The sequence below is a fragment of the Mesocricetus auratus genome, unplaced genomic scaffold (assembly GCF_017639785.1).
Source record: "Mesocricetus auratus isolate SY011 unplaced genomic scaffold, BCM_Maur_2.0 Super-Scaffold_100676, whole genome shotgun sequence".
In the NCBI taxonomy this organism is placed as follows: Eukaryota; Metazoa; Chordata; class Mammalia; order Rodentia; family Cricetidae; genus Mesocricetus; species Mesocricetus auratus.
Window position 1 is genome coordinate 1535676 of NW_024429266.1, and position 58504 is coordinate 1594179.

Here is a 58504-nt window from a genome sequence, read left to right on the forward strand (position 1 = left end):
ATGTGAAACACATGGTCCAAAAAGCATACCATGAGGTATTAATTATGCATATTTACACCTTAAGAAACTTAGTGGGGAAGATGCCCATGGCCCACTTCCCTGGTGGGCACTCACCTGTCTGACAGCCATTGTTGCCATCTGCTTCAGGCAATTGCCATCTGAAGACTGCTCCCAGTGACTGACGTGCGGTTAGCAAGCTCAGATACAGAGGTTTCGTTCGCAACGCTGGGAAACCCGGCTGTATTCAGTTAAACCTATGACTGTGTTTCTAAATTCTACTCCCCATTCCAGGTTTTCCTTGATCGTGTGTGAAATGTGCAGCTGCCGCCGTGAACGCGTATTAGTCACTTCTCTGTTGCTGTGATAAAACACCATGACCAAGACTACTTATAAAAGACAGTTTATTGGGGTTTATGGTTCCGGGAAGATAAGTGCCCATGACGGTGATGAGCAGCAGTGGCAAGCTTTACAGTGGCAACAGAGCTCACGTCAGCTGCAAGCAGGACTCCCAGAAGGAGAGCTGGATATAGGAGGCGGCTATATAACCTCAAAGCCCTCCCCAGCTTTCCTCCAGCGGAGCTAGACCTCCCCCATCAGAGCCATCAACCGGGGACCAAGTGTTTAAACGCCAGAGCCTATGGAGGACAATTCTCTTCACATCTTCCAGAGAGCGTCGCCTCTGTTAGCTGCAGAGCTCCACGTTGCGATAAATGTCTCTTAAGCACAATTCACAAAGACAAAGTGAAATGACATGCTGCACGCTCAAGATCACTCTGTCTGGGTAAAACAGTTGCTCTCATGGTAAATGCTACAGATATGAGTAAAAAGTTAAACTGTGAAAATTGCTACTTGTTCACTTACAGTAATGACAGGATACAAATCTTAGGCAGATTGTGGGATGGTGAATTTTGGTTGCCAACTTGATGGGACTTGGAATCACCATGGAAACAAATCTCCAGTCATGTCTGTGAGGCGGGTGGTCCATACACACTGGGTTACTTGAGGTGGGCCTTCCCACCTCCATGTGGGTGGCACCATCCCACAAGTGAGATCCTGGGTGATACAGGAAAGAAAATGTCAGTGAGACATCATAATTCATCACTCTATTTATCACCCTCTACTTCCTGACTATAGATGTGATGTGGCCAGCTGCCTCGCACTCCTGCCTCACACAGCTTCCTCACGGTGACAGACCATACCCTGGAACTTTGAGTCGAAATAAGTCTGTCCTTCTTTAAATTACTTTTGTCTGGTGTCTGGTCACTGAAACAAGAAAACTAATACAAAGTGAAGTTTAAAAAAAAAGGCAAAAACAAAAATATACCAATTAATTTAAGACACCTGGGCTGAGTTTATATAACTCAGTGGGTAGAGTTTCTGCACCAAGCCACGGATTTCCAGCACCGTGTAAACCAGCTCGGTGGTACACAGCTGTAATCACAGCTCCCAGGAGACAGAGGCAGGTGGATCAGAAGACCAAGGCTGAGGCTGGTCTAGGATACATGAGATCCTCTCTGAAAATAAAATCAACTAAGACCATGATGTAAAGTAAGAAAGTGGAGGGAGCCGCGTGTTGGTGGCACACACCTTTAATCCCAGCACTTGAGAGGCAGAGGTGGGCAAATCCCTGCAAGTTCAAGGCCAGCCTGCTCTACAGAGGGAATTCCAGGGCAGCCAGGCTGCACAGAGAAACCCTGTCTCAAAAAATGGGGGGGGGGGGAGAAGGCAGGGAGGAAAAGAAAGAAAGACAGACAGACCGACCAGTGGGGTAAGTGTAGTCTTCACTCCTCATCAAGGAAACTTCTCTTTGTAACAGATGCAGACCATTACAGAAAACTACAACCGATCAAGATGCAGAGTTGTGGAGCCCAGTCCCACCTGATTCATCTATAGCACAACTCCTGCACCCAAGGCACAGGAAATATTATAAGAGCCAGAGGAACAGGGTGTTTCTGTGTGTCTCTTGGGAACCTCAGAGGCTACACCCCAAGGACCACAACAACAGACATGCTAATGCGGATGGATGGGGAAAGCCTACAGGGCCTCAATTCTACACAGAGAACCATGGGCAACCAGGGACCAATTAATTATCCAATATCAAATGATCATCCTTGAAACACATACATATAAGCAACACAAGAGACTGAGCAGGTTGTATTTATGCATTTAGAAACATAAACACACAACTACAATTAATGAAAAAAGTCCATGAATTTTAAAGAAAGTTAGGAGGAGTATATGGGAGGATTCAGAGGGAAGAAAGGGGGGAAAACATTGAAATTATATAATAATCTCAAAAAAAATTAAAAAGAAATCCTTGGAGGAAAACTCTGGATGAAATGTGTTAGAGTGCACATTATTCACAAACTATGTCCCAGAATTCTTTGCTACTCCATCTATAGAGCAGTCAAGTTACAATCGTTTGCAGCAACATTTGTACCAGATTCGATGATGAACTGTACCAGCCAGCAGTGCATGATCTCTCTGCTGTGGACAGGATGTTCATGTCCCACTGAAATCTGAGTTTGTAAATGCCAGCCTTCAGGTTGATGGCCTTGGATTCTGAGAGTCTCTGGGGTGAGAGATGATCAGCTCCCAATAGATCACAGAGAGATCCTGGTGCCATCTCCACTGAATGAGGACATGGCAGAAAGAAAGTTACCCGCCTATGAACCTAAGATCTTAACCTGCTGGTCTTTTTCTAGAGTTGTGAGAAATAAGCACTGGTCTTGCAACTCACTCATACTGTGGGCTAAACTACAGCAGATTCAGGATCACAAAAAGGCTGCAATTGCCCTGTAGAAAAACTACCCTGTAGATGAACGCAAGTGTCACCCAATATAGTGAGGGGTGCTGGAGTTCTACAAAGTGAGGTTCATTTTGTTTGAAAGAAGTTGCAAATCTTCAACCCAACCAGTCAACTAATGTGACACTGTCTCTAGCTTTTGAAACATACAGCAAATTGTAATTACTAAGTGAAAGCCTTGAAAACAGAAACGTGATGAAATATAACCCCATGAAAGCAAAGGAAGAACAACAATTCTGAGAGATAAAATCTGATTTTGAAATTCTGCAAGCATGCCCTGGACCTCTAGGAGCATCTTGATGTGAAGGTGTTGGGGGTGCCTATTGTTCTTTCAATAAACATGCTGTGTTGGGCTAGAACCACACCCAGATAGACTTCACGTTTTGAAGATAGCTTCTTTCAATCTGTAAATCTTTGTTTATCTGAGTCCTTTTTTAAAAAAATTGAAGCAAAATATAAGACACATGAGCCTTACTAATCATAAACAAATCTTTGGTTTTTTTTATATACAAATCTTTGTAAAAGACTGCAATTTTATGTGAAAAAAATTAGTAATAAGCCATAGTGGAAAAATTCCTTCTTTAGAGAATTGATGGTGTCATAGTGTGTAGGGAATGTGTTCACAGGTATGTAAAATCACTCCCTACAATAGTGCCTTAGATACTTTTCCATTGCTGTAATAAAATACCCTGACAAAGAGGACTTGAAGACGGAAGGATCTACTTTGACTCACAGTTTGAGGATACAGTCCACTGAGTCGGGGAAGGCATGGATGGCTGCAGGAGACAGCTGGTCACATGGCATCCACACTCAAGAAGCAAAGGCAGATGAGCTCTCAAGTTGGGTGAGCTTTATCCTTGTTTGCACAATCTTGGATCCTACAGCAGGGGATGGTGCCACCCACAGTTGGAGAAAACTCGTCTTCTGGATAATTCTAGATCCTGCCAAGGTGACAATCAATATAAACTATCACCTATAGAGCACCCGAGGTTGGTACACAAGAAATGAAAAATAATTATTCGCCTGTGTCATTCTTCAGTGCTTACAAGGTCAACATAAGGACATCTTGTTCTGCTTTAATGTATTTGGTATATGGTTTTTATCTTCCAGTTTTTAAATAGTAATTCTTAACACTCTCCCACGGATAAACTCCTTTTAAGGGATTAAATAAATCTTCACACAAAGTTAAATCTTGCTTCTTCAGATCTTCCTTTCAACACACTGGGCAGGTCTTGAGTCCCACAGCCAAGTGATGAACATTTCACCCCAATGCAACAGGGACTGCATGCATGTGTATGTCAGACCCCTGCTCCTGGTGCTGTCTTCTCGATTTGGGGACTGCCCTGGAATGAGAAACAGAGTCCAGTAGCAGCCTCCCCTTAACCTGAGATGGCAAGCCATAGAAACACACACAGTTGGAATTAGAAAGAAAGGAGTTAATGCCTTGCCATTCTGCTGCTGCTGCTGCTGCTGCTACTGCTGCTGCTGCTGCTGCTGCTGCTGCTGCTCCTGAATGCCAGGAAAGGTGTGCTCATCTTTTTCCCTTCCCCGTGTATCTTGGGAACTAGGAGAGGCACCGTTCTAGACTGTATTTCTTAGAGACTCCAGGCTTTCACTACAGCAGCAGGAACTCGCCTGAAACAGCATACATTCTAGTTAGGCATGGAGATTCAGGAGACTGAGGAAGGGGAGTTGCAAGTTTAGGGTCAGCCTAGGCTACATGAAACCCTGCCTCAGAACACACACATATGTACATTCTGTAGCCATGCTGATTTCTGTAAAGTGAATATATTTTAAATGCAGCCAATTATAGACCAAAAAATGTTTGTAAACAACTCTACATGTGGTTTTTTTAAGCAAACATACTAATTATAGAAGCTAGTTTCTACCACCATATGCACTTTGTATGAAAATCCACTTTCTCTATAGTTGGGAGAGTTTATAGGATGACTGGAATGGGGTTGGCTCTAGGGAGAAGCTTTTGATTTAGAGGTTGAAAACACTGTCAAAAAATTCCTTGAAATCTCTACTTAAAAACAATGACATTTTGAACTTGTTTGTAAACTTTAAGAGTGGGTATAAAAATAAAGAATTTCTAGTTTCTTAGCTTAGTCTCTTAAACAGCCAAGTTGTGTTATTCAACAGAGATGTGCTTTGAAACACGCCATTTTGGAATTGCTCTCACTGAAACATATCTCATCCATCAGTTTTTAAGAGTGATGCCCTTCTGACTGCATGTGGGTTTCATATTTGGGCTTGACTGCAATAAATGGACACATACAGTCATATTTTTAGGAGCTATTAGAAAGCAGTTCTCCAATTTTCTGATTAAGGCTGAGTTAGTTGACTGTCTTCTAGGGATAGCAGAGTTCTAAATTCCTTGAAAAACAATCATTTTCCATGGTTATCAATACAATCTATTAAGAAACTACTTGTGAGGAGAAAAATACTGCCTGCAAGGCACCAAATGATTTGCATTTTTCATATTAGTGGCTCCTACTGAAGACAACCATTTTAAAAATGGGGATATCTCAGCTTACATTGACTGTATAGGTAGCGCAGGCTCTCAATCTAGACAGAAATGAAGCCACGGGGCGAAACCCACATACATGGGACGCTGGGCACACCCTCCTTTACTTTCATCTTCCAGCACATATCTTTGCATGTATGCCCACTATTCACGTTTCAACTGGAATGACATGGGGTTCAGCAGAAATGTATGCTCATCCTTGGTAGCCGTCACAAGGCACAATTGCCTGTCCTTATCAGGTTGAAAGCTTGTCACAAGGCTCTTCCTAATTATTCCCCACAGCAAACTAAGCCCCTCACAACTATGCCTGTGTCAATCAGAGGCCAGACTTTTAGAATTATTTGTGCAATGTTTCTGTTAAATGTTGAATTCATGAAATATTAGCCGATGAGGGTACTGGAGAGAAAGATAATAGCTGTATATTTTGACCTAATCTACCACTAGGCTAACATTTTCACTGTTTTCCTGGCTCCCGCATCATGCCTAAATGGTTTATTTAATACATATTCCTTTTGCTGAGTTCTGGGCACTCTGAACCTAAGAGTGGACATGTCTCCATCTTCATGGGGCCAACATTCTGAGAATGGTGTCTCTCCATCAGTCTTGTGATGGGGGGATTATTGATGAATAAAGCACTGTTTGGCCAATAGCCAGGCAGGAAGCACAGGCGGGGCAACCGAACCAGGAAAAGGCTGGGGAGAGGAATGCAGAAGGAGGCCATGGAAAAGGATGCCAGGAAGATAGGACACACCAGAAGTTCTCTGGTAAGATAAGGCCATGTAGAAATACATTGACTAGTAGTCGTGGGCTAATAATTAAGAGAGAGTTAGCCAGTACAAAGCCCTGGCCATCGGCCAACAGTAGATAAATTAATATATGTCTCTGTGTGCTTATTTGGGCCTGAAGGGCAGCAGGACCTGGCAGAACAGAAACCTCTGTCTTCAGAGTCTTGAGTCCCTAACTTGCCGTCTCTATCATATGACGCCAGGGTGTCTGCTCCATCCGATTCCGCCTCACTCGGCCATGCATCTCAAAGACAAGAAACGGTGTTCTCCTCCCAACAACATTTGCTTTCATTCTGTCTCCCCTCCTGTCCCCTACATACCGTGGTAATTTTCCTAGAAGCCCGTGCCCACCAGCACCCTAGCCTAATGCCCATCCATAGCGGAACTTCTGAAGAAACGGTCATTACAGGGACTGAGTACCTGGGCTTGACATATTAGCCCTAGTCTTTCCAACAACCCCGAGGTGCTTGTGGGTGGGTATCCTGCACTTACAGACGACGCTAAGACTGTCTCTCAAGGGATACGCTTAGAGGAGGCGGCACAGCCAGTCAGTCACGAGTTAGGTGACTTCTTTCTACCTCGGGGCTCAGGCAGGGTTTCCTTCTGAGGCCTCTCATTGCTGCCTTGAATCCATCCACAATAGGTTCGGTCACAGGGTGACCTTGGCAAACTGTGAAAGTGTGGAACATGGGCCTCTGGCCTGGTCCCCAGCCCCTTTCCCAGATACCCTCGGGTTCTCCCCTCTCTCTGAGCACCTCTTCCCGTAACACGGCAGGGCCTTTCATGACTATGTGTGAGATCCCTCCGTCTCTACCCTATGCCCACTTCTCCCTCTAGCAAAACCCTGTTCTTTTTTTTTTTTTTTTTTTTTTTTTTTTTTGGTTTTTCGAGACAGGGTTTCTCTGTGGCTTTGGAGGCTGTCCCGGAACTCACTTGGTAGTCCAGGCTGGTCTCGAACTCACAGAGATCCTCCTGCCTCTGCCTCCCGAGTGCTGGGATTAAAGGCGTGCGCCACCAACACCTGGCTGCAAAACCCTGTTCTTTTCACACCCACTGCAAAGCGTTCTTCCTCTGGGTAGCCATCTCCGGCTTCTCCAGGGACTAGCTCCCTCCTCCAGGCATCTGTGGTGCGCTGTATAATCGCACAGCCACTGGGCTTGTCCGCCTGTCATCTCATCTTTTGTCTATTCCTCTTCCTGCTCCTGAGGGCAGAGCCGAGTTCTTGCTCACCTGCCTTCTGGGAGAACAGCACCGAGCTTGCGTGTAATATGGTTGGGAAAGCTCTCACTGAATAGCAAATGACTGCTCTCTCTTCCCCGCTCCCTCCCCACTAACTCCCACCCAGTGAGGCAGGAAGACCCAGCCACCCAGCTGCAGGATGGCAGCAAGATTCCTCCGCAATGAAAAGGCCAGGCACCAAGGCTGCCGTGACCATGGCCAAGGTGCTACCAGCGGAAATGCAATTTTCAGACTGTCTCCTTTGTAACTCGTTAATGCCGTAATTAGCTAACTGCCTGTGTAAGGGTTGAACAGGCCCCTCTCGGGGGATGAAACAAATGGAAGAGTGCTTGAACAATCGACACACGAACGCAACCAGGGTATTAAACACCCCCCCACCTATTCTTAAAAATCAGGAATAAGAGCTTCCCCCCCAAAGCAATCATCTCTCTTCTCCTTTCTCCTAGAACCCCAGCCTCTTTAAGCACTTTAGAGAAAAGTGTGATGTTACTCTCACAGACAAATAATAACCAACCATGATGGTGCTGATGCGATTATATCTTGACGGCAAAAGGGGAATAAAAGGTGGATTCTTTTATTAGTTTACCGATCCCGGGCATGCGACTCTCATAACTGCTCACTGTATCAAGCCGGTTAGTCGTCCCCGTCATTATCTCTAATGTCTTATTAGCAGGCTTCATTCATCTGGTTTTTATCTGTTTCATTGGAAGCAGTTTTAATCTCGTTTCAGTGGCACTGATAAGCCCGTTAGTTTGCACAAATTGGTTTTGGTGACAATGTGTAGATAGCTATAACGTGTGGTTCCCAAACAGAAAAGAGAAACCTATTTAGGTCCAAAAAGACAGGTGGCAAAGAGAGGCACTGAGGCAGTTGAGACAGGAAAACAGAAAGGAAGAATAAATGAAACAAGAAAAAGAAACAGACTAGTTGCTACCGGCCCCCAGTGCCACCCACATTACCACCCTGTCTCACAACCATCCCCCAGCCCCCCACACGGCCATCTCCCACTATAACCCGCCTACCAACCCCTCTTCCTCCTCCTGCCAACCCTCACTACTATACCCCCTCTTCTCCCTGCCACCCCACTCAACGTTAACAACTCCCAGCCCTCCGGAACGCCAGCAGTGAGAGCAGAGTCCTAGCACTAGGTGGCGCACCTGGGCCAACAGTACCCATTACACCCCTAGGAGCCAGATCACACGCCTGGCAGATAACCTGTCCTGTGTGATTTGAGCCCCAACCTGAGGAACCCTCACTTTGTCAATTGGCATTCTGGATTGGTTCCCTTCTGTGGCTCTCCTGCTCCAGGGACTCACAACACAAGGACTATCTCTGTGACCAGCCCAGCTAATGCGGATGTGGGGTCCTCTCGTGGTTAGATGGACCTTATTGCTCTCAAGTGCAGATGTGGATGTAAATATATGATTGGGGGTCCAAAACAGCCCCCTCTACTTCCCAAAAAAAGTTCCATCCCTGCCTCTAACTCATCCTCCCAACTTCAAGTGCTGCCAAGGAGTTGGCTGGTGGGAGTCTAACTTAGGATTTTTGTTCTTTTGCAGAGACCAAGAAAGCAACATGGTCTCTTAAACTTAAGCTCCAGCTACCCCCTATTTTAGAATTGGAAAGTCTTCACCAGATATTTCAAGTGAGCTAAGTTGAGAAATTCTCACACTCCCTCTTTAGACCCCACTTTCTGGTCCCAGATTAAAAAGCACACCCACGTGGTGGTTACTCTGTGTGACTTGGGGTAAAGTTTAACACGTAGCTTCTGATTGAACCCCCTGGGAGACACGGGATCCAGCAGAGACGCAGATGTCCAGTACCTGCCATAAGCATCCAAGAGAATGGAGACCCCCCCCTCGACCTAGCTGCCATGTCCCTGTCATCCGTGCCATGGAGAGACCCTCACCATCTAGAAACGTGCTGGTTGCTATGCAACTTCAGGTTTCTCCTTCGGATGCTCATGAAAGCACAGGGTGACTGACAGCTTGCATAGGGTCCTATGAGTCTGGTCTCCATAATTTCACATCCCAGATGGGGACGTGTTGGGTTCTCACATGGTCTGACGAAAACATAGCCGTTGTAAGACAGGTTTGCACTCCGTAATCCAGGAACAAGTACCACCATGAAAAGACTAAAGTGCCAAGGAAGATGGTTGTGAGAATGTTCTGGAAGTTCTGGTAGACACTGAGCTCCTGCATCTGTTCTTGCAGACACTGCCTCAGCCTTAAAACATGCCACCAACGATTTGGGGACAAAATGCACTTCCCATCAATGAGGTCTCCCCCTAATGGTCAGTGTATGCCTTCTGTCTTGGATTTTGTGGCATGTGGCTTTGGATATGAGCTTGTACTCTTGGAAATTACCCTTCTATTTCCCTAAACAGTCAGGTTACAGGGCTCTGACTTATTCTCTGGCTCCCAAATCTGCCACAGAAATGCCTGCTAAAAGTCGATTGATACATATGAAATCATCCCAACAGCCTCAAGATGAAGCCACATTGCTTCAAAAGGACAGCAAGACACCATATCTGGCTAGTAAATGAAGACTCTCTCTCTCTCTCTGTCTCTACCTGTCCTTACAATGGTAGCCAGAAAGCCACACAGATAAACTTGCCTGTCTATGCACAGCATCAAGGGCAGACAGTCAGGTCTGCTAACGACTTCATCCAAGCTATCCATGGCTGTTGGAAAACATGAGCCAGGAAAAAGCAGGCGCGTGGCAAACAGTCTATCTGCTGAAGCCTGAATCCAAATGGGAGAACCAGAATGTCAATGGAGCAGCTGGGATGGCTGCCGGCTCTCGCCAACCTTCTCCAGGAGTAGGCTGTGCAGCTGACACTTAACTTGTTTCTCTCTCATCCCACTCAGCAAAATGACAGCTTCCCCTGAGCTGTGTGGAAAGGAAGCCCAGAAATAGAATAAACTGTGTTGCCCAAACTTCGTCAGCTCACACTCAATGGCTGTCACAGAGCCGTGTTTCTGTGCCTGTCCCCACATGACCACGAGGGTTTCCGAGCTCCGGTGCTCTGCCAAGGCCTGTACACCACAGAGAGCTGCAATGCCTGGAAGAGACCCTGGTATTGGTGGATTCTCACCAGAGCTGACGACCTTCCCGGAGTCCCCGACTCTGCTTGGGCCACCTGAGCTGCCTGCACCCAGACCATCCATTTGCCTCACTGTGAGTCTTCCTTGGGGCAGCATGTGCACTCTTTCTTTCTTTCTTTTTTTCTTTTTTTCTTTTTTTTTGGTTTTTATGAGACAGGGTTTCTCTGTATTGTTTTAGAGGCTGTCAGTGCAGCCCGGCCTCAAACTCACAGAGATCCAACTGCCTCTGTCTCCCGAGTGCTGGGATTAAAGGTGTGCGCCACAACCGCCAGACTCAGCATGTGCACTCTTAACAGGGGCTAGTTCTGAAAGATGGGGATCAGATTCTTCCTCCCTGGATCAGGGAGGGGATGATGTCCTTGGCCAAACTGGCCAAACGTCAGGCTTGATCTTTCTCTCAAACATAGGTGTCTGCACTATCACACACTGGACACTAGAGGACCAGGTCCCAGAGAGGCCAGCAGGAAATCCTCAGGGTCACAGGGAAGTCTCCCCAGGGCCTACAGATTCCAAACGTGACTGACTCCTGCGGCTGCACAGACACTGCCCCTACCTGCCTCTAGGATTGGGACACTGAAGAGAAATTCTTCTACTCCCATCAGATAATATCTATTGAGTCACATTGAATGTTTGGGGAAATATGTGCCTTAGCTTCATTTGAGGTCTTCATCCCCACGGTAACATGTCACATTCAAAGAAATCCAACCTCTGCCATGTTTCAGAGAATCTCATTTTTACCAGTAAAATTCTCAATGGCCTGCTTTGTAGTGACCCAGGGAACACTTGCAAAGGCTGTCCTCTGTCCCTGTGTCTCTCAATACTACATATACCCTAAGTGATTCTGATTTCTATGCCATGGGTTTTAGCCAGGGTTCCATCACTGTGACAAAACGCCTGAGGAAAACAAGGGAGAGGTGTAAAGGTTTGTTTGTGTCGTGGTTCCAAGCCTACTCCACTGTTTGCAGACATCCCTAGGTGGTGCATTGGGAGAGAGCAAGACCAAGACATGAGGGGCTGTGGAAGAAGGGAAGGGGCCCTTTAAAGGTCCACACCTCAGTGACCTACTTCATCCAACCATTAGCAGCCATTTATAGCTATGACGTCATCAATGAAGCCATCAATAGATTAAATCATGGATGAGCTTAGGTCCTTAGAACCTAATCACTTCTCAGAGCACGACCAACTGGGAACCAAGCCTTACTCACATTAGTCTCCAGGGTATTTCAGAGGGTTAGCCACCAGTGTGGCTCTCCCATCCTATTGCCCAATGAGTGATAATCAGTCCTTTTATAGGGAACCTCCATCCTTGCCTCTTTCCCACTCATCGCCAGGGGTCTACTCATGGAAATCCAACGGGGCCCCTCAGAGAGACCTAATAGTTTGACCTGTCAAAGTAGAAATCTCCTGGAAATGAATGGGGACAGGCTGAGCATGGTGAAGCTGTCTCTTACACGTGTGGGAGTGGGGAGAAGGACAGTTGACTTTACAGGAGCAGGGTCCCAGGGAAAAGTGTGCCCCAGAGCTGAGAAGCACATCAGGGGACAGGCCACCCCTGCCTCTCACCCTTCAGAGGTGGGATCCTCCTTTTAAGGCCCAACACACAAAGAGTACAGAGTCTCTTCTTGATACTTCAAAAGCTTTTGAAAAACCCAAGGCTTTCTAAGCCAGGTCATAAATATGGAAATAGGCAGAAAATAATCTGCTGTAATTAATAAGTCCCCATCTATGCCTGCAACGACTCTGTCTAGACACTGGCCTTTCAAAAGATTGCATTGTCTTTCTTCATTAGAAAGGCGCACAAACACGTGTGAGTGTGAGTGTGTGTGTGTGTGTGTGTGTGTGTGAATAGAAAGGAAAAGAAGACTGGAGAGGAATCAGAAAGAGATCCTAATGCTGATTCTGTTACCTAAAGTGGGGGTTTTCATGCCAGCACTGACCCCAGAATCCTGAGTCTCACATGACCAGCAGCAACTGTAACCAGATCCCAAGAGCCAGCCTATGCTCAAGGCCCTATCCCCCATATGTAACAAAGAGGGGAGACCTCCTTCATGGGAATCCTCTGTAAATAACAAAGAGTATTCTGACCATCTAAGGCAGCAGAGCACCTGAGCAGCAGAGGGCTGTGTACAAGAGCCCTTGAAGCACCAACTGCAAAGGTTCAAATCTCAGCCCTGTTACTCAGCAGCTGAGTGACCTCCAGCAAGGAAGTGCCCTTCAGTGTCTTCCCTATAAACGGGATTATCAACAGCACACGCCTCAGACTGTTTGGAGAGACAAATGAGCTTATGAATATAAAACGCTCCAATCAGTGTCTGACACACGCACGGGATCTGGTGTTGGTGTGCCGACGCTGCAGTCGTTCAGTAGAGCTGAGTACAGACGTAAACAGGATGCTGTAATGCCATCCCTATTGTTTTATGAACATTTTAAAGCATGTGGAAATGCTTATGCTAAATTGTTGTATTTAAAAGTGAGAATTAAATTGTTTGTATGCCATTCTGAACTGTGTTTCAAAATGACAACGTGGAATTAGAGCAGCACAGGCCTAATTGGTTCTCTTTGGTGGATTATGAAAGACTTCAATCATCCCCCATGCTTCTGGGTGTGCGTTTGCTATCACGGTCTGTGTTTGCTGCAAGGGAACAATGTTTATCTTAATATTTTGAACAATGCTGCTGTCTGCGGTGAGTGTTTCCGTCAAAGCGTCTCCAACAGAATGCTGTCCGTCCAGTTTGGAAGCAGCATGTGCCAACAAGAGAGGAAGGTGGGCTTCTGGAGAAAAGCTGTCCCCTGTCAGCAGTGAACCCCCTCCACCTCACACCGGTTACGAATACTGCCCCGTTTTCAGGTGCAGCAGCAGGAGCAGCAGTGAACACAGACACATTCACTAAGGCCAGGCATAGTGGTGAATCTTGAAGCACAGTAACACATTAGACCTGCACTACCACCCTACAAGGTAGATTTGTCTCCTCATCCTTGTCTTATAGATGAGTAAACTGAGGCTTGGAGAGGGAAAGTAACTTTGCCAGGTTCACACAGAGGCAGAGTGTAACCTGTGCTTTCTGCCCTGGCTGCTCCCGCAGCCCTTGAGCCCCAAATAAACACACAAGACTTATGTTACTTATGAAACTGTTGGCCAATGACTAGGGCTTCTTATTGTCTAGCTCTATCTTAATAGTTAACCCATTTCTATCAATCTATGTATTGCCACAAGGCTGTGGCTTACCTGGTAATTCCCGGCATGGTGTTACTCCTCCAGCAGCATGGTGACTCTTTCTGGTGGGCTCACTCTGCCTACGTTTCCCAGAATCCTCCTCTTCTCCAAGCCCGCCCCTAGCCACCCCCCACCTATCTTGCTGTCCTATTGGCCAACACTGTTTTTTTCATCAACCAATAAGAGAAACACATGTAAGAAGACAACCCCAAGTTGGCCTCTGTATAAGGCCAGGACCCCTGGACTCTTGATTCACCATTCACTTGGTGTCAAGTTTTCTATCGTTTTGTTCCTATAAAACATCAAGCTGTAGCCTAGAGCCCAAAACCTAATAGCAGCAGCCAATAACCTACAAGCCTTCCTCCTGGGCCTCCTGAGCCAGACAAAAACAAAGTGCAATAATCATGGAAACATAAAAGAGTCCATTTCACTTTAATCCCAAAATGATCTTTTATCTTGTGTGCCAGCTGTTGTACGTAAGGAATTAAAGGACTTAAAACCAGGGTAGCTTTGCTCTGTGTGTGTTATAGTTAGCTTCCATCCGACCTGACCTAGAATTCCATAGGGAAAAAAAGGAGAGGAAAACCCAATTGCTAGTTAATGTAGGAGGGTCCTGCCCACTGTGGGTGGTACGATCCTTAGGCTGGTGGGCCTGGGTGTATTTTTTAAAAATGTAGCTGTATGTAGGTCTGAAAGCAGGCCAATAAGCAGTGCTCCTCCAAGGTCTCTGCTTCAAGCCCCTGCCTTGAGTTCCTGTCTTTGCTTCCCACCACGATGGACTGCAATCTCTAATCCAAATGAATCCACTCTTTCCCTGAACTGCAAAAGAGAAGCAAACAAGAACAACATGCCACAGGGAAAGACGGAACAGTGGGTTAAGTCTGGGCATTGACAGAGATGTAAGAAATGCATTTCGTCTTTTTTAAAAAAAAATTCTTTAGGATTTATGAGCACAAGTGTCCGCCTGCACTGAAGTGAAGGCCTTCCCTGATGACACTGACTTTCATGGTTATGAGCTCAGCCGAGGTTAATTAGCTGGGGTGGGGGAGGGGTTGGGAGAGGTTCCCCCCTCATTGGCGGTCCCAAGCAGCCTAAGAGTAATACAGTACTGAATTCACTCTAAGAATCTAACCATACCTGGCAGCACACACTGCAACTGTCTGTTCAGCGTATTGATGCAGGAAAACTTGGAGACCTGTGTGTGCTCAAGCTGAGCTCAGAAACCACAATGAGACCCCATCTCAAAATGAAAAGATAAAGGGGTCTTCAGAGAGGTACTTCAACAGTAAAATGGGTCCATAATTGTCTCTCTCAAGTCGCAGAACTATTATGTTGCTGAGTAGAACCTGAAAAGCCCTGCCTACCCTACCGCCAATGTGCCCTGAGCACCAAGGCCTCGGCAGTTCTGCCCCATCTCGCCCCGCCCCAAAACACACACATCCCTCACTCATGAGGCCCACGGGGGAGGGGGGAGACATCTGATGAAGAATTCTGAGAGCTGTGGCCCCTCCTGCAGGCCCAGGCTGTCTGCTTTGTGGTTCCAGAACAAACACATTTGATCCACAGGCACTTTCTACCCATGAAAGCCTCCTGCATGCCCTCTTCCTTGGTAGTTGGAGAGAAAGTGTGATAAAAGGCAAAAGCGCCCTTTGAAGATAATTCATACATCAGCCAACAGACGCAGTCAAGTGGATGGAAACAGCACAGGCTGCCCACATTAAAGGCATCTGCACTTCCTAGACTAATCAGTGCTGTGGGCGGCACCTTGTGGCTACATTTTAGGCAGGCGAGGGGTTGTAGCATGGACTACACACACACAAAAAAAAAGGGCTTGGAATTACCGGAGACACAACAACTCTCTGATAGGCCGCCTAGTTTTCCTCTATTGCATTCTGATTCCTCACCCCCACCCCTAGGATCCCTCCAATGCTCTTCGGCTTCAATGAGTTTGCATTCACTACCCTCTGATGTATTCTAGTATCCTTCCATTACCCAATGACAAACACCCTGAGTATCTCTTTCACCATCTTCGGATGAGTCCATTAGTACCCCTCCATCACTCCTGGATGAACCCCCACAGTACCCCTCCCCTGCCCTCTGATGAGCCCCCGCGGCACCCCTCCCCCGCCCTCTGGTGAGCCCTGCAATATACCTCCACCACCTTCTGAAGGCCCCTGAGTATTTCTCAGATTATTTCCATGACCAGTTAAAGATCTCAGCGAGCGCCTTTCCCAGGAAAATGCCAGCTGCAACAGACCCATGTGTGAACCCACGTCCTCTCTCGGGAATCTCCTAGGACAAGGAAGAGCCAGAGGCGCAACAAAAAGAAGGTAGGGAAGTAAACGTCCACGTGCGACCTGCTGCGCACGCTCTATGCATGACGTGCGACCTGCTGCGCACGCTCTATGCATGCCACACGCATCTTCTATCATTTCAGCAGCCCAGTGCTGATAGGACATCATCATCTCCCTGAAGTGAGACGACCTATGTTGGAAATGGCTCGCCCAGCTGTGGAACCGGTCGACTCCAGAGCCTGTGAAAGGAAAAGCCAGTGTGGGGTGTGTGCCTGGGACTGTGAGGCTAGGCTGGTCTGTATCTATAGGCATTACATCGCTCTCCATGGAAGAGAGAAGGACATAGACGACAGATTCATGTGCAGAATGTAAGACCTCAAGGTTCTGTGAACTGTCAGCCTATGAGGAAGTGGTAGAAATTCCTTCCCTGGGGAAAATCTGGATCGGTGCAGACCTGCTGAGGAAGAAACTGAGAAGGCCCCTGTTATATGCGGTGTGGTTTGGGGTATGCTACAACCTCCCTGACCTTCAATTTACTTTGGAAACTGGAGGCCATAACCACTGAATTTGAAATATTTGGAGAAAGTGTAAACAAAACGCTGTATATACAATGCTCGGTGAACACTAGAGTGCCCCAAACATGGGATGATTACCCCATCTTTCTGGAGCTCACTGTATATAACACAACTTAGAGATGAAGGCATGGGTCGAATGACTTAGTGTAGCATCATTTTATCACCGTAAGTAGATTATTCAAAGCTTGGGAGTGAAGTCCAGCTGCTTCTAGGACCATTAGCTCTGTGGGTTTCAGAAAAAGCCTTAGCTCCTCGCCCCCAGAGGAGGATTTCAGTGACAGCTCCACCTCCAGTTGTCTGGTGGCTAGAGAGTAGGTCACAACCAGCCTCCTGCCGTGAAGGAGATGGTGAAGGGTGGGTGGGGGTGCCTCAGGGTTTGGGGGTAGGAGAGACAATTGTCCTTTCTTCTCAAAGACCATATTCGCCATAAGATTCCAGGGGTCCCTTTCAGAGGCCAACTTAAGAATCCTAAGCTTGTGCCTATAGTTATTATATAGTTATTATAACAGATTGGTTACTCACAGACGGAAGACTTGGGGCCCCTTGCCTGCTCTTTCCAGTGTTAATAGGGCACACACCCAATTGATGTTCTCATCAATGTTGCAGACAGCTGTGTCCTTCACTAAATGAGAGATTGCATCAGTTTATGAATGTGATTGTGTGTGTGAATGTGTGTGTGTGAATGTGTGTGTGTGTGTATGTGGGATAGAGAGAGAGAGAGAGAGAGAGAGAGAGAGAGAGAGAGAGAGAGAGAGAGAGAGAGAGAGAGAGAGGGGAACAAGAGAAAATCTGTATACACTTGGGGTGGGAGGAGTTTAGGGGTAGGGGTGTGTGTGTGTGTGTGTGTGTGTGTGTGTGTGTGTGTGTGTGTGTGTGTGTGTGTGTGTGTAGGCCAGAGGACAATCTTGGGTGTCATTCTCACTGTAGTTGTTTTTATTCTTTTGGGAGTCCACCACTCAGATCCCAGTAAATACTTGAAAACACTTACTCTTTTTTATGAATGCCTGACCTTAGCTCGGCTTGTTTCTAGCAGGCTTTTCTTAGCTTAAATTATTCCATCTACCTTTTGCCTATAGGCTTCTCACCTTTCTGTTTCTGTGCACCTTTCTTTACTTCTTACTCCATGGCTTGCTGTATAACTGGGTGACTGGTACCTGGAGTCCTCCCTCCTCCTCCTCTCATTTCCCCATCCTCCCTTCCCAGATTTATCCTCCTATTTATTCTCTCTGCCTGTCAGTCCCACCTCTTCTTTCTCCTACCTAGCTGTTGACTGTTCAGCTCTTTATTAAACCAATTGAGTGTTTAAACAGGCAAAATAACACAGCTTCACAGAGTTAAACAAATGCAACATAAAAAAATACAACACATCCTGGCACCACTAAACAAAGTTTCCACAGCGTAAACAAATGTAACATATCAACTAATATCCCACAAAACCATCTATCCTGTGTTTCTGAAGCAGGGTCTCTCACTGGCCCTGGAGCTCCCCAAATAGACAGTGTTTGGCCAGCAAGCCCCATGGGATCTACCTGTCTCCATATCCTCAATACTGTTATGACAGGCATTTGTCACCATGTCTGTTTTCTTCCAATGGATTTGGGATGTCAAACTCAGATTCTCATATTTACAAAGCCAAGTGTTTTACTGACTGAACCATACCCTCAGCACCAGCACCCATCTTTAGCAAGCACATTCACTCATGGCCTCTGTAGTAAAAATCCTGTGTTTGCTCTCTGTGGTATAACGAGTGCCTGAGGTGATCAGTTTAAAATGCGTGCGCGCGCGCGCGCGCACACACACACACACACAGAGAGACAGACAGTGACAGAGACAGAGAGACAGGGACAAAGGGGGGGGGAGATTTACTCTAGAGATTCCTGTTCCAGGGTTTGTGCAAGCTCACTGCTTCCAGACCTCTGCCAGGAAGAACAGCACATCACAACAGGGTCATTTGGCAAAGTTGCTCACCAAACGGCCTGGAAGCAAAATGGAGAAGAGGGGGGTATGCCCCCCAAATGACCACAGTACCCCACTTCCAATGATGCTAGTGTCTTCTAAAAGCTCCCAGATAGGATCTAAGCTCTTAACACATGGACTTTCGAGGAACAACCGTTCAGACCCAAAGGACAGCAATCGGTAAAGACCACACAGAGTTACTCCCCGACTTGTCTTACAGTGCCAGTGCCGGGGAGCCTGCCTCCTGAAGCAGCAGACTGACTAGACCACCTCTTCTGCTGACACCCATTACAGAGGCCCCCAAAGGGCCAGAGCACAGTGCTCTCCAGGCGGGGCACACATCTTCTAGACCCCATAGTCCCCTCAGATAAGAAGACAGGGTGTTGTTTCTCATCACAGATGTAACTCACATCTGCACAGCCTCAGGGAAATGTGGGCGTGACAGATAAGCTATAAAAATCCAGATGGGATGGGACGGGAAAAGTTCACTCAGACACAGGCATGGCTGAGGAGGCTCCGAAGAGGCCAAGGAGAACTCACTTGGCCCCTTTCACTCCTTGATAGTTTGAGCTGAGAGCAAATGCCCTGTGGACATTGCAGTGTTCATAGGAATTCTTCTCCATTTGTCCCTTGAACACACCTACCCCAGGCTCAGAACAGGAAGCTTCCTTGCCTACAAAAGCATGTTGTTCAGGGTAAGCTTGAATTCTGGACTTGAGCGTGACTGTCGAAATGTAACACTGCACTTCTTCCCATTGTGAAATCGTCTCTGCTCTTAACAGAATGACTTCACGTTGGTTCTTCTTCATAGCATTGGTTCACAGGTGTAATTTCCATCTGCAATTTATTAACCACGGTTTGCCCATGAAGAATTGAGGTCCAGAAATGCTGTTGAAGACCACACAAGATTCCCCAGCAGAGGCAGGCATTGGACCCCAGGTTTTACAAACATGCCTAGGCAGGAGATCTATCTGTCATGAGACATACTGTGACGTGAGGCTGGGAGACAGAATTAATGGCTGTTTGCCAGGTGGTAGTAGGCCTTATACCAGGATAGCACATCTAGATAATTAGAGGTTCCTGGAAGGGGCATCTCCGTCAAAGGCTCCTTTTAGAGGTTCAAGAACCTGTAGGGAGTGACAAACAGGCAGCTTTCCCACGATACAGACATTGTAACTGCATGGCCATGCATGTATCTCCTGCTCTGAACAGATGCCTAAGCATAAGGAGCTGCTTTTAATGCCAAGCACAGCTGGCCCAAGTCTATAATCCCAGAAATGGGCAGGCTGAGACAGGAGAGTGCCAGACTAGCCTGGTCTACAGAACAAGACCTTGTCTAAAAACAAAGGAACTCTTTCAACACATAAGAACTCTTTCAACACACAAACATTCGCCCTAATGACGATTCACCATAAATGTAACCAAGTTTTAACTCCAGCTGGGTCTACCAGTTAAGTTAGGTAAGGGAAATAATATAGAAAGAATCAGCACTAATCTTCAGGGGGAATGGGTACAGACATGAATAGCAATGCCAAGTGCTTAGAAAGTGCCGGAATGGATGGTGATGTACACATCTTGACATTTAGCAGTCACCATACTTGGCAATGTAAGGACTACTTTGCTCTCCCAGTGAGGAGAAGGCCTCATGAAGGATACCAAGTACAGTCCAATAAGCCCATCTGTCCAAAAGTCCATGTTTTGTGTAGCTTTGTTCTAAGCCAAGTTGGTCACTGCTACGAAGCAGAGATAGAAGAGAACAGTCAAGACTTGTATCATAATTCACCTCTGACGGTGCACCTCTGCAGTAGGGCTGACTGTGTGATATGCGGACTGACTGTGATGTGTGAAGCCCAGCCACAGTAGAGATGTGTTGAGTGAGTTATCCTGGGGAGATGGGATCAAACATCTATTCACCCTGGATAGGGCAGTGACAGCAGATCCGAGAAACAGTCCCACCTAAGTCTGGCCTAAAGAACCAGTGAGTTTACTGAGTCCTAGTGACTCAAGGCAGCTGCATCCCCCAAAAGCCCATCTCAGCATGGGCAACAACTTACAAAAGATGCACCCCAGGGCTCCCTGATTGACTTGGAGGTGGTTATACTTATACAACTTTGAGGAGGGACCTGTGAACCTCGTTAAGTTTCAGGAGTTTTCTAAGTCTTGTGTGTTTCATTCACTCCCTGAGGTTAGAGGGATGTATCAACATGACCCCAATATATCTACACAAACTCCAAGACCCCTTATTCAAACACCACAAAATGTTTTAGAACAGTGATACAGCGGGGGCATTTAAAATAAAAATGAGACTCTTAACATTCTGTTCTGGGAATCTATTCTGCACCAAATGAATAGCTATGAAGTTGACACTATGCCATAGAATCCAAGGGAATGAGCACAAATGAGAAGCCAGAGTCTTGAAGTTACAAGCCAGTCTGGAAATACAGACCTAATGGCAAGAACCATACAGTTTATAAGACCCGTAATCACACCATAAACCTGTTCACTGTGCATATATAGACACGTAGACCCGTGTGCGTGAATATGCACACACTGCCTAGGGGAACTCACAGATCACGGCTGATAAAAATTACATAGCAAGGCCCTGGGGGCAATTGTAATCCTTTTCCTAATCTCAGGAAGATTCGAAATAGCATCCTGGTGACACAGCGAATGAGGGAACATCACCCCTATTGCAGCTGTCACTTGTATCTGCAATCGGGTGACTTACAGAGATTAGCCACGTCCCAGAATTACTGCTCCCATTTTGCATGGTTCTGTGCCTGGCCTTCTTAAGGGGGAATTGCTCAGGTTTGAGCTTCGCCTCTTGCTGGGGGCTTAGGAAGTTCCGTGCTGCCACCCAGTGTTCAGAGAGCGCGGCTGCAGGAGCTAAAGGCTTGGTGTGCTGCCCCAGTGCTCTGCAGGAGCTGGTGCCTTCCTTCCCCCAGAGGCAGAGTCCTCAGTGAGGCTTTTGCAGAATTCAGGCCAGCTTGAGGTGGGTGTCATGTGACAAAGAAGGCTCTTTACTATGTCCCTGAGTAAGAAGCACCTGGAAAGCTCCTAGGTGATGGTCTCAGTGCCCTTTGGAGGAAGGCAAAACAGAATAAGCATGGAGAAGAAATCACCTAGAGTCTGCTCCCTCTGACCATCGGTGAGCCCAGATGTTAGTCCTTTGGGAAATCCAATGTGCTTACTTTATTTTTAAAAGCTGAAGGCAAACTGTGGCCTTAGGAGCAAGATTTAACTTTTAAATAACAAAACAAAACCTCCCAGTCTGGCAGGCTGCCTGAAGAGACCCCTTCTCCTGCAGCCCTGGGTTGTAAATCTACAAGCAGGCAACACCTGAGCTCCATGCCACCTTGTCCCCTGAGTCCCCTCCTGGAGATGAAAAGAGGAAGTTATAGCCAGTATAGTAAACAATAGAGCCCCTTTCACCTCAGTAGAGAGACTACCTGAAAACAAAGCCCCTGCTTTTCCCACTGACATGCCTCTGGTGGCCAGGGACAGCAGCCCCATTCCCCTTCCCTAAGAAAAGCAGGATGGAGAAGTGGCCAACTATGAGAAAAGAAAAGCCAAGCTCATACTGGGAGAAGTCCCAGAGGGCACTTAGTCTGTCCCCTGCTCCCTGGCATAAGAGGCAAAGTTGTTTGTGCTGCCTTGCTAGTTGGGAATTTCTGTTAATTTAGAATACCGGAGATCTTGCCCTGCCTCCTGGCCTTCCTTTACCCTCCTTCTATGATATTCCCCTTTAGCACTTTAATTTTACCTCTACCCCGGCCAGGACTCTTCTATGGGGCATTTGTGACATTTTACTGTAAACCCTTGTGATGCAGTTTCAAAACAGGGATGCTGGGGCGATGCCCTACAGAGCTGCAGAGCCTTTGTGAGCAGCCCAGCTCCTCACCAAGCTCTCTTCCTCCTTGTCATGCCTTCAGACTGTTTCCACGCTCACCACTGAACTCTCTGGGACAGCTTACATTCTTCTCTGTAATACAGAATACCAGCCAGAAAGGTTGTCTTTAAAGTCAGGGCAAGTGTAAATGGCCAAACTTGGGTCAGCAGTTGGAGTCCCACACAGCTGTTACGGTTTGAGTGTGAACTGCCTTCCACGGGCATGTCTGCTGAATGCTCGATCCCCAACTGCTGGCATTATTTTGAGAGTTTCTGGCAACTTTAGAAAGTAGGTTCTGTGGATGGAAGTGTCCGTCCTGCCTGGTCCCGCAGCCGTTTAGTCCCAAATAAACACACAGAGGCTTATGTTAACTTATAAACCGTTTGGCCCATGGCTCAGGCTTCTTATTGACTAGCTCTCTCTTGATTACTAACCCATTTCTATTAATCCGTGCTATCTCCACGTGGTCTTGGCTTATACCAGTGATGCCTGGCATCCTGTCTTGCCCGTAGCTACAAGGTGTCTCCCCGTTGACTCACTCTCTCCTTTCTTCTTCCCAGCATTCTCCTAGTCTGGTAGCCATGCCTATACTTCCTGCCTGTCCATTGGCCGAAACAGCTTTATTCATCAACCAATAAGAGAAACATATATTCACAGCACACAGAAGGACAACCCCCACCAAGGGTCTTTGCTGGAGGAAGTGAGTCATTGGGGTGGGGGTGTGCCTTGTAAAGCTGTGCCCGACCCCATTCTCAGTTTGATTCCTGCTTTCCATGGCACATGCAGTCTCCTTTTCCACTCACTTCTGCCTTGATGTTCTGTTTCACAAAAAGGCCCAGGAACACACAGACAAATGACCATGAACTGAAACTTCTGGAAACCTGAGCCGAAAACAAACCCCCTACCCTGCTAGGTTGTTTCTGTCTCGTGTTTGGTCACAGCAAAATAAGTAAATAAATAAATAAATAAATAAATAACATATATATGTAATGCAGCCAACTTGGGAGACACTATGGGGACTTGCTGATATATTATGTAGAGAAAAGTTCAAACAAAGCCAGGCTATGCTTTCCCCCTCCAAAGCCTCCTGGTACTCCACACTTGATAAAGCAATTATCTAAGGATAGCTGAGCTCAGAAAACACTGGGACAACCCCTTCTTGCTCAGCCATGTTCCGAGACCCTACATATCATCTTTGTAGACCACCCAAATGGCATTATCAGAGCATCTGGAGCTGGGGTTCTCTTGATGCCTAATTAGGTGCCCCCAGCATACCAGGTACCCCACTACTGCTTCAGAGCAGGGGTTGTGTTGGCTTTGTACCCTGTTAGGTATAGAAATGCTGGCACACAGGACTGGGCTTCAGTGTGAAGGCCAAGCTTGCTTTAAGCTCTGCATGCAGAAAACAAGGAATCGGCCGTGAGTCCCCACAGTGGAGGAAACTTTTCCTTGGAGGTACACAGAAGCTTCTTCAAGTCATGCATTTGCCCATTCAAAGCACGTGGGTACGGGATGGCTAGCTGCTGCGTGGTGGGGACACAGAGGAGAGCAAGGTCTGGCTTCACAGAGTTTAAAGGGGAATTCTGGGAACTGAGTTTCAGTAGTTTTAAGTCTTCCTATGGAAACTCTATCAGTGTGGTCCTAAGAAGGATGGTCCCTGAGCCAGACCCCTTCCCATCTCTCATCTGCCTTCTATCCAACAGCTCCATCACAGAGGCAGTGGATTCGTTAACACTATTGATTATTTGTTTGATATGTAAGATAGGACGTCATTCTGCAGCTCACTGCGTCTCCAAACTCTCTTGTCTTCCTGCGTCCGCCCTCCAGAGAGCGACTGTGAAAAGAATCGGCACAACCAGACCTGCCTGTCTCACAGGAGCTGCTTTTTCAGACCCGAAAAATACGCTGTACCCGTTTGCCACTGTCGCTAGCAAAAACAGTACCAAAAACCTGGTGTCCTGGCACGACGGAAAACTGTCTCACAGGTTCACCAGGCTGAGGATCGAGGCAGGGCCGCATTACTTCTTGGGACTCCACGTGAGACTTTCCTATGCTGGTGTTCCTTCTACTGGCAGTGGAGCAGCTCCTTCGAGTCTCTAGGACTCTGCCCCTCTTCTGTACAAAAGCCAGGATGGCCACACTGGACCCACTCAGAGAACCCACGCAAGGTCTTATCTGGGCACCCTCAATTTAACCACGGATGTAAAGTCCTTATGTCATGCGGCCTAAAATATTCTCAGGTTCAGGAAACAGGATGTGGACAGAGCCTACTAATCTATTCTGTATCTGTCATTTCTTGGGTTTGTTTGTTTGTGTTTTGTTTTAAGGATTTATGCTTAAACGTTGGGAAACACCAAAGAAGATTGAAACATAGAAATTTTTGTTTTCTTCTTTGAAATAGAAAACCTAGCTAAATATCCTCTGTTGATCTCCTGGCTTTTCTGTTGAAGCTGTTCATTCTCTGCAGACACAGATGCAGGTCAGTACCTCAGTATTTGAAGACTCTGCTGTGATCTGTCCTGGTATCCTGCTAGAGCTGCTGACCCCAGAGGCTCTTTCTAACAAATACCAATACTGCTATCGAGATCCTTTTTCATGCATATTTGTATATTTCTCTGATATTTCCTAAGACTGGTCTCAAATTTGCAATAATGTTCCTGCTTCTGTTTCCTGGCACTGGGATTACAGGCCTGCATTACCATGCCTAGCTTTCTGGTTAGAGCTATGAATCCATTTTGACTGTTGGGCTAAAATACATGTTAGTGACATTTGATTAAGGCAGCTGTTCAAATACGAGGATCATCTCGCATGGGATCGGCACCAGGCTTTAAATAGCAGTGACTTCATGTGGCCGTGTCCAGAGCCTTGGCAGCCATCTGTAATTGGGGTTGTGAGTCGGGTCTTAGCTCACTGGCTTTCACTGGCGATTTTAACAGATGGAGAAGTCCCAGAACAAGGATCTCCAGCTTCTTCCTACTCTGTTGAGATGCCAGGACTCACCTTATGCTTCTCCTGTTAAAAAACAGTTCAATTAAGTTTCTCCTGTCACTTGCCCTGTTATTTGGAGCTGGGATTCCAGGTGATGGGACCCAGGCCTAGGGAGATATTGGCTCAGAGGTTCTGCAGTAGCCTTAGTCCAGGAAGATCTGAGAGTGAGAGTCAGGAACGTAGAACATAGAGTAGAGGGTGCTAAAGACCCCTCCTGGCACAATGCCTACTTCCCAGGGAGGTGCTTGCCCACTCTGACCTTGCCTGGAGATGGTATCTGTGGGCTTGCTCAGAGAGTCTGGGCAGATGTGCGAAAGCCATGCTGCCCAGGAGGGGACTCTGCTTACCAGACAGAACACCTAAAGACTAGGGATGAAAGTGGCTAAAAGTCTGAGTCCCAGGGCCTTCCCTAGAGTAGAGAAGCCCTGTGCTGAAGACCCCCCTCCTCCCTGGTCTGCAAACACAAGTAGGGGAGAGGGGCAGGAAGCTCCTTGCAAAGGGCTCAGATCAAGGCAGGAAAGAGGGCAGCCCTGCCTTCTCATCCACTGACCACAGCATCCATGGAGGATCCTCTGCCACACTTCACCTGTCTTCCCGCTTAGCGTTCTCTCCTCTGCACCTGCCTGCAGGAGTCTAGTTGTCACAGCCCAACCTTCCTTTCCTGCAAAAGCTTCCCTATCTTCCAACTGCACCATTCTTTCTCTTTCAACTCCAGCAGCCTTCCAACATTCTGCAGCAGCTTTGGGATCAAGTGGGCTTGAGTTCACACTGATTCTTCTGCCTGATCCTTCTGTACATTTGGCAACCGACTTGACAGTCGTAAGTGTCGGTTCCCTCGTCTGGAAGAGGCAAAGCATGTAAGCTCACATAGAATACATAAGCACACGTGGGAATCACTTTTTAAATGAATGAGAATAGCACAACTCGGTGTATGTATTAATTAGTTAAACCTTAACACAGGGCAATATCATGACCATCAGAGGGGGGATATACAAAGTCCTTCAGTATCCCAGAAAGAGGATATTCTGCCCCACTAGATGTGACCAAGGAAACACTTCACCTGTCAAAGAGCAAGCAGTAAGTAAGCCACCTGAGGGAGTAAAGATCCAATAGGTGAAGTTTGGGGGAGGACCAGTGTGGGGAAGGGAGCACTAAGAGCTGAAAGCAAGTGAAGGGAAGGTAGCCTGTGTCCAGAGAAAAGAAGAATGGTGCACAAAATAGTTCCTTCTACTTTTTTTTCATTTTTACAGCTCTCTAAGCATGAACTGGTATTATTAGAATTGTCAAGCCTGCCGGGCATTGGTGGCGCAAGCCTTTAATCCTAGCACTCGGGAGGCAGAGGCAGGTGCATCTCTGTGAGTTTGAGGCCAGCCTGGTCTACTGAGTGAGTTCCAGGACAGCCTCCAGAACAATACAGAGAAACCCTGTCTAGGAAAAAGAAAAAAAAAAGAATTGTCTTCTGGGAGTTCAGTGTGAAGACTCTGTGCAGCACAATGACAAGGGTTATTGACCAGTTAGAAAGGTGATGCAGTTGCCCATGTTAAAAAAGCAGCCTCAATTCTTAGGACAATGAGATTGGCACAAACTTCATGTTGACTGGACACGCGAAAGAAGATAGAAATATCAAATGGCACTCAATCCTCAAGACCGGGAGGGTGGTGCCATTGCCTGAGGAAAAAGGAACCTCCAGGGAACACTTTTGCTGTAAATTGGAGCACTCAGGCTGGGGAAGCATGTGTGAAAATGGAATTAAAAGAAAGTACTGATGTTAGAAGAACTGTTGGCGCCCAATATAGGAGACTTCAGAGTCTAGCCACATAAATTAGGCAGTCATATTATGTGGAAAGGTTAAATTTCCAAAGAGCTGAAGAAGAGATCAACAATGAACCCTTAAGTTATGCCTACAATTTAAGAGAGTTGGAGTGGAAAGTGCAACCACATCTCATGTGCTTCTGAGATTCCCTTCATCTCTATAGCTAACATCATTCTTCAAGGTCTACCATGAGTCTCACATGGACAGCTGTAAATGATGTAGTGTTGGGTGCCAGGCTGCCAGTATTCTGTGTACTCTCCTTGTGTGTTGATCATTCCCAGTTTACAGATGAACGTTCCTGGGGAATACATGAACAAAGGTCTACTTATTCCACATAAGGAACCAAAGAAATGTATCACCAATGTTTAATTTGCTGAACCAATGAGCTTACTGAGTTACAGCATTCTGAGTGGGGAGCTACTTACAGGAGCAGGGACAACTAAACGCAGCTGCATGACTGAAAAATTCACCCCATCATGGGTGATAAATCACAAAAGAGGAAACTTTGGAACTCTCAAAAGGTCTTGTAGACAGCTTCACAGATTAGGGAATCTTCCCACTTCCTTACTGCCTTTATAATCTTGGGAAAGGAGTCTTGTGCATCTGGTCAGAATTGTTTTTTCTTTCCTTCCCAAGTCTTAACAACCTCCTTTCCCCTTTTTCCTTCTCTCCCGGTCTTCCTTCTCTTCCCTGTTCTCTCCCATCCTAATGTTTTCCCTCCTACTCCTCTATCTCCCCCTCTTCCTGTTCCCTCCCCCCCTCTCCCCTTCCACTCTGCCCTTCTCTTTCTCCCTCTCTCTAGAAGGAATAATTTGTCATTCACACCCAGTTGCTATCAAACCTTGGCTGCTCAGACACCCTGCTCCTGGGATTTTGATTTTGCTGACAAGAGTACTTTACATGCAAGGATTCTGAGATGTTTCCACTGATATCCACTGATAGTTCTAGAACCCCCTTTACAAGCATGGAAGGGGATCCATGGTGATTTTTCCATTTCACTACTCACTGAATGAAATCTGGAAGTGTTTAATTATTAGATTTATGCCTCTACATAAGTTTAGTGGTAATTACAGGATGTCTTTCTTTACTCTAATTCCAAATAATTAAATCACAAACACATTGGATCATTATGATTATAATTTGAACAAAGGTGTCTTATATTTGAAACCGAAGTTTGGCTTCTGACTGAACTTTCTGTGCACCTTATCCAATGGGAATGCTCTGGAAAGAAATACAGTTTAGTTTTCCTAATGCCGCTTTAAAGAGAATTTTTAAAGAAAACTGTCTGCAGGAAGACTTTTCTATCACAGCAAAGGCAAGGAGAAGTGAGCCCCCAGGTCCAGGCTCCCTTGAGATGCCACAGCACGCTGGCTTTTCTTTTGTCACTGGTCGGTCGTACTGGGATACAAAGAGAACTGGAACCAGGCCAATAAATAAATAAGGTGAAAAGGTAAAACAGGGATATGGAGAAGTCAGGGGAGAGGACTGTGGCATAATCCCTCTCTGACACCCTTTGTCTATCCCATCGTCTGGGAGAGAAGCCGAGTTCCCCGGTATTCAAGGTTAGTTAGTGGGTGGGAATGTGCTGGGGTTGGGTAGAGGCCTCCCCTGAGCTGTGCAGAGTCTAGACGACTGACGCATCCATAAAATAAGACCTCTAACCAAGGCTTGGAAGGACTCAGTGCTTGAGGGACTGGCAAAAGGAATTAATTGAGAGGAAAAGTGCTGCTCTTTGCAGTGTACCGGCGGGGCATCTTGGAGTCCCAGCCAGCACGGGCGGCTCCTCATGGAGTGATTCAGCCCTGCCCTGCGTCTGATGCCCATCACCCCACTTAGGGACTGGCAAGAGATAATGGTGGAATTTTGAGACTGCCAGAAGGAATTGCAGGAGATGGCACAGAAAGTATGGGAGACACACGCCTTAAAAATTAATAAATAACCCGAATCCACATGCCTTCTCTGTCCAGTCCACAGAGGACAGCCCTGGCTTATTGAAACCCTTTGAAGGTGAGGTTAGTGAGTATCTAGGGGGAAGGCAGAAGAAAAACCATAAAGAGAAGGGCAGGGAGCACTCTGGATGCCTGGAGAAATGTCACACATTAGCCCGGCTGCCTGCTGGAGGGAAAGGGGATTCAGACAATAGCAGAGGGAACAAGTCGCATCTTGTGTTCGTTCCTGTGGTTAAAACAAGTCTGTACAGCCACAGGGGAAATTCCATTCTCCTTAGACCTTAACTCCCTGCTTGCCTGAGCTGAACAGCCCTTGAAGAGTTGGAACTGCGAAGCACAAAGGCTGGATTCCCTCCTGCTATAGCCTCTCTCCCCTTTGCGTCCCCACATCTTGAGAATTCCCTCCCTTCCTTTGAGTAGCCTGGGTAGGGCGTTGACTGAAGCACATAGAATAAAACAGAGTTCAGAGTGGGGATGGGGGTGCGGGCAAACCCCTCTGAAGACCCGCAACTACAGGCCACAGTCACGAAAGTTATCGGGGACTGCTTACCAAATCCCTGACTTGTCCCAAGATGCACACTGTATATTACTGAGGACAACGAAAAGCAATCTATCGTAAAGACCTCCCAGCCCCAAGGGAATAAAAACAGAAGCTTCCTGGTGTTGTACTGGGTGCTGTGTGTCATGACCACCAAGCATGGCCTTTTTCTTTTCTGTGGGTGTTTCAGAATCCAGCCCGTAAGTGGGCTGCAGCGGGAGTTGGTCCAGCCGAGTATTGCTCCTTGAAACCCACAGTGCCCAGGTCCAACCCTTTCATCCTTCTTTCCTCGGCAAACCTTAGGCCACCTGGAAGAGGCTAAGAGTCAAAAGTTGTCCTGGAAAGCTGAAAACCAAATTTCCTTCCTTAACAACTCCCATGACTCCCAATTCAAGGAAGTCTGGGTCTGAGATAGAGTAGTTCTTAGCTGTGGGAATAAATAATAGCAGCCGTGCAAGATTACAGATGAGGGGCAAGTGGAAATCTGTGGTACTCGGCTGTGCAAGATTACAGACAAGTGAAAATCTGTGGTACTCGGCAGAGATTATAACCTTACAGGCAAACCAGGAAGCTCAGAGCTGACATGAGTTCTGAGTTTAGCCACAGGGGCTATCACCCTTTAACCCCATGTACTCAGCCATATTTAAATATTTAAAGAGAGAGTTTGCAACAGTGTGTGGCTGTTTTTGCTCCTTGTGGCGAAGGGTCTGGGCTGAGACAGGGTCTCCGCATGTAACTCAGGCTAGAATTGAGTGGCACACTAGTTTTGTTTCTACCTCTAGGGAAGGGGGCTTAGAAGACAGTTTATGTCTCCCATGCCCAGCAGAGCTTTTCAGTTTTAAGAATCAGTTTCCCAAGTGGGGGTAAAAACTTTGCTACATTGTTTTGTGGCGGATTCCTAAGGTGTAAATGTTTCTCAATGACTGGTTTTAAGGAATCACTGAAAGAGGAGATGGGAAGAAATGCAGTCAGCTATTGCTGGGTGGAAAACATCTCTAAGAGATCAGTAGCCGATGTATCATATCCAATATACCAGTACAGACAAGCATAAGAAACCCAAGCCCAGTTTCTTGTTCAATTGACCCAATGGTAGCAGGCAGGAAACATTAACCAAGACTAAGAGAGAAGTGCATTTTTGTGGGGCAGGGAAACTGGCTGCATAGCTTATTAGGGAACCAGGCAACCAATTCTCCTGCTTCCTCTGGGTAGAACCTGCAAATGCTTTGAAGGTAACTATGACCTATCCTCTATCCTGCCTTGTAATGAAGAGGAATCTGGGGCAGGCAAGAGTAGAGTAATTTGATAGCCTTGGCTGTAAGGTGCTACTTTCCATGGGTAGAAATTCCCCGTGGTGTTAGGCTGAGACATTAAGCAATAATCTACCAAAGAAATCCAATCATTAAAAAAAGGATGGGGGGAGCTGGAGAGCTAGTGCAATCAATAGTGTTTGTCTAGCAAGCATGTAGACCTGGGTTTGATCCCCAGAGCACACGTAAAAGAGCCAGGGAGGGTGTGTGCTTGTAACCTGACTCGGGGGAGGCAGAACAGGTGAATGAATCCCTGGAACTTGCTGACTACCCCATTTCGCTTAAAAGGGGAGCTCTGGGCCAGTGAAAGCCCAAACCCCCAAAACCAAGGTAAAGGACTCTGAAGATTGACATCTAAGGTTGACCAGTAGGTCTCTGTCTCTGTCTCTGTTTCTCTCTCTCTCTCTCTCTCTCTCTCTCTCTCTCTCTCTCTCTCCACACACACACACACACACACACACCACAATGAAACACCAAAAAAAATCAGTGTTCACTAGGGTCCTGCAAGCACCCATATAGGACATGTGACTATTGGACAGTAGGCAGAGGGACACTAGCTTGGTTTAGCTTACTATTAGGTGACTTACCAGAGATACAAACTTTCTTGCAGAGCAGACACAACTACAAGTTTGCAAGGCTCCAGCTAGCTCAGCCTTTACTGTCTGGCAGGGAGTAAACTCTGAGAAGGGGAAAAGTACATCCCCATGAGAAGAACCCCCACAGTAATTTTCTGGGTGGAAGGACTAAGGATGCATCTCTTCAACAAATGTAATGGGATGGCAAAGACTTCAGAGCCAAGGGAGCTGCAGCTCTTGCCTGTAATTCATGATCCCTGAGACAATTATGAGCACTGAAAAGGCGTAAGTCAGGAACACCAAGAAGCCAGATTTGGGGAAATAACATTACATTTAAATATCCATATATATTTAATCTGTGTTTAATAATGCAAGGAACGCATTAGTCAAGGCTTGGGCAGATTACACATTCACGTTAGTTACAGAGCAGCCTGGCCCTCTGAAGGTCCCCAGCCTGGGAGCTATATGAACGAAACTTCTGAAGGAAACTATGAGCATGTCATTGCAAAGCCAGGCGCTGCAGAGAAGTGAAGGGGGGGGGGCTGCAGAGGTCGCCACAAAGTCAGCTTGGTTTGCAGCAGAGGAGTGCATTGGAGTTGAGCAAGGGATACCTCCTCACAGACCCCTCTCTGTCTGCTACCCTCTGCCAGCTGGAGCTGGAGGCAGGAGGTCACCTCAAGTAAAGGGACAGAGGGCCAAAATAACCATCCCAGATGCTGTTCCATCTCAACTCCCCTCCTCTGTCCTTGAGCTCTCTCTAGCTCAACAGATGGAGAATGGCTGCAGAGACCCCCTGGGAAACCTCAGGACACATCTCCAGGGGGCAATGTCCACGCTCCAAGGCCCTTACCACCATCCAGAGCCATGAAACAGGTACATGCAGTTCGGGATGAAGGAGAGTAGAAGGGCCTGCTGGTACAACTGTGTTGCTCCTCAGCTAGGCCCAGCATAGCTTGTACATCAGCGATCTGGAGAAAGGAACAAAAGATTGGACTGTCCAAGACTCAGAAGAGATTTTCCTGCTTGATATTGCTACCCAATAGAATAATCACAAAACCCATGCATACTGAGCTCGTAATCCCTAAACCCCTTCCTTCAGTGACTACCACTCTGTGTTCTGAGTACCTCCCAGGCCTCCACTAAAGCAGCCTGGGGGCAGTTATAGCAGGAAGTTATCACAGAGCCTATCTAAGCCGGCAGAGAAGACTGGCGCCCAGAGAAGCTGAGTGGCTCCTTTAGGGTCTTCAGATCAGTTACTGGAGAACCTACACGGGAGATCAAGTCTCCTCCTGGCTACTCTGTGCATGCGACCCAAAGTTGCCTTGCAACCTCTGTCTTAGCTGGAAGGCCCATAGTGAGAGGGAAGGCAAACATTTTAAATGCTAGGCACTGTGCTGAGAGCTTGACTGCATTATCATCTCCAAATGATGAAATATTAATCTGCTCTATAAACGCTTAGTCACGAAGGAAGCTCAGCCCATTTCTGTATGCTACTGAGCAGGCCCTTCTGCTCGATACCCGCGGGGTGTCCCAACTTCATCTACCAAGTGAAAGAATGTGTGCTAGTGTCGCTTGAAGCACTGAAGAGATGAGGAAAAGAGCCAGGTGGGGAATGCCCAATGTGCCTCTTGCCAGTTCCTGGGGGGGGGGGTTCTCTGATGCTCCAGATGTGACAGATCTAGACTCTTGAGAAGGTCGTGAAACACACACTCTGCACCCAAGTGGGCCCCTCTCCTCTGCAACTCGGCCTGGCAGTCAAATGTTCTAAGCTACTCCATATGAGAATTACAAGAACCATCTCCCCAGCTTGTCTTTCAAGAACTGACCCTTTCAAGATCTGAACTGTCTAAAAATCTCCCAGTCTCACCCAGGGCTCCTTCCTTAAAGGGAAACTGAGTTACCACGTAGCTCTCCTTCAGTTAAGCACGCTCTGAGGAGCATGCTCATTCTAGCAGTTGAATCTTGGAAAAAAAACATGAACTGTGACTCATCCATCATTCTGAGCCAAGTGTTTGAATCTGCTCCAAGCAGGAAAATGGCCAGGGGGTGGGCTGAGAAGGGGACGGGGAGAGCCCACATAGAAGTTGGCTTGGAGCTGTCTGACCCTACTCTAAAAAGGCAAGTACAGGAGAGAGACTCTCTCCAAGCACATGTACCCAATTCTTGCTGTCTCACTGCCAGGAGCCCCTAAATCACTGGGAAACGACTGTGTTCTGCCTGCCTCCATCATGTATTATGGGGCATTAATAAATAATGGGAGGTTGTAGGACCAAAAGGAGGGAAAACCCAAAGGGAAGGTGATGGAAAGGCATAATTTAGCAAGTAAATGAAAGGAGCTATTAAATCACAGTTAAATTATGCTGGCACCAGCAAGGGGAAAAAGAGAGAAGGATTTCCTGTTGCAAAATGCTTTCAATAAAATTCTGAAATTCCTCTTCTGGCTGACAGACACATCTCCAACCATAAGGACAGGTGTCTGTGGCCTGAGGTACTTTTAGGTATAAGGGGTCTTAAAGAGGGGAGGCTACATGATCCTTCTCTGTAACTAACCTCCTAAGGATGCCTCTGCCCTCATGGTACTGCCCGTCTATGATTCATCAGCTACTGCCAGTGGCTATAGTAAACCAGCTGACAAGTTCCATGCCTGTCTCTCCATTGGCTTCTAATGGCATTCTTAGAGAAAGGAAAACAGAGGCTTACAAGGTATGACTTCAAGATATTCCATTAATTATATGTATCTTCTTTATGCTTTTAGACATTTCAAATACCATCCCAACCACTTACTTTAAATCTCAGGTAGGTGGCAAACTGTCTATCAGGGAAAGATATGTCTTGTTCATCTTTGTGTACACAGAACCTGCAAAACTTGATGCTTAATAAATCTTGAACTGGATGAATGAAGGCTGGATGGATCAATGGATGACGAACGGATAGATGGATGATGGAGATCTGGTAGAAAGATCAATGAATGACGGATAGGTGATGAATGGATGAATGGGTAGTTGAAGGACAGATAGAAAATAAATTGACTACTGATAAATTAATGATAGGTAGATGACTTATGATGGTATATGAGTAGGTAGATGAATAGGTGGATGGATAGATGGATGGATGATAAATGGATGGCTGGATGGGAGAGTGGTGGATGGAAGGTAGATGGATAGATGATTAATGAACGGATAGGTGGTAGACGTGTGGATGCTGGATGGTAGATTGGTAAATGATGGATGAATGACAGACGGGTAATAAATGATGATATATGAGGAATAGTGAATGGGCAGTGGATGGATGGATGATGGATGATTGGTGTATGATATATTGATGGTGGGTGGTTTGATATATGAATGAATGATGACTAGATGGACAATGGATGCACAGTGGATAGGTGGTGGGTGGATGGATGATAATAGGTGATAGAAGGGTGGATGGTAGATGTATGGTGAATGGATAGATGACGAATGAATGATCAGGTGAATGATGGATTCAAGGAGGATAAATGGTGAATGGACAGGTGATTGGTGGATGGTGGAGGTATGAATGAGAGATGGATGAATGGGTGAATGAATGATTGAATACACACAGTTACAAGGCTCTGCAAAATAAAATTTCACTTGTTGAAGTACTCAGCCTTAGAAATGTAACCAGCATCCAAGCTTTCAGAACATGAATTGTTTGGTCTTTCAAGGGAACATATATTTCCCTTCAAGATCACATAGTAAACTAGATCATACTCAGTACACAGAACCTAGTAATTATACATAAGCAAAACCCAGGCACTGTTTTTCCCTGCTGGGATTGTGTTTATCACTGTGGCATGAACTACTGTGCTACATTTGAAGGAATTTTAATCTCTCTGCAACTCTGGAATCCCCTGGAAAAAGATCTACACAGCAGCCAGAACATTCCACAGTGAAATTCACTGTCCTCTGTCCCATGGCTGTTAGCTTTGCTGTGGATAGAAAAATCTTACTGCATTCAATCTCTCCCACACGCTTGGGCCCTGAACTCTAGTAGGGGGAGCATGTGTACCAACATGCCAGGGGAGTAAAGTCACAGAGAGCTCTGTTTGGACAGGCAGGCTTAGCAGGCTGACAGGGTGTGCAAGACATCCACCCTACCTTGCATTGTAAGAAGGAATTACATGGAAAACATGTTTGGCAATTGAGGGATATGTTTATCCATTTCCACAATTAGTCAGGGGTTCAGTTTCCTTGGAACAACTTGCATGGCAGTGACTGACTCTGCACTTCTCTCTCAGGAGAGTCTTTAACGTTAAAAGGAATAAAGCTAAGCTTACTGCAAGTGTTTCCAAAGCAATGTGGTCCCTCCCGTAGATCATCAAGGGCTTAGGCTCCTTTTGTTCCCTTGTTTCTTCTTCCTCCACAATGTACTTAAGTCATAGTCACAGAAAATTCTGGGCATGTTGTCCCAATATTAGCCAACCACTCAGGTTGACCTCACTCCTACTCCAAACTTTGCTTCCATACTGTACTCAGAAATTCTATATAACCTTCCCTCTTGTGTTCTATTGGCCAGATTTTTTTCCTGAATGATCACACGTCTATATAAGGAGAACTTGGAAAAGCTCTTCTACTCAAGGACCACATACCTAGCTGAACCTGTTTACCAAAAGGAGGGATGCTATTTCAGATAATCAGCCTGCCTTAATTGACCATAATGATGGCTATGGCTGATGCATGCATATTCACCAAGAACGTATGTCTTTGGGAAGCATGGTAGTGCCCAGTGCCTGACTGTATCCTGACAGAGTAAAATCTGTGAAATGTATTGCTGGCTTCAAGATCCAGCAAAGTTCAATAGTGAACTTGGAGAGACCTCAGAGGACAAGAAGGTTCGTAACACATTGAAAAGAAGGACTGCGGGGAAAGACTGAAGACTGTAGAAAACTTTCAGTGAGTAGCCAGGTGTCTTCCAAACTGTACCTATTTATCGATGGTGGCAGTGGACTGTGCTCTCCTCCACCGAAGGCAAAAAGCAAGACAGGAAACAAGATTGGAGTTCAGTGACATCAGAGTTTCTGTGCAGGGAGAAAGTTGGGAGAGATGTCAGGGTAGGTGAGAGCTTTCTGGAGGAATAGAATACAGACATGAAGACAACTCGTTGCAAGAATGTAATTAATCATGGTTTTCAAGGAAAAGTGAAATAATGGGATGTGTGTGTGTGTGAGAGAGAGAGAGAGAGAGAGAGAGAGAGAGAGAGAGAGAGAGAGAGAGAGAGAGAGAGAGAGAGAGAGAGAGAACAGACAGACACAAGGAACACTGATTCACAATATTCTGGCAATTGACAAATCCAAAATCATGAGGGTGGATGAGCAGACTTCACAGGGAGAGACAGTGGTAGAGCAAGGTGAGCATGAAACCAGCCTGCCCTACAGAATTCCTTGGGAGAAGGTCTATCTTCTAAAGGTTTTCAGCTGATTGTATAAGGCCCATGGCACTATAGGGAACAATCTGTTTATCTCAAAAATGCCTTCCCAACAACATAAAGACACATTTAATCAGCTACCTAGATACTGTGGTTTAGTCAGGTTGGCATATAAAATTAATTATCAGAACCCTAGAATTACTGAAAAGACATACTCTGGGCATTTCTCTGAGGGATTATCTAGTTTACGTAAATTGAAGTAGGAAGATACATCCTAAATATAGACAGAACCATTGTCCGAGCCGAGTTCCTGGACTGAACATATAGGAAAAAGCAAGCTGGGCGTTATCATTCATCTCGCTCTGCTTCCTGCAATATGCCCAGCCACCCCAGGCTCCTGCTGCCCTGATGGACTGTACCCTTGGACTGTGAGCCAAAGTAAACCATTTCTGCCTTTAAGTTGTTTTTCCCCCAGGTACTTTATCACAGCAAAAGGAAATACTACTAACATACCATCACAAAGCCCTTTGAGTTGTGTCCAGCAATAGCACCAATGCCCCTAGGACATGCATCTTGCTCAAAATGCCTTTTGTCAGCAAAATAAACATGCTACTCAAAGAAGCATTTTGAAACATGAAAATGCAAATAATGCATTTCCACTTCAGAGTCAAAAGAAATTAAGAATAAAAACAGAACAGGGAGGACCTGACCATACAGCACAGGTCAAAGCAGAAAGACAGAAACTGATTAAAGTCACAAAAGGTGATTGATAAAGACAATGGCAGATGAGAAATCCAGTTACTGGCTGTAGCAGTAGATGGGTATTTGATTAAAATTGAGTTTGGGCCCTGGTTTCTCCATAACAGAACCAGAGAAGCAGGGAGGGGGGGGGAGTCTTACGTTAAATGTGTAAGTGTGAATGTGTACACTTACATTTGGACATATTTAAATGGAAACAGATGAATTCAGGCAGGGCAACTTGGGATTCCACGGAGGGACAGAAACCTATGGGTAGCTTGAGATACACTCAATTTTCTTGTGGCCCTGTTACGTGAAAGTTCCATCCTCAGTATTTCCTTAAGTCTAGTAGCACTGAGCTTGGAACAATGGGCACCAAATGGGCCGTCATCTTTTCTGAGAACCTGCCCTAGAGTCTGCCTGGTTCAGAGTTGATAAATGCAGGAGCAGAGCTTACCCTTGGCGTAGGAGCTCCCAGACATTGGGCTCGGCAATAGAGAGGAGGTTTAGCTAGCTAAGCCCCCCAAAGTTTGGTCTGTGCCTTACACGCATGGCCAGAGCCAACAGTATGGCCTCTCACTGTCTTCTCTCATGCAGAGCCATGATGGTGACTTCCTCAGGCAACACGAAAGTCCACCCAGGTGCTCTGCTGTTGCCACCAAATGAACTCAGTGATACTGTCTTCATATTCTGCCCTCATGGTTTTGCCCTAACTCTCTTGCTGGCTTCATCCACTCTTCTGTCCTTGCCCAGGCCCACCTTCTCACTCCTGTCTCTCCGAGCCTTCACTGTTTGCCAGCCTCTGTACTGTGTCCTCTTACTTGGAATTTTTTTCTCCCTGCCCTTTTGCTTGAAGAACTGACTCATTCCATTCTGGCAAGTGGCAATTCTAAAATCTGCAGGTGGATCATTTGGCTAGAGTTGGGGGTGGGGGTGGGAGAGTTTTACAGCAGTGTACTGGTCAGGAGAATTCCAAGACCAGTCACTGGCTGGCTTTCCCATGAATCATCTCCTTCTCTCCCACTCTCCCAATCTCCTCCTCTCCCTCACTGCTCTCTCCCTCCTCCTCTTCCCCTCCCCCCACTCCCTCCTCTTAGACTTCTCTTACGTATTCTATTTTAATTTTGCGAGGACTTAATGATTATAAAAAGCATTCTGTTAAACTAGAAAATGCAAGCAAAAAAAAAGTCTCTGGTACCTCCCACCTGTTTCTGAGAACAACAAGCACCTCCCAGGTGCCAAGGTTTCTACCTTGTTGTCATTGGTTTGGTAGGTACCTACAGTCATCAGATACCCTACTTAGGTAACTGTGTAGACTTCCCCAGACTTCCAAACACCCAGACTCTTTGTATTTCTCCATGATATCCTATCATGTTCTGCACCATGATCTCTACTGTCCAAGATTCCCCTGGCCAAAATGAGATTCATTACAGAGTGTAGAAGAACTGATTTTGTATCACTTGTCCTGATCCCTCTTCAACCGAGGCCAAGGAGGCAAAAACAAAGCCTGGCCCAGCCTAAAAGAAATCGTAAGCATAAGCTTAGGTGCCTTTTCTACACCACAAACAAACAAATAACAAATTGGCAGAATTCTTAGATGCCAACTACATCGAGACCCTAAATCCCAACTGTGTGGCTGACACACACATGAACTGATATTTATTGCAAATACACCTAGAGAAGTTGCAAAGCAGCCATCCATTGTGAGCCACTCAGTCTGGGGGAGAGGTAGCTTGGTTGGTTTTGAGAGGGTTAATTCTGAGGCCTTTGCAAAGCACCCAGGAGGGTAAGGAGAGGGTTCCTCCCGAGCACCTGGGTGTTATTTATGGTGCATTGAAGGCTGTCAACAGCATTCTTCCAGAGAATTTCGCCTGCAAGGGGAAGTCATTAAAAGGAGGCCCTGCCACACTGGAGCAGATAAAGCCTTCCAGCTTCTGGTTTAATCCCTCTGACCCGGGAGATGAATCTCATTTTCTGTTGACTTTTCCAGGCCTTCAGTCATCAACTGTTATTTATATTTTCAGCCAGTGTAGCATGTAGTGAAGAGATACTGATGTCAGACAGATCAGGATTCAAATGTTGGCTCTGAATCCAACTGGGGGCTAACGCAACTAGCAGCCTGTATTTCTTACTGGAAGAAAGAAGGAAAGAAAGAAAGAAAGAAAGAAAGAAAGAAAGAAAGAAAGAAAGAAAGAAAGAAAGAAAGAAAGGAAAGAAAATGGAGGGGCACCTAGCTCATAGAACTGTTGTAAAGAGAAGTAATTGCATTTGGAAAAAAGCTAATTTAAAAATTGATTTTGCTCAACAGGTAGCAAGAGCTCAAGGAGCAGGAGATAACACATAGTCGAGTTCACGCTCTGTAACCAGAGTGCTGTCTCGATAACAAGAGAAAGAAGCCAACCTCCTTTGACTATTCCAAAAGGAATCCACACATGCAAGCCCCCACCCCTGCTCACAAGTGAATTCAAGGGTGAGGAATGGATGAAGGGTGCCCCCTTAAGGTCTGACAGGTGCTTTCAGAACTGGGGGGTGCAGGACCAGATAATGTTTACCCATCCAAGCAGGTTGGATGCAATGGCCAAAATTCATTTTCTTCACTTTTTGTTGTTAACGATGCTGGTTGTTTGCTTGTTTTGTTTTTCAAAAAAAAGAGGGGGGGCAAATAGATAATGAGAAACATTTATATTTTATCCCAAGGCAGAAAAAGATATCTCTGTCAAATACAGTATCATATCTCAGTGTGCAAGGAGGCAGAGCCTTAGTCCTAAGAAAACACAGCTCTCAGCCAGTGACCTGGAGCCTTTTGAGAGCTGAGCTCAAATCTTTACATTGATCCCAAATATTTGAACATGCTGAGCAGGAATGTCCCCCAAAGGAAGGATGAATATGGATGGTTTGCTCCAGTTTCCTTGGGCCTCACAGAAGCATATTTTCGTACAGAATCTCACTCCTGTCCTGTACACAAGATGAAACTTAAAGGAGACTAGGCCAGTATTTGAAGCTCTGACTCAGATCCCATCTCAGTAATACCTCCATCGTTTCCTGTGGTGGAAACACAACTAATCTCCGTCTTTGAAATCATCATCATTTTAGAGTTTTTGACGGAGAGAAAGAAATTGAGTTAGATGGACTGGGGTGCTATTAGAACCATCACATTCACCACGGTGGGCAGACCTAAATAAAACATTCACACAGGAAAGGAGAGCCAAAAGCCCCTTTTATCCAGCACGCTGACCACTGTGGGAGTTCTGACAAGCAAGATTTATGTGACTATTTCTTATGACGGCATGTTCAACAAGAAAATGCATCTCCTAAGGTATTTGTATCAATCAACATTTCCTTTTGCTGAGAGAGAAAAAAAATAATGCTTCCCCAAAAGAGATCTTTTTAAAATATTTATAGGCATATTTTCTCCTGGAGTCTTTATTTGAATTTTACTATCATTTAGGATACAATTCTGACATCTTCATCATTAACACCCACTGTGGCAACATTCCACCAAGAAATAGCGCTACGGTACGAAATCTAGATGTGAAAGGACTATGGCACAGTATTAAAAGGAGGAAAAGGCAAATTCAAATGAGAGACCTATCGGAAATGATCAGAAATGAAATCTTCTGTGGGATGAAAGCATCCCGCAGAACCCAGACATCTAAAATGAGATTAAAGTCGTATTGTATAAGAGCTAAGGCAGAGTCAAACTATCAGTCCCTGAGTGGGAAATTTGCATTCAATGAGCAAGCACTGTAAAGAGACAATTTTTTAGTCCCTTTTGCTTGGGAGTTTCTCAGCTCAAGCCCAGTAACAACGGGGGTGAGCTCATTTGTGGTCCCCAGGCCCCTCCTCACCTGACGGATTCCTGGGAACTGGCGACGGATAAGGAAAGAACTGAGAGCAAGCATACTCCACTCCCACCAGCTCCACTCAAGAGTTCTGAGTGGAAGCTATCTTTCGTACAGGAGGGACCTTAAAAAGCTTGTATCTCGAGCCTCCGCTGTTGCTCTGGTTTCCTAGAGTGACGAAGCTGCGGTCATCGGCAGTTCTGCTCAAGATCAAAAGTGTTCCTTCTTGCCGCTGCTATTGCTTTGTGGCCGTTTAAAAAGGAGAACACTGAGGGCAATGCTACCAGAGTGAGGGGCAGGGAACGCAGAGATCACAAACTAAGCAAGCCAGCAACCGTAACTACTACATCAGGGTTCCACATCTCAACACGGAGCTCAAGAATAGGAGGTGGCTGAGTCAGGAAAGGGCTTGCTTTGCAAGCAGAAGAACCTGAGTTACATCCCCTGGACCCACACAGGAGGCTGGGCACGGCAGTGTGCCCCTGCAATCCTGGTCTGGAAAGATGACTGCAGGTGGATCCATGGGACTCTGTGACCAGACAGCCCAGCCTAGCAAGATGTGGGCTCAGTGAGAGACCCTGTCTCAAAACAAAAGAAAAACAAGATGGACAGCTGCCGAGGAACAGTAATGGAGGTTTCCTCTGAACTGTACAACACACTCCAAATGTGGATCAGGACTAAATGAAAAAGAGGGCAGCCGGTGGTCCATCACGGATAGGAAGGATCATAAGACCCCGCTCTGAGGACTTACTTGTCCTTAATGGCTGCTTAGAATAATCTCTCTCTCTCTCTCTCTCTCTCTCTCTCTCTCTCTCTCTCTCTCTCTCTCTCTCTCTCTCTCTCTCTCTCTCTCTCATAAACAACCTTAAAAAACAGAAAAGAATTGGAAGGCAGGCTTTGGGGGAGGAAAGAGGGTTTTAGCAGGAGTGGGAGAGGAAAGACAGAATAACAGAGTAAAAATGGCCAAAATATATTATATGCATGTATGAAACTGTAAATTAATAATAAGCAAATAAAACATCAACAAAAAAAGCAGACAGTAGCAGTGAATTAATAAAAAGTAAACGCAAATCAGTTGGTCGGGACAAGGCTGAAATGAAAGGGAGACTTGCAGGGACAGTGAGGTGGAACTCAGTTGGAACAAAGCCATCCCTCAACACCTGAATTGCTGCTAGGAAATGTGAGGCTTTAAATCTCACGAAAATCCAGATTAGGACTGGTGAGGGAATAGAGACCTGGGTCATATCATCATCATCATCATCATGGAACAAAAGGAAGATGCCAAAGAGTTGTGCCTGCAATGGAGAAGCATGTCTTAGACAGGGGAAGCCAAGTTGATGTGGCATTTGTAGGTCACAACAAATAGGCATCCTGAGACTAAATTCGATTTCTAACTCCCAAGCAAGTTACCAGGGCAAAGAGGACAATAGCCCCCAAATAACTCAGGATGGAAACCCAGCCAGTCGTCTCCATCTACCCCTCCTTGTATGTGCTAATAGGAAGACACTGGTGCTTCCCTAAATGTGGAGCTGGAGACTCTCAGCACCCAAAGTAGCTGCATTCCCAAGGGGGCAGAGCTCTGGCGCCATGTGCCAGGCTCTTGGAGCTTCAGCTTCAACTTCCGTGGGGTCCTCCTTTTGGAGACCAGACATGACATAGCTCTTCCTGGAGTCTCTGTGATATGCCCAGCTTTTACTCTTCACCCTTGCTTGATGTCCCAGTATCCCCGGGATCAAGAGATGATTCCAGATGTCAGCTTGGACACTACCACTCCCCCTCATCATATCCGTCATGCCCCTCTCTCTGACGTAGGATATGTATTTGCACATTGCACTACACTGCCAGACACTAGCAGGCTTCAGGGGCCAAGAACCATTCTATGATGAGTTCTTTCCTCTAGACAGGATGTTCAAAACATATTGTGAGTGATGGGTCCCTCATCCTATATACAGCCCCAGAATCTTTTCCTAGATAGCTCAGACATGCCTACCTAGAAAAGGATTTAAATAACACTCAATCCAGCATCCATGTTCCAAGAAGAACCTAAAAATTAACATCAGACAGGATGAATGTCCCATGCTGTAAAACCTGTGCCAGGCAAGGGGGACCAGAGAATAGGGGTTTTTTTTCAACCTGTCCAGCAAACCATTCTGAGGAGAACAACACTTCTAGCTCTCATAATGGAGCCTCATACACATCACTAACAGAGGACAACTTCCCACGTGGCTGGCTTAAAATGGTCAGTCAAACCCCTCCACAGGAATGTGGGGTTGAGAGACCCGCTCAGGCTGCACACCTCCCTCACAAGTGCTCACCTGGATTTTCTGCCTACAGCTCTCTTCCTGCACATCATCCTGGCTGTTAACCCATCACCTGCACAGAGAACACCTTTCTGGTGGTACAACCACACACCGTGGATTATCACCACTGCTTTTCCAATCTCTATGATACTTATTGAGACTTTTAAAAAAATCGCTTTACTTGTTTTGTTATGTGCTATCTTTTCTCAGCAGAATGTAATCCCCTGAGCTTTATAACCCAGTCTGTCCCATTCTCTGTAGTGACTCTAGAACCCTGGAGGACTAGGCTATTGTTATTATATAAATGAATGAATGACGAATGAATAAATGAACAGAAAATCATTTGAATCTGTGCCTTATGACTTGGCATCCATCATTTGCATAAAAGGGGTCAGGCAGGCTGATGACTTTTGATAACAAAAGTAGAGTTCAGATGGCTGCGACTTGAAAGGCCAAACTCCCTGTTTACAGAGTGAGGGGGGAAGGGGATGAGGCTGAGCCAATAATTCTTATCAGATCTGAACTATTGGGGTTGAGATATGGCTCAGCAGTAGACCTTCTGTGTGGCATCCATTCAGTCCCCATTGAAGGAAGAAAAGAATGCCATGGTATATCACATGCACATAGTGGGTACTCACACACGTTCACTAACACCCCACCCCCTTGCCTATTAGAGAACCACAGAAAATACTTTCAAACTGAAAGTGTCACGCTGTTGAGTTTCTGCAGATAGACACATCACAAAGACACTAAAAAAGCTCCTCTCCTGGGAAATACAAACCACGTCAAATGGATAATTATTTTGACATATCTCGATGGAAATGTCAATGCACAGCAAGAACCAGGGAAGCTGCGTGTTAAGAGACTTTTGACCTCACTCTTTTGTTTTCACTCAGACAAATGTCGTCCTTATTAGAGGTGCACTCAGCACTAGGACGTGAACATCTTCCAACCTGAATTATCTTTATAGGTAAAGAAAAGCCAGCAATGAGTTTTGTTTCTCATTATGCTTCCCTATCCATCTAGCTCTGGCTAAGAATTCAGAAGAAAGCAAACACAACTACCTCCTGTGTGGCTCTGCGCTCAGCTGGTGCCTCCTGCGTTGACAGGGTAACATTTCACCTATTAGCACTCCTCAACAGAAAGTAGATTGTTCCGGCTTCAAGAATTTTTTTTTTGAATTGGATTTGGGTTGGTGAGAAAATGAATTAAGTCAGAAATTCTTTGGGGCAAATTGCATATTGAAATGAACAGTTTGATGCATAACCCTTTTGCCCCCACCTCCTCTAAGTTAAAAAAAAGGCACAAAGAACAGGGAAAAGGAACAAACTTGCCTCCGCTGTGAAAATCTGTGTCACTGCCACAGCTCTGACTGCTTTGCAAGATAATGTCTACAAATTGAGTTTTGTAGTCATCATTTGATTGGAATTTGACACTTGTGGTTGCGTTTTTGGAGAAATTTCAAAGCTAGTGATTTCCAGTTTTTAATGGTAGGAGTATTTATTTCCTACCCTGGCATAATTGTTCCTGACTTCACATTTATTTTATTTTTATTTTATGGGAGACAATGCAATTGGGGAACCAGAGTGAATTAGTTAACTGATCTTGTATCTGTCTAGGCTTGATGATATACACGTGATCTGGAGGTCAGAAGACAATGTGCTGACTTCACCATGCTGGAAAAACTGAAACACACCACCGTTGCCAAGGATACAACACTCCTATCCTAAGAACAAAAGGAACAGGAAAGGCTAATGATGGAAGAGGTCATACAACCCTGGCAAGCACACAGCCTCTTGCCCCTTCTGTTTGGGATCTGGGGTCATGCTGAGGCCACAGGTACCACATGTGGAAGAGTGGAGTGTAGATAAACTATTTTCACCCCCTTCCACTGAGAAAGAAAGCTAAGTGAGCAGCCTGATCCTCTTGTGAATGAATAAGCATTTGCTTTGTGAGTTAGTCAAACAGGGTGGTGGGTGTGCACACACGTTCAAGAAGAGAGCAGGGCTGTGTAGAGGGATGCTGTCAGAGGCTAGCACACTGTGTACATATGCTTTTGGATGAAGCTGTTTACTCTCAAGAGACAGTACCCAAAGCTGGGCACGGGGGCACACACATGTACCTTATCTCTTAGAGGAGGAGGTTGGAGGTTGAGGTTGACCAGGACTACACAGCAAGCTCAAAGTCAGCTCCGACTACATAAGAAGATCCTACCACAAAAAGATGAAACAACTGAAAAAAAAAGAAAGAAAGAAAGTATCCTGAGACCTGGGTCTCCGAAGGCGTGCGATCTGACCAGGTCATGTAGCTAGTTTGTAGATCAAGTCTTCGTAAGATTCCTTTCCACAAACTGAAGCAGGTAGATGGGGTGGCATGGATGAAAAGAGGGATGGATGGAGACTCTGCTTAAGAGCTCTGGGGACGGACTGGGGATGAGACCCAACGGTAGAGCGCTTGTCTAGCGTTCGGGAGGCCCCAAGTTCAACCTTGTCACCTCAAAAAGAAAAGGAAAGCTCCTCGGAACAAAAGCAAGAAGGAAGCTGAAAGGGTGAGCTTGGAGCAGTCCTGCTTTGCCCCTCCAACCCTCTGTTTCTTGTCTGCAAGCCCTCCTCAGCCCTCCTGGCTGTGCTCTGCCCGGACAAGTCCTGGGCCTCTGGAATGTATCCCTGCCTTCTTATCTGGGAGCTAATCACTAAATGGCAGGTGGCTTTGGGGATTCTGTTTTTCATCTCTTGCCTCTGTCCTCTCCTCTCCTTAACTCGGTCCCTCGGGGCTATGAATGTCTGAATCTCAAACAGGAAACCTCCCTGATTTGTTCATACCTGGAATATCGCTCTCTTTGTTGAGAGGCTACTTTAAAAAAAGGTTGGGGGGGAGCAAGGAGAATGAAGAGAAGAAGATGCTGTCTTTAAGGGAGAAAAGAGATGTCAGCTAATGCTAACTTGGGATCTGGGAGGCAGCCACACAGGCACATGTCGTAAACTAAACATTCTTCCTTTCAACTCCCGTAGTTCTCGGTTCATCTCCGCCCCTGGCAAGTGTCTAACGAGACAAAGGGTCTTCGCTGTGTGTCACATTGGTCATCAACACTCTGCACAAATAGGCTGGCAGAGGAAACCAACGAAGGACCTCTGCAAGCCTGCTTAGGGTTGAAATAACAACCCCATGGCCTGCGGGCACCTGGAGATTGGCTCACATTTTGTTCCTACAAGTGTTAGGTGCTGGTTCTTGAGAGAGGCCGTCCTCAGCACTCCTGTCCCTGTAGGTGCCAGGAAGTCAGCATTTTGCAAAGGAAGGCATTCATTCTGCGGACTTTCCATCTTGGGAAGGACTTTACGGGGTTAATTGGCGGGGGGCTCTTGGCCTCTAGATTAAAGGACAAAGTTTATGATCTACAGGGCACTCAGCTCTCTGTAAGGGAATTAAAATAATGGGACAGCAGGATGTACACCTTCACCCATGCTTTCTGCCACTCACCTGTGGCCACTTGGGCCCCACGGGAGCATTGTATTATCGTAAGTCGGTGTTTATAGATTTATTAAAGAGAGGATTCAAAGCCATGTCATCAATAGTTCTGATACATTTACACTTGCTCACTACACACAAAGTGCCTGCCGTGTGCCAGGAGTCAGGTTAGGCGTTGAGCATGCAACAGGCAGTGAGGAAGTCGAGCCATCCCTGCCTGTCCCCACAGTGAAGAGGCAGAGGGAAGAGAACTCGTCTAGTCTGAAGTACTGAGAAGGGAAAGCTGTGACTAATGGAGTTTAAACTCCTATGAGCATGATAGTTTCTGGTGTGTGTGTGTGTGTGTGTTAGAGAGAGAGAGAGAATGAGTGAAGGAGGGGTGTATGTGTTCACGTGTGAGAGACTGCACATATATTCCTAAAGTGTTTTTTTTTAATCCTATAAAATGCTTAGATTCAAATGTTTTCTCCATACTGCAAGGTTTGGGCACCACCTCTGTAAATCGTCCTGAAGCCGTCCCCTTTCCGCCTCAACCGAACAAGCTAGCAACAGTTAGAACAGTTATCCCACCACAATCCAACCACCCCCAGGTGGGAAACTCTCCCATGAGTCTCAGCTGCCTTTGCATCATTGGAAATTAACTCATAGTTCCCTACCAGCCAGGGGTGTGGCCTCTCAGGCAACCTTAGAAGAACCAGGAGAGATCATTCCTTTTGGTCCTCAATTCCATCTCTCCAGGCAGAGTCCTTCACCCTTAACATGGGCAAAGTTGAGGCAGCCTCTTGTTAACTTGGTATGCTATGGAGGAGCAGGCCTGGAGCTATGGGACGGGGACCCGTTGCTCTATTGGATATCCAGGTAATCTTCTGAAGCAAAGATTAGATAGGAGGATTAACCTGTCAAGAATTATGGATAAAAATAACCCAGAAAAATGTAGTTGTATTTGAACAGGGGCCAAGGAAGAAACCCTGTTAACCATGAAGTCTTATCTAACTAAAAGGAATATAGCAACCTTAGCTCCCAGTGGAGTCTGTGTGTGCATACTCAGGGGGCATTTCTTGTGTTTGTGTTAACTCTGTACTGAACAATGTGATGGGCACCAAGCCTATGACTACTGATGGCATAGTCCTATCTTCTGTCATTCAGCCTGTGACAATGGTCAGAATGGTAACACGGGGGGGGGGTCACTGTGCATACAGGCACTAGGTTTGGAGTCAAGCCATCACTCTATCCTGGTTTGATGTCTAATTCAAGTCTTAGCTTTGACAAATTATTTCCTCTTATCGTCAGCTCAGTTTGCTGACCCGGAACATGAGCAAGGTTACTGCCAGCTTGTAGTTCTGTGATTCCAGGCCAGATACCAGCAAGGATCTCTTGTAGTCTGGTCACATGATTCTCCCTATGGGATCTTCTCCAAGGAGAAGAGAAGCTGCACCTGTTTGTGTTACCCCTATGCTGGGAGATAACCTCTTTCCTTTGGACCTCAGCAGCCTCTACCCCCCCCCCCGGGAGATCCCCAATCTACTGCATGAAAAGAGACGGGAACCCAGGCGGTTGCTCAGTTGGGACAGTGTTTACCCTGGGTACTCTGCCCAGCATGAGACAGACCAGGTGCAGTACTCAGGAGGGAGAGGCAGGGATTCAGTGTTGTCCTCAACTATGCAGTAGTTCAATGCTAGCCCCAGTTACACGAGATCCTGAAGCTGAATGGTCCTGCCAATTTGGGGAGTTAAGAGGAGGAGCTGTTTACTTAGTAACTAGAAATCAAAACACACACAGAACCTTCGCCCAGTGACTGATGGAAGCGGAGGCAGACAACACCCACAGCTAAACACTGAACTGAACTCCTGGAATCCAGTAACAGAGAGGGAGGACTGCTGAGCAAAGGGGTCAAGACTTGGCTGGTTTAACCCCCAGAAACAGTTGACCTGAACAAGGGGGAGCTCTTGGACCCCAGTCTGATGGCTGGGAGGCCAGCATTGGACTGATCCAGACCCCCTGAATATGGGTGTCAGTGAGGAGGCCTAGGCAATCTATGGGGGCCTTGGGGAGTAGTTCAGTATTTATCCCTGGCATACAAATAGACTTTGGGTGCCCATCCCACAATGAGGGATGCTCTCTCAGCCTAGACTCTTGGGGGAGGGCCTAGGCCCTGCCCTGAACTAAATGACAGACTCTGGAGATCCCCCATGGAGTGTCCCACCCTCCCTGGGGAATGGAGTGGGGATTGGGTGGGGGGCTGGGGAGGGCTAGGGGAGCAGGGGATGAGGGGAGGGAGAGGGATCTGGGATTGACACGTGAAGCAAGCTTGTTTCTAATTTAATTTTTTAAAAAATCTTTAAAAAAAGAGAAATCAAAATACACCAGTCATGTGCCCCTCCCCAGCCCCCACTGCCACCAGGCCACAAAAGAAGGAGGAGGAGGAGGAGGAGGAGGAGGAGGAAGAGGAGGAAGAGGAGGAAAAGAAGGAGAAGAAGAAGGAGAAGGAGGAGGAGGAGAAGGAGCAAGAAGAAGAAGAAGGAGGAGGAGGAGGAGGAGGTTATTTCTGAGGCAATAAGACCACACCCATCCCCAGCCCCACTCTTTACTGACTTTTCTGAGGTAATAATCTTTCAGGCACTACCAGCAGGGCCTGTTGGTGTCTGTAACTGTTACTTCATCCCGACTCGTCATGCCTTGCCTGTGGCAGTGAACCCAGAAGCCATTGTTTCCTGCTGATCTCTGGCCCGCTTTTCTCAGACACTGCAAGGCACTGTGAGATCGGCGCCCTTTCCCTGGTGAGCAGCTGCCCTCCTACGGAAGCCACACCACAGAAGTTCCAGTAAAAGTCTCAGGGGTTCCCCAACCTAACAGGATCTTACAGAGCGAGCTCTGGGAGAGCCCCACCCGTGCCATCCAGGACTGGTGAGGAGAGAAAGTGTGTTTGTGCGTGAAAGTCAGTATGGTAGCTCATCCCAGTCGTCCTACACTTAAAAGGCTGAGTCAGAGTTGGAGGCCAGGCTTGATGACATAGTGAGTTGCAGGGCCATCTGGCCTATAAGACCTGCCTGGGAAGAAAATTAAACTATAATAGAGCCAGATAAACCTCAGCCCGGCCCCCGTACAAAACTTTTGAGTCTACACCTTTGTAATGTCTCCTCCACTGGGTGAGATGTCATCTCCTGCTCCACGGCCTTTTTTTCATGAGGTAACTTGTGTACTCCTTTAATGCACTGTTCACATGCTACCTCCTCGAGAGATCCTTGGCCAGTCCTCTCCATCTGCAGTAGATGTCTTATTCATGCCCTTGATGTCTCCTGGACAGTTCAATCAGTTCATTGGGACGAGGACAGTCCCAATGGGGTCCTTGCAGCAAGAGAGTCTATAGGCAACACTGCTGCTGTTGCTGCTGCTGCTGCTGGCTGGAAATAGAACCTAGGCCTAGGTACAGTGTACCCAGGCAATGTGACACTGAACTACATTTTCCATCCTTTTTGTCCTCTATGACAAACCTAGGCAAGTCAGTCCCCAAGTGTTCCCTAGAATCATATAGCATCTCTGGCTACATTGCTAGATCACAAGCCCTATAAACCTGGTCTTCCCCTATAATAGGGAAATCCTCTCAAGTGACATCAGCCCCAGCCAGAGAGTTTCTGACAAGTTAGCTACAACCGAACAGTTGCCTGACACTCAAAAGATTTTGTGGCGTAGGTCTGTGGGTGAGGCCATCAGCACAGCTAACATGGTGACAACCGAGACTGTCATTAGTCCACCCCGCCTTTCCCTCCGGCACACTGCAAACTTACCGGACACCTTAAGGATCAGTTGTCACCGCATTAGCTGTGCTGATGGCCTCTCCCACAAACTTATGCCACAGGATCACACTTGCCATGCCCAGTCCCACAGACCATGTGAGCACATACGTGCACATGTCCCTCATACACTGCCCACATGACCTGCAACATGCCAGATTCTCCAGCAGTCAATAGTCCCAGATCCTTACTGGACGCGTCTGCACCAGCGCCATGACTGGTCCAGAACACATGCAACTCAGAATCAACTCATTTGACAATGATTTACTGAGAAAGTACCAAGTGCCAGGCCCAGTACTAAGCCAGCAAACTAATGCCTTCTAGAACATGCCGCAGAGCTACCATTTTCCCCCGAGTCATTTCATGGAGAAAAGAACTGCTTGAGGCAAGCGTGACAAGTCAAAGCCTGGCGTGGAGGGACTGACACAAGAGAGGACTGTTCTGAGCCTGGGTATGGGTCAGTAGCATCCAGTTCACCCCTCAAGAATAGGGGGCAGGAATCACCACAACGCCGGACATGCACAGAGCGGTCTCCGGAGCAGACTGTGGGCACAGCAGCAAGTCAGGGGGCAGCATCAGAAACGGGAGGAGAGCAGAGCAAACAGAAACGATTTTTCCAGAAGGCTGCCACCCTCGTTGTCTAATGACAGAGATGAAGCCCCATTCTCTTGTGTGCTAGGCAGCTGGGCAATCTCTCAACCTGACACTCAGAGCTTCAACCGTGGCACAAGAAATAAGGACACTTTCTCGACCTCCCTGTGGTCACATCCAAAGGAGCTTCAGCCCTGAAACGTCAAGAGGTCAGAGGCCATCATAGGAAACGGGAAGAAATTCTGGGGCTGGCTGCATTTAGATTTAGTAGTATTGTGGGGTTTGTTCATCCGTTCAGTAGAGAGACAACCCGTGGCGACCCCGGGCTAAGTGACATTGCAGTCCAAAGGTTCAGTGAAAGAAGAAAGGAACCAGCACGGATGGGAGAGTCCACCTTAACTGCCCGAAGGACAACATCGTTTATACTGCTTTCTGTTTTGGGGGTGAAAAAGAAGGAGGATGTGATCTCTCTCCTGTTGCTCATGATCTCAGGGCCTGAAGGCGGGGAGGCGGAGAAACAATGAGGATTGCCACCTCATAGGGCTACCCCTTCGTGCTCCCATCCTACTCAGCGTGGAAGCCCATCCTACTCAGCGTGGAAGCCTCCCACGCTGGAAAGGCCAACCCTCTGTGCCTGCAAACAAAAATGGCTTCCCAGCCTGGGTGTGTGTGCTCATCCTAAAAGCTCCCCGAAGAAAGGCAACCCTGGGCCCGATCTGAAAGCTGGAAGCCAGGAATTGGAAGTCAGGAGAGGGAGGTCAGCTAGGCAGGTGCCTCTGGGACCTCCCCACACCCCACCACCACCCCGTTTATGCCATCACTACCTCATCTCCTGGAAGTTCCTTAAGAGGTAACAAGGATGAACCTTCCCAAAAGGTCCCAGACATTTTCCTAAGACTGTTGACAGAGACAGGAATCAGCACTGGCAACGGGGCAGGGCCTTCTTCACAAGGAGAGTTTTCCCACCGGGGAAGAAAGGCCAGCCCCTCCCAACAGGCCTCTAGGAATGCTCCTCCTCCAACAGCCCCTCACTAGAGCTCAAGGATACTTTAAGGCAGTGGTTCTCAACCTTCCTGACACTGCCACCCCTTAACACAGTTCCTCATCCCGTGGTGACCCCCCCAACCATAAGATTATTCCCACTGCTTCTTCACAACTGTATTTTTGCTACTGTTATGAATCGTAATGTAAGCACCTGTGTGTCCCGTTGGTCTTTGGCGACCTCTGCGAAAGGGCCGTTCAGCCCCAAAGGAGTCTTGACCCATGGGTTGAGAACTGTTGCTTTAAAGAAAGTGGGAATGAAGCATGGCTGCCATCAACTGGCCGTGGCCAGGAGCTCAGGAGCTTCCCCCGACTAGGTCACAGCTGGGACAGGGGACTCCAGAGGACCTGGGAACCAGCCATGAGAATTCACACAGTGGAGAAGCAGAGAGGGCTCCCTAACCTGTGGGGCTTACCCGCCGCCCTCCGATTAGGCTTCTGGACACAGTGCAGTTTATCCCAGGGATCTGCATTTTCTGACAGCCTTACCTTCAGCTTTGGTTTGCCCCGGTTCTGCTTACTTCCCCAGCTAGGGGGGATGAGTTAGACCTGAAGTTATAGGGTCACTCGAATTAGAAAAGGTCTTAGAAGGTGGAGCGTTGGGGAGCACACCTACAACTCCAGAACACAGAAGGCAGAGACAGCAGATGGCTAAGTCTGAGGCCTGCCTGACTTATAGAGCAGTCTCCGTGTGAGACCCTGTCTGAAAGTGACGGCATGGGAAAAGCACTTAAAGAGAGCTTACGAATTACCAAGGTCAAGGGGAGGGGAGGTGACCGCCCTCTTATCCATGGTCACACAGCATAGGCTCTGCAGAGCTGATAACCCCAAGATCTTGGCATTGTGTTGTGAGACTGCCCAGAAAGCTTGCTTCCTGAGGAAGACAGATTTGTTACAAGAAACTGCTTGAGCCGGGCAGTGGTGGCACACGCCTTTAATGCCTTTAATCTCAGCACTCGAGAGGCAGAGGCGGGTGGGTCTCTGTGAGTTTGAGACCAGCCTGGTTTACAAGAGCTAGTTCCAGGACAGCCTCCAAAGCCACAGAGAAACCCTGTCTCAAGACTCCCCCGGAAAAAAAAAAACTGCTTGAGATTCATCATTGCAAAGCTCCTGGTGCTAGGGCCTCCCGCTCACCCACCGCTTCCTCCTCTTCTCCCAGCCTGGCTGCCTCCTTCATCCCAAACCTCTAGAATATTCAGGTGTAATGCTCTATTCTTCAGGAACCTTTGGGATGACCACTTGCAGTCAGTTCTGCAGGGAAAACTTCCTACCACCTGCCTCCCTCTACCCCTCCCTCTCCCCCTTGTTCATGCTCCTGCCCAACGATGGAACTGCATCGTGTCTGCATTTTTGCATCTTTGGAGCATTGCACTTGGCCAGGCTACCAGACAGTTCCCTATAAATAGCAGTGTACTTAAAACAAGCCAGTAATGTGAGACTTCAGTCAATGCGCTGTTTGTGGGGAGGTCAATAACCCTGGAACACATTTTGAGGCAGGCTAAGAAAAGAATGTGGCTGTTTGCAGACAACGGAGAGACTGCTCCAACATAAATACTAGCCATACAGAAATTGGCTGTCCTGTATTACAGTCCGAGTGCTTCCGAGTGCCCGCTCTTCCTGCCACAAATGACCTAACGGTCTATAAGATCTCTGTTTCGACTCCGAATCCCTCACAAGCCCAAACAGTGCCCGCCTCTCGTGTTTGAGGTACCGGCTGTACTCATAAAAATTGAACTTCTGAATACTGCAAAGGCCTCACCTAGGAAAGAGAGTACCAGATGTTTCCTTTGACTTTCAAAAACTCTGATCCTATTGATAACCCCACTATCGATTATTGTCACAGTGGTGTTTTACAAATCATCCTAAAGATTAGGGACTAATGCAGTCACCTACTGGTATTTCCTATGGGCTCACAGGCTGAGGCTGGGCTCCACTGACACAGTAGTCTGTTGGAGAGGAGGAAGTTAAATCTGAGATGGCCTAGCCCGGCGCAATCTATCCCCACACTGGTTTTTGTTTCCCAGCATCTGGCAACTCTGACCATCACGGGTGGAGACGAAGTGGCTCCAGAGTGAGTGGAAACACCCATGACCTTTAGACAACTGGGAACCCGTTAGACCTAACAGACGGTGCTTGACTGGTAAGAGTGAGTCACCGTGCCAGTCCCGAGTTCAAGGGCCAGGGAAATCAATTCCAAACCTGCATGGAAGGAGCTAGGGAGACTTGCAGGACTGTGTTTAGTTTTACAGTCTCTCTGACAAGTAATTCCGATTTTAACGTGAAGAAATGAAGCAGCTAAAGCTGGATTGTGGTAGTGGGGGCAGGGCTGTAAATTTACTAAAAATCATTGAACTTACAATGTAACTTTACAATGCTGGAATTCTATGAGGTGTAAATTATCTCTTATCAAAGCTGCTGGGGGGGCAGGTAGAAATACAAACTTTAAAAAGTTATTGGATAACATTCAACTTAGAGCTGTCCAAATCTGGATTGAAGATCAGGTGTGTCCATCTCTCTCTGCCGAAGTATCGTCATCATAACTAAAGTTTCCGAGGGAAACTGTACCTCGTTTCTTCCATAATCTGAAGCTGCAGGGAAAGCCCATCCCCTTCCCCCCTTGCAGTGTTAGGAGTCTGGGCCCCTAAGACCTAACCCCCAGCTTCTGAGGCCAGAGAGTTTCCTTGCATTGCCACACACAGATTCCAATATGTAGGTCTCATTTGGGACTGCATCTGTCCTCTGTGGGTTCAAATCCCTGACACGATGATTCTGGGAAGGAGAAAATTTCTTTTAAGAGGAGGATTGTAGGATGTGATTTTTTTTTTCCTCTTACGGGCATCAAGGGGTCTATGAGCTTGGTGAACACATGAGAAAGGCCTGGTTTTATCCTGTAATTTGGATCTGTTTTTGAGAGAGAGAGAGAGAGAGAGAGAGAGAGAGAGAGAGAGAGAGAGAGAGAGAGAGAGAGAGAGAGAGAGAGAGAGAGAGAGAGCTGTTCCAAGGAGGCGGGGCACCCCAGCTCTCAGTCAGCACAGCTTTGAAGGGCAGATGGAGAGGCTTTCATCTGCCACACACAGACGACATCAAACCCTGCCCGAGAGCCCCTCGCTGCGCGACAGGCAGGGTCAGGGTGCCGCTATCAGAAAGCTCTTTCAAGATATTATAAACTAGAATCGGAGGCATAAAAGGAGCCAAGGAGGAAGGCCATGAATAAGATGGTGAGGGGAAGAGAGACACCAAGACCTAGAGGGAACAGCAGGGCAGAGGAAGAAAGGAGAACACAGGGAAGGGGTGGGGCGCAGGGGGAACAGGAACAGGCGGAGTCCACATTGTGATAAGACAACACCTTACTTAGAGCAAGGCAAGGCAGGCGCAGACAGCAAGGGCCGGTCAGAAGCAGGAACAGAGAACCAACCTTGTGGGTGGGGGTGGGGTGCAACCCGTGGCCGCCAGCACCCTGAAGGTCGGCAGGACCTTTCTTGCAATTCAGCTAGAGCAACTTAGCCTTGACCCAGAGGGGGGGGAAAGGAGATCCCAGGAGAAGCAGGCACTGTAGCTGGCTTACACACTGAATCTCCGTGCAACATGCGATCTTTACCTCCCACAAAGCACTGTGTAGTCATCCTCATCACCCCCCCAACATACACACACACACACACACACACACACACACACACACACACACACACTCAGGCTCGAGTAAAGGACATCATCACTAGAAGCCACTGACCAGCCCAGTCCCTTCCAGAGAGATTTCCCTTCCCGTGCTACACAGATGTCAGACATCAAGTATCAGCTAAGACCATACATACATCTGCCTTCTTGGTAGACCAAGTCTGGTTTTTTTTCCCCAACTAGTTGGAGGGAAAAAAACTCATCCATCCGTGGGTCAAACCGAGCAAATATCCCCATCTCTGTAGAGGACCTGGCTCTGTCCTAATCAAAAAGTTAATGGTCTGGGTGCCCGAGTACCCCATGTGGAGCTCCGGGGAGACCAGTGCCAGGCAGAGGCCATCAGGTGTGGGAGAGGGCTTAGGGGCACCGAGGAAGAATGTGAGGATTGGGGGGGGGGACTTCCTCCAAAGCAAACTCAGCTCATGTCACGTTCATCCCCAGGAGAGAGACTGAAAATAACCAAAGCTGGATGAGGGGGCATTGTGTTCTGGAGGTAGCCTACCCTGGGTTTACCCGGCAAACTGACACGATACTAGGAGCAGTTTTGAGAGCAGCTCTCAATACTGAACCTGGGGAGTTCAATGAAAACTAAGGGCGTAGTAAATGAGTTCACCGTCTTTTACATATGTCATTTTATCAATCCTCAGAATGAGTCTACCAGGCACATTTTTCTCATCATTTCCCACTCACTAATGAGAAGTCACAGGCTCAGAGAGCAACTGGCCAAAAGTCACAGAGCAATCTGGTGGCAGAGTAGACACCTGAGTTATCACTGGCCAGGAGCCGGTCTAAGCTGGACCCATGCTTCTCCACTGCTCCAGTAGCCGATGTCACAGAGGAAGATCTTTCCAGCCCTGTCTCTACTTGTGAGCAGCATGCAGGAGGGGAAGGGGCAGGCTAGGGTCCAGGCTGGGAAGGGATCAGTGTGAACAGGGTAGCAGCAGATCCAGGTCTCAGAACTGAAGCTCCTCAAACAATGGGGCAATAGCTTGTTAAGACAGAGCTGGGAAAGGCATGACCTGCATCTTGCCATTTCCCTTTATGAAAGCTAAAGGCTGGAAAATTGAGCATAATTACCCTGCGCCATCGGCACTTAATGACCCCACCTCTCACACAGACCAACACACGGCAAGTGACTCACCAACATGAATGACTGCCCTATCCTCCCAACTCTAGCATAAGCGGCCCTCCCTTTCTGCCCCGTAGAGAAGGGTCAGAACCCAGGCAGCACTCAAGTCTCCCCACCACTTACTTACTACCTGTTAACTTCTTTCACAAGTTTCTTCACCTGTAAAATGGGAGCCACTAGGATAATGTTAAAGGATTCTTTGGGCTGGGGGCACAGCCCAGTCAAAAGAGTGTCTGCCCTGTGAGCATGAGGACCTGAGTTTAATCTTCAGAACCCATGAAAAAAATGAAAGAAAAAGTCGGAGTGGTGGTATGGGCTTATAACCAGTCTGTGCTGGGGGCTGGGGAGACAAGCAGAATGCTGAGCTTCTATAACCAGCCAACCTAGCCTGCGTGGCAAGCTCCAGGCCAAAGAGAGACTCTGTGTCAAAAAAGAAAGAAAAAAACCCACAAAAACAAAAAACAAGGATTGACAGGAAGCCATACCTAAGGAAGAATATCTGAAGAATCCTCTGGCCTCCAGATGGGTTTACAAACACATGTACATGCACACACACACACACACACACACACACACACATGCACACACACATGCGCACAAGCATGAGAGAGAGAGAGAGAGAGAGAGAGAGAGAGAGAGAGAGAGAGAGAGAGAGAGAGAGAGAGAGAGAATATAACTCCTAGAAACACAAGACAAATTAAACAGAAGCTACCAGGGTTTTTTTTTTTCCCCACCCCTCACCTTAGCTATATAAAGCCGAAAAAGAGGAAATTGCTTACATAAACACCAGATAGAACCTGGCTATCCCCACTCAAGGCAATAATTACAGAGCTGGCTCGGAGCACAGAGCGTTCCAAGAATGGAGTATGCATCTGAAACAAGTTCATTAAAAACTTGCTTACTCATAAAAGCTACCACCACTGCAGCCTGACAAATGGGAAACACGGCTCCGATAAATAAGAAACTGGCTGTAAACAAGTCC

The 58504-nt window shown here is 46.9% G+C and overlaps 2 long non-coding RNA genes across 2 annotated transcripts; both read right to left on the minus strand.

The window, feature by feature from the left end:
• Positions 1–384: 384 nt before the first annotated feature.
• Positions 385–4145, minus strand: LOC110343335. Its single transcript, XR_002385588.1, has 3 exons — positions 3853–4145; positions 3540–3747; positions 385–1053 (listed from the first exon to the last, which is right to left on the minus strand). It is a non-coding gene; the product is annotated as an uncharacterized LOC110343335 (long non-coding RNA).
• A 114-nt stretch (positions 4146–4259) lies between these two features.
• Positions 4260–58120, minus strand: LOC110343332. Its single transcript, XR_005874142.1, has 5 exons — positions 58008–58120; positions 36509–36603; positions 34350–34514; positions 32416–32533; positions 4260–4441 (listed from the first exon to the last, which is right to left on the minus strand). It is a non-coding gene; the product is annotated as an uncharacterized LOC110343332 (long non-coding RNA).
• Positions 58121–58504: the final 384 nt, after the last annotated feature.